The 61,509-nt window shown below is 35.2% G+C and overlaps 1 protein-coding gene across 6 annotated transcripts; it reads right to left on the reverse strand.

Moving 5' to 3' along the window:
• Nucleotides 1-13,516: 13,516 nt before the first annotated feature.
• Nucleotides 13,517-50,895, reverse strand: LOC109092182 (paired box protein Pax-2a-like). Of its 6 annotated transcripts, none has more exons than XM_042768108.1 (10): nucleotides 49,970-50,629; nucleotides 48,420-48,585; nucleotides 44,675-44,872; nucleotides 41,314-41,393; nucleotides 39,911-40,030; nucleotides 26,762-26,937; nucleotides 22,761-22,875; nucleotides 18,293-18,394; nucleotides 16,461-16,547; nucleotides 13,517-15,150 (listed from the first exon to the last, which is right to left on the reverse strand). In XM_042768108.1, the coding sequence occupies exons 1-10, from the start codon at nucleotides 50,010-50,012 to the stop codon at nucleotides 15,032-15,034; spliced, it is 1,206 nt and encodes a 401-aa protein (XP_042624042.1). In that variant the 5' UTR covers nucleotides 50,013-50,629; the 3' UTR covers nucleotides 13,517-15,031. The 6 variants fall into 6 exon arrangements, with proteins under 6 accessions (XP_042624042.1, XP_042624041.1, XP_042624044.1 ...); XM_042768107.1 differs by having other exon boundaries at nucleotides 48,420-48,597; nucleotides 49,970-50,628; XM_042768110.1 differs by having other exon boundaries at nucleotides 13,517-15,169; nucleotides 49,970-50,620.
• Between the last annotated feature and the right edge of the window lie 10,614 nt (nucleotides 50,896-61,509).

Below are 61,509 nucleotides of genomic sequence, written 5' to 3' on the forward strand. Positions count from 1 at the left end.
AAACAAAAAAAAATAAAAAAAAAAATAAATGTAAGAGACAAAATATACTAAAATATATGATAAAATAAAGTTTAATAAAAATATATATAAAATATATAAAAAAATAAAAGTTCCAAAATTTTTTTCGTGCCCTCTATAGAAAAGTAAATGTTCTAAATTTATTTCCTTTCTTTAAACACAAGCCATGCATGTCTGTGTTTTGTATTCAATATTGAAATTCTACGTACAGTTAAAATAATACCTAAACATAACCAATGCCTGTAAAAGTCCTTTAAACTGCAGTGAAAACGGCACCAGAGAGGATAAATGTTTCTGTTTTGAGGTTGCCATTAGCAAACTGCTGCTAGTTGCATCTGTCTCACTTTCAGCTCTTATGTTCCTGTAATGCAGCAAAATGTAAATGCTCATTGTATTGCATACTGTAACTCTTTGGCTTAATACAGTCTATTCAAGATTAACAAGAGTAGAAAATTGAACTATAACTATAACTGGCATTTCGATTTGGTAGTGGATTAGGTCTGAATTGTAAAGCATTAGAGCACATTGATATTGTCCCCACAGGGTCTGGTCGAAGTGTGTGTGTGTGTGTGTGTGTGTGTGTGTGTGTGTGTGTTAGAGTGGCGGTTCAGGGGTTGCTTTGCACAGTTCAGGAGGTTAGAAAGGTTATGTAAGGTGTGTGTGAGTTTAAATCTGAATCACACCAGCTGTGTTTATGACTGCTGCACCTGTGGAGGTCAAACACACACAAATCATTCAGGCTTAAGCAGAAAACTATGCTTTGGTTTTTCTGTTTGCCCACTACCCTGTGAAACAGGCATTAAATTTCACCCTCACCATTATATGTCACCCTTTAGTGCACATGCATCACTTTATTTAAGTGATTATTATTATTATTACTTTATTATTATTATTCTTATATTATTTATGATTATTATTATTATTATTAAGATTAGTATTTTGTCCTTTGCGTGTGTAATTCTTATCTAATAAAAACATTACAGTGGACTTTATGCATGAATGTTTGAATATCTCATTCAATATCTCAAGTTCAGTAGAGGCCGGGCTAATTAGGGATTTGTCCCAATCTTTATATTTCAGTAATGTAATGAGATGTTACAAGGAAAAAAAAAAAAAAGTTGGTTTCAAACATATAGTAAAAAAAAAAAAAAAAGAATTTCTTGTATTCTGGTATTTTTCCTCCAATACCACTTAATATTCTCAAGCTGACCGCTATTTCCAGTTTACCCCATTTTTCCATTTTATATATTTTTTATTCAATTTAGAGAAGAAATGTCAAAATGGAACATTTTGAGCAATATTTCTCCTGAGAAAAAAAAGTAGATTTTTATTAATTAACTTGCTGCTTAAATAATAAATAAATAAATAAATAAATAAATAAAGTTATTATCTTCTTCAATGAGGAAACATCAGTCAGTCAGATAAAAGTCTTGCCAGCACTTGGAACCAGCAGTTTTCACCACAGTTTGTTAATTCATGATTAAAACATTGACACTTTACTCAGGATTAACCCGAGGAGTTATTGAAGTTAAGCCCCTAGTTCAGCATTTCACAGGATCAAAGAGAGAAAACGGCACCAGAGAGGATAAATGTTTCTGTTTTGAGGTTGCCATTAGCAAACTGCTGCTAGGTGCATCTGTCTCACTTTCCAATGCTCTTATGTTCCTGAATGCAGCAAATGTAATGCTCTGGTATTGTCATACTGTAACTCTTTGGGCGTAATTACAGTCCTATTCAAGATTAACAAGAGTAGAAAATTGAACTATAACTATAACTGGCATTTCGATTTGGTAGATGGATCACGTTCTTTTAAAAAAAAAAAGTTGTAACGCAAATGAGAGCACATTGATATTGGTCCCACTACAGGGTTTGGCCGAAGGTGTGTTGTGTGTGTGTGTGTGTGTGTGTGTGTGTTTTAGAGTTGCGTTAAGCATTCAGGGGTTGCGTTGCACAGTTCAGGAGGTTAGAAAGGTTATGTAAGGAGTGTGTGAGTTTTTAAATCTGAATCACACCAGCTGTGTTTATGACTGCTGCACCTGTGGAGGTCAAACACACACAAATCATTCAGGCTTAAGCAGAAACTATGCTTTGGTTTTCTGTTTGCCACTACCCTGTGAACAGGATCTAAATTTCACCCTCACCATTATATGTCACCCTTTAGTGCACATGCATCACTTTATTTAATTATGATTATTATTATTATTATTATTATTATTATTATTATTATTATTATATGATTATTATTATTATTATGATTTTATTTGTCATTTGCTGTGTAATTCCTTTGTATCTATAAAAACATAACATGGACTTTACATATGTTTGAATATCTCACACTAAAAACCCAAAGATCAGTAGACCGCCCTAATAATAGGGATTTGTCCCAATCTTTATATTTCAGTAAGTATGAGATTTTAAGGTAAAAGTCTAAATAATTGGTTGGTTTCAAACATATAGTAAAAAAAAAAAAAAAATTCTTGCATTCTGTATTTTTCCCCCATAACACTTAATATTCTCAAGTGTAAAAGCTGACCGCTATTTCCAGTTTACCCCATTTTTCCATTTTATATATTTTTTATTCAGAAATGTCAAAAGTGGACATTTTTAGCAATATTTCTCCTGAGAAAAAAATTAGATTTTCTATTAACTTGCTGCTTAAATAAAAAAAAAAAAAAAAAAAAAATAAATAAATAAATTATCCAATTACAAAAAATAAACACAATCAGATAAAAATAAAAGCCATCACATCAAACCAAAACTATCAACCACAACCACAGTTTGTTAATTCACCATAAAAACATGACACTTTACTCAGGATTAACCCGAGGAGTGTAATTGAATGTTAAAGCCCCTAGTTCAGCATTTCACATGATCAGAAGAGATGGATCAAGACAGATGGATGTCAAATTGAATCCTCCTCTCGCTCTCCGTACTGCTAATTGTGCCGTTTACCTCAGTGAAAGCCTCTGTCTGTGGCTGTTATAGACAGATTAACAACGATTCACGGTGGGAAACATCCCTTGATAATTAAAAAAATAAAAATAAAAATCCATAGCATGATATACTGGCCACGACTAACAGACTCACACACTCTAAAAATTTATATAACTTTGTATATATATTATGATATTATAATAATATAATATTCATAATATATATAGATATATTCTTATATATATATACATATATATATTAATATAGTTCTATATATTATACGGGTATATATATATTTATATATAGATATATTATACATTTTTTTTTGTAGGATACAGCAATACTACTGTTGTGGGTAGTTGACAAATAGTTGCTAGGTGGTTGCCAGTTTGTTGCTATGTAATTGCTAGGATGTTCTGGAGGGTTGTCAGAGTGTTGCTATGTTATTAGGGTGTTCTCTCTCTCTCTCTCTCTGTCTCTCTCTCTCTCTCTCTCTCTATATATATATATATAAAAACAGCCTAAAAACTGTTCCCTCTGCAGAGCTATCTCTCTCTCTCTCACACACACTCACACACACACACACACACACACACATTCTGATTTGCTATTCCGCTCAAACCACTCTCATTCACAGATATCAGGCCTCATTATTGTCATCACATGCCACATTTGTACTCTGTTAGGGAGCAAATGGTGATAAAATGGAGCATGGCCTCTCTCTTAGGTGCACTTAAACAAACTGGACTGTCTCTGAACACACACACAAAACACTCTCTGTCTCCAGCTCTCATTTTTACTGCTCTACTGCAGCAGAGAGACTTGTGCTGTTAGACAAAGAAACAACCAACAATCAAAATTAAAAATCATAATTATTCATATTGCTAAAATTCAAACAATTCCTCTTGCTAACTTCATACATTTTCTCGTTAGATTAATGTGCACTGATGAATTAAGCACATTTTAGGAATGTTTACTGAGAAAGTGAGTTTTGATTGCATGTTCACTTTTAGAAGTATTTATTTACACTGACGGTATTTTCAATGACAAGATCTCTTTCAGTGAGAGTTGGTGATTTGTTTTTGGTCAGCGATGTGAGCGAACATGCAGGAAGTCTGGTTGTTGTGATTTTTGCTGTCATTTGTTGACAAAGCTCCATAGAGACCCTCAATACTGTGTGTCAAGGTCAGTACGTCTTAATGTCAGAGATCTTGACATTTTATGACATGACATGACATGTTCTTTCTATGTTGAAAAGGGTTTTAAAATGGACCAAAAACATTGCAAATGCATTTTTTTTTCATTATATAAAATATAAAAGAAATTGGTGTTTGTTTTAACACAACAAGGTTATTAATTCACATTCTCCACTGTCAAAAATGTAAAGGCCCCCCCCGCCCCCAAAAAAATAAAAATAAAATTAATAAACCATCAAAAAAAAAAAAAAAATTTTTTTTTTTTTTTTTCATCAGACCTCATTCTTGATATATAAAAGCAAAATTTATTTAATTTTTGTGAAACAGTTTTTATGTAAAGTGTTGCATTGATTAGAATTGTACTCAGGGATCGTTACTCAGTTACTCAGAAATTCTTTCTTCTTGAATTTCATGAATAATGACCATCATAACCTTTGCTGAAAAGTATTTACAAATTTGACCACAACATATTAGTTTTCAAATGCATTTTTAATATCCTCATTATTTTTTAGATAAAATATCTGATGAATTGATGCTTATGACATGGCAATAATAAATCACATTCTCCACTGTTAAAAAGGTTAAAACTCCTGAAAAACATGCCATTATTTTCATGCTCCATAAATTTGTTAACTTTTTTTGTTGTTTTTGTTATAATTCTCTTACTTTGCAAATTCATTTTTAGGTAGGTTTGTAACATTCTAATTTTTTCATTAAATATATTGTCAGAGAAATGTATGTTCATTCACATTCTCCACCGTCAAAAACATATAATTCCTAAAAAAATAAATAAAAATAAAATAAAATTCCAAGATCCACAAATTTTAAAACTAATTTTTATTTATTATTATAATTGAAAAACAATCTAAAAACACTTACAAACATAAAAACTTTTTATGTAAAGTATTGCATTAATTTGAATTTGTGCTTTGGATCAATTTTACAAACAAGCTACAAACTCTTACAAACATTAGTTACTTCTTGTTGAATTTCATTAATGAGGACCATCAAAACCTTTGTTGAAAGTGGTTTAAAAATTTGACCTAAACATAAAACTTTACAAATGCATTTTAAGTTAGATTGTTATCATTCCAATTTTTTTTCATTAGACTTCATCTACACCAGAAACCTGAAAGTCATTTTGACAAAGCATCACAATCTCTAGCAGCAGGTTAGATGTTGGAACGCAAACCTCTTGAGAAAGTGTTGCATCATGTTATCAGTCGAGCTCTAGCAGCCATCGTGATGTTCAGCATATGTGTGCGTAATGATTTGAGCAGCACCTCACTAGTGCAAACGTGTATTTACCGCGCTGAAGAACCGTCTGCGTCTGACCCGCGTGCTACCGAGGTCTTTTCTCTCTGTCACGCCGTATTCCTCTGGGGTTTCACATGACAAACTGCAGAAAGTTGTTTTGTCACGCTGTACCTTTATACGCTGAGGTTTTTTTTTCCATCGTCAGTCGCTGTCTGTGCTGTCAACCCACAGTCTGCACCTGCTCTCACATTCCTAATTAGACTTGTTTAATTAATTATATTCAGCAGCAGAGCAACCTCTAAGCGCTCTCTCGCTGTCTTCCTCTGCTCAGAGGCTTTGCAGTTTGTAACAGTTAAAGCATTTCTTCTTTCAAAGTCATGGGCACTGATGAATCTTTGCAGTAAGACTAGGACTGCATATTAATACATTAAATGGCGTCAGTTTTCATTTTATGTTGACTTTACAGGGTATCGCTATACTTTCAAAATGTATTAGATGCATATTCAACATCCTTTGTGCATTTATATAGCTTGTGCTTGGTACATGTACTGTAAATGCAAATCACGTGCATATTTTTATGCCAGACATTAAACATTAAGTTCATGTAAAATGAACTGGTAAAATGTTCTTCCTCTCAGCGATAGAGCCCATAAAGAGGTGGAGGCATCTGTAATCAGGTGCGCTGTCTCCACCCACATGCTCCAGGTAAAGCACACCTGTCACACTCAGCTGCCTTCCAGCTGTCCGATCCCCCCTTAATCTGCAGGAGCAGAAAAAAGAGCCATGAAATATTCACTCCTGATCAGCCTCGGCACAATAGAGGAGAACTGACTTCAGGCTGCAGTGTTGGACAACAACCTATTGGGTTTCCTGCTCACTGGCATCAGCCATATGGAGGACGGAAGCTCATGCTACATGGTCCGGGTTATCACAGCCTGACCGTGACCTCGTTTGAGGTCATCACTCCTCAAAGAAATTTAACCAATGCACACATTACTTTTACGTAATTTACACATTACTTTTATTTCGGTAACACTTTACTTGAAGCCTTTAGTGGTGCATTATAAAAGATTTTTTAATGCATTAAAGGAATAGTTCACCCCAAACTAAATATTTGCTGAAAACGTGCTCACCTTTTGATCATATAAGATTATTTTTATTTATTTTTTTGTTCTTAGGAACAGATGTGGAGAAATGTAGCATTGCATCACTTGCTCAGCAATGGCTCCTCTGCAGTGAATGGGTGCCGTCAGAATGAGAAACACAAAAAAAAAACAAAAAAAAAAACAATAATCCACAATTAATCCACAGCACTCCAGTCCATAAGTGAACATACTTAAAACACAAAATCCTAAACAAATCCACCATTAAGACGTTTGTAACTAAAATATGAGTCTATTATCTATAAAAACGCTTCCTCCAGTGAAAAGGTTGTCTGGTCTGAATCAGGAGAGAAATCTGTTTATAAACTAAAACAGTCCAAAACAGCTCTAAACAAATATGTGGCTGGATTTTGATGCGAGAGACAACAGGAGACAGACTTTTTCACTGCAGAAAGAATTATTATGGATTATGGACTTGTATTTTGGCCAGAAGTGACTGTTTAAAGTTAATACACCTTAATGATGTCAGACAAAAAATTGTAAGAAACAAATCTATCATTAAAGTGTTTTAATTTTTTTTATTTTAAAGCTTGTCACTTCACAAAATGTTAACTGATGGACTGGAGTGCTGTGGATTACTTGTAGATTATTGTGATGTTTTTATCAGCTGTTTGGACTCTCATTCTGACGGCACCCATTCACTGCAGAGCATCCATTGCTGAGACACTGATGCAATGCTACATTTCTACAAATTTGATGAAGAAACAAACTCATCTACATCTTGGATGGCCTGAGAGTGAGAACATTTTTAGCTAATTTTAATTTTGGGGTAAACTATTCCTTTAAATATGCCTTATAGTGCTCCTTCTATAATATCACGAGTAATAGTAACCACACGTGTAATATATATATCTATTCACTGTTACACTTTTAGAAAGTATAATACATTAAAACGCAAGAAACAACTAATTTCAGATGTAAAGAAATCTTAATATATGATGCATTTTAACGTTGGTTACAATTATTTATAATACATTGCAAATATAAAATGCATTCCAATGTAAATCATGAATACCTATATAATGCATTATACATAAAGGCTTCAAGTACAGTGTTATCAGTATTTCTAGCAGGAAGTGTTTATGGGGCTGAAAGTGGAGTTTGGCATTTGGCTGCGGGACGCCCCTGCTCTGTTCAGTTTAATTAATAGAGGCAGTGCCAGGGGACGCCCGCGATGTCCACTATGACAGGACGTGTCTCCAGTGCACTAAAGCATTAAATGACCAGCTCCTGTCAGGCTAACGTCCATTGCCGTCCCTGGAGACCACTCACTTTTTGCTTTTTATTTTCTCCAGGTTCTCTCCTGAAAGAGAAACCCTTGCTAGTTTTGTTCTCTCTTCTTTTTCACCCCTTTTTTCTTACTTGAAGAGTGCAGCTCGTGGTTCTCTACTCTGGGTTTTTCTGTATCTGATGGCTGTAGTTTATTTCTGCTGGATTAATTGGTCCCTGAATGAATTCGCTTGACAGGGTAATTCATCATGAGTTTACTCTGACAGAGAGGGGGAGGGGAGGAGAGATATACAGGAGAACGAGTGGGAACTGGGAGAATGGATGTTAATAATTTGGCCCTTTCTCTCGCTGTTAAAGGAATAATTAATCCGAAAATAAAATTCTTACCCTCATGATGTTTATACCTATATAACCTGTTTTCCACAGGCAAGTCAGCAAGGATGCTCACACTATCCATACATAGAAAGTGAATAACTATGGACACTGTTGAGCTCCATGAAAGGGCAAAAAGTACCATAAAAGTAACTGCACCCCCCTCCATTCTCTCTGAAAAAGGATTGAAATCTCATTTGTCAATCAAAAGCAGTGCCTTGATGCATTACGGCAGGTTTCACATCATTGACGGCAGATGTTTTAAACAAACATAACATGGCAGAATTTCATTTACATATTGATTTTTGTAAACCATCTTTGTAAGTGATGTAATACAGTAAAAATAACCAAGACAAAATTTTCGTAGATTCTTCAATTAGGGAACTTTTCGACACTCTAATTTTAATAAATAAAAAAAGAAATAAAAATAAGGATAAATTATTGTACAGTAGCTTCAAACATTTTCCTATTCTGCATTTTTAATTAGTTTTTCTATATTCTGTACAAACTTCAGGTGGATTTTAGTTGGGTTTAATTTACAAAAATAGAAATGTTGCCAAATTAAACACATTTACAATACAGATAAGGGAAAAAAGAGTTTCAAAATATTAAGATTTTTAGTTTAGAATGACTTTCTCTGTCTTTTTGTCAGAAAACTTAGATTATAGTTCACAAGTCTTATGGAGAATTAAAGAAAATAGCTGTAGTTTTAGTGTAATTGGTGTTTGTGTGTAAATAGTATTAGATGCTCATTAATTAATTATTGTATTTATTTATTTGATCCAAATAGTTGAATATACTGTTTGCACCTCAGTACATTGTAATACAATATGAAACAGTTTGCAATAACAACATATCCAGTCTACATAAATGGATGCTTCATGATTTGGTAAATTTTGCCGTTTCACAGAAAACACCACAGTTGGCTTTGGAACAACATAGAGTAAGTAAATGATAGGATTTTAATTTTTAAGTGAACTGTTTCTTATATTTCAGTGTTGTAGCTCCACACATTGAGTAGTCTTAGGTGTGACAGACGTGACTGATAGCCACGAGAGATCTGCACGTGTTTGGACGATTAAGGCAGCGCATGTTTTGACACTCAGGACCCCTGACTGCCTGTCATTCTGCCTGCGGTAATCACATACGTGCATAACATTAGCTTTTAATTGCATCATGTATCACACAATAGCCATTAGGGCTAATTATTGAGTGGTAAGGGAGAAAAGCTTGGCACTGGCTGGACCGGGCAGCACATTGGCAGTGCTGGAGTCTCTCTCTCTCTCTCTCTCTCTTTCGCTCTCCTTCTTGTTTGGTGTATTGAGTGTGTACAACTTTCACCTGTGATGATTTCTCATGCTTGTTTGCTCCATTTTGCGTTTATGCATTGCTTAAGAAGATCTTATCATTGAATGTTCACTCATTATCTCCATCCTCCTTGAAGACATTGCGTCGCCTCAGTCAAAAATCATCTATAATTGTTGTACATCCATCGGGCACCTGGGACGGTCAGCTAACACCCAGCACCACACGAGGCCACGACTGGCCATGATGCTTCCTTAATGGACCCATTATTTATTGCCAAATCCAATTAGATTCTCAGTATTAAAGTGACAGCTTTGCTTTGTGGTTATGCTGACGACATGCAACATGTCTGATTTTCTTTGTTTCCATCTTGAATGAAAATGAGCGCATGAGATTCACTGAGAGGACAAAGTGATAACGAAATCTGTAATTGTGTCGTAACAGTGGTTTATTATAAACAAGCTGTGGATAGACGATGTTAGCTGGCGTTCGGTGTGCACTGGGTTGTGAAACACTTACAATTACATGACCTGAAACTAAACCAACTAAAATAAAAATACAATAATCAAACAATGCATGTTAATTCATCGAAATGACACCTTTGTTTAAATGGTTCCATTCTTAGAAATGTAAAGAAAAAAAAAAAAACAGACATTTATTATGAATTTACATTTTGTAAACCAAAAAATAAAAATAAAATAAAGGTAAAAATAATTACTTTAATAATTACTTCCAGATTAAATATATTAATATTGGTGGGAGACTCTTCAAATTATGGGAACGTTTCCACTCTGTTTTTTTTTTTTTTTTTTTTTTAAGGATATATTATTGTAGCTTCAAACATTTTCTTAATGTGTGTGTTTTTTTAAGTTTTAGTTTTTCCTACTTTTTATTGAAAAATTTGTTTAATTTGAAAGAATTTATTAAGAAACTATTAATTTAGAATTTTTTAGTAACCTATGTTCTATTTATTTTGTTGAAATAAAGAAATATTCTTAATACTGTATATAAACGTGTTCTTTATCAGCCTTCAGGTTGATTTTAGTTGGGTAACAAGCTAGTTGATAGTGAATTAACCATTCATTTACAAAAATAGAGAATCTGTGCCAAATTAAACAATATAAATGAGAGGGAAAATAAAATATTAAAAATGTGCTACATATATTTTTAGAACAGGTTATTATTTTTTTTACACTGAATATTTCATATCAGCAAGTAAAGATGCACTTAAATGTTGAAGGTAAAATGAATGCAACTTGATTTGGTTTTTGTGATACCAGGTTCTGACAGTTTTGTAACTCTGCTGTAGAGTCCAGTGCTCTGATCACACTGCGGAACATTAGCGGTCACATGCTTGTAAGTAACTGACCACAGCGCTATCTCATCAGTTCATTAACGGTCAGTGAATGGAGGCTTGTGTTCATGCATTAAACTGTGGGTTTATAAACCCTGTAAGTTAATGATGACACATTTTAACTGTAAAATCTAGAGTAGATGGCAAAATGGTTAGTTTGGTTAATTGTGTGGGCCTGTGTGTTTTTATAGAGTCTGTATGATGTTATGTGTGTGTGTAGCATTTGAAAAGCTCTGACAGTGGCAGGTGCCTTTTTGCTGTTCTGATGAGAGCCAATCAGCTGGCAGCTCTCTCTCTCTGTCTGTTCTCTCTCCCTTCCCCGAATCCCGTCATCTGGCACACTGAAGTAACGCTCCGTTTGATTGACAGCTGCATCCAGGTTCACAGTTTACTGCTTTCAGTGAAAGAGCCAGAAATGCCAATTTAGACAGGAGTGACAAAAAGTTTCCATCTAAATGGAATAATTTTACCACAGGGAATTCTCCGCTCGGGGAGGGAAGGAGTCAACAGTGGGTTTTTTCTTCTCCTAACAAGGCCTGAATGACAAACATATACGACAGTTAGAGGCTGAGATGCTACACAAGGGAGCGGAGAGATAAACACCAGCTGAAAAGATGAAACTACAGGGAAAACTTCAGCTAAACCCTTGCACACATTCACCATAGTAAACACAGTTTTTCCAACAAAAAGCACGGTTAAAATACTGATAATGTAAAATAAAGAAAGAAAGAAAAGATGGAGGCTTCTTATATGTTTGAGAGAGAATAGTATATAAAATAGTAACAATAATTGTAATTGCTGAATCTGTAATTACCACGGTAAACAATTCTGGTATAGAGTCATGTTTTGCGAGTATATAGTTAATTTATAATTCAATTGTATATATAAGACACATCTGCATTTAAATTAACATTGCACAACAATTTCCATACTGGAAAAGCCAATAAAAGGTCTCATCTTTTTTTTTTTTTGAGTAGCTTCAGAGAAAAAAAAAAAAAAGGTCAGATTTTGTTCATAGGCAAATAAAATCTCTCCTATAGGGCTATTTTGTTCAAGCGGAATGAACTCACCTCAGTCAATCTGGTCTTTTCTCCTTTATTCATAATCAATAATGAAGCGCCAAACAATTCTCTATAAGCCTGCAGGATTAAGAGATGGGAAAAAACTCATTTCCAAAGAAATTCATTGCATCCTTTGTGAGAATTCCTGCTTAGATGCCTTCCTCTTTTTGTGAGGTCTCTGCTAATTGAATTCATCCCCATTTCTTCAAAATATTATTTCAGCTTTTCAGGGCCTTGAGAGGTTATACATTTTATATGCTCGGTGATCCAAATCATAAAGAAAACATTCTCTGGCGCTCTTCCCAGCCACACTGTGATCTCTGGCGCCCTTAAATAAGTTCGTCTATTTAGCTTTAAATTCCCTAATTACTTTTTTGTGAATAAACAAAATAGAATTCAGTCCATTAAGCAACGAGGTGTTTATAAAGCCTCGAGGGGATCGCTCTCTGAAAAGCTTTTGAAAGAGATCTGAAAGTGAATTAAGGCTAAATTTTAATTACAGACTAACACACGGCCTGTTCTTTATTTGTACTTTCTCATCAAGCTGTTATTGAGGACAGTGATATTAATAAAGTCAGTAATCATGCTGTTGTACACTGAAATAATGTGAATTTCTAGTGTGTTCTAATAGATGCTGTATTTGCACAATAACGTTTACAGTAGAGTTAGAAACCTACTGTTAGAATTAAATGTATATGTTTGGATGGATGGATGGATAGATAGATATAACTTTGAATCTTGATATTAAATATAATTTACCATTTCATATATAACAGTTTTGTGGCACTAATGCGATTCCACAGGGTTTCTGAGAAAAAAAAGAAAGAAAGAAAAAATTATTCTCATTTAAACAGTAATGTATGAAGGGCACACAATGCATTTGTAGTCCACATTTTTATTTGTAAGTTTTGCTTTTAATAATAAAGTATAATTTAAAGAAATTCCTTAAATAAACATTAGCCTACAAGTAGTGTCAAATCCAGCCAACTGCTATGTGTTTCTTTGTGAATTCTGAGATATTTTAAAGTTATTTCTGGTTGGCAGTAATTTTAATAAGTCCATAAAGTAAAGTGTTCAGACACAGAAGAAGAAAATGTGTTGCTTAGATTTAGAAGCTGTTATATGCATTGTCTTATCAGAGTATTCCTGTTTGTATTCAACCCATGTGTGTTTGTAAGTTGCTTGATGAAACCAGAGACGAACCAGATTTGATCAGAATGTATTTACAATACAGAAATGACATTTCACACAAAATTATTTTAAAAATGATCCTTTCACAAAATAGCATAAATAATGAACAAAACAAACATGTCAGTAGTTTTATAGTTTATGCATACAACAGCTTTTCTTTGCTCTGCATAGGATTTGTACATATATTGAAAATGTTTTCACTATAATACTGTTTGTACAATGCAACGGCAGACTGTAAATAAAAATATACATCAACAAAAAGTCTTTGGCAAATGTGATACAAGTACATTCTCTCAACTGTAACATATTAAATGAAAACTAAAGTTGTTTGTCAGAAAATGAACTCAAACTGGAGCGTACAGTACGTGATTATGAAAAAAATGTTTTGCAGAATTGCACTTGTTATAAAGCATTGAACAAAAGGTTTTTTGTGTGTTACTGAAACAGCTTGACGATCCCAAAGCAGAGTTCTGAAAAGTAAATCATAAAGCCGATAACCAGTGACCAACCCATCTGTTGATTAATTGAACAGCTGCTAACTATTCTGTAAACACATTTGGAGGTTTAAGTGCTTCATCTGATCAGTAGTACATGTTTGTTTTTCTCAAATGCTTCAAAAATTCATAGCAAAACACTGAGCATCCAATCCGACCGAAGAGTAAGTTCACTGTTTATTCACTCAAGACATCTCATAAAGAGCACAACCCATAGTGCAAACAATAACACTGAGGGGTGAATTCACTAAACCGCTTCTGCATCTGTATTTCAGCACAACCTGTGTGTTATTTGCTGACCAGCTCCAAACCAGACTAGTCTTAGTTAGGCATCTATTTTTTTTTTCCTGCACATCTGCTCATAACTTTTTTAAGTCAGTTGCATAAGATTAGAATTTGAAAAATTTCAATCTGAAAAGTTACACTTTATGCAATAAGTTTATGCACCTGGCTGAAATAGTGTTTGCAGCGTTTTGCACAAATCAGGTGCTTATCAGTTCATTCTTAGTGAATTCCCCCCTGAGAATTTGACATAATTTGATCTATGATAAACACATAAAAATGCATAATGAAGGAAAATAATCCATGCATACTGTAGAGTCCTTCATGATACTTCTGTCATTATATATATATATATATTAAAAAAAAAAAAAAAAAATACAAAAATGTATCTTCCACGTATAACCAGGATTGACAGTTTCTCTGTTTGATGAAATATTTGTCTCCTGGTTTCTTTGTCTTTCTCGTTGGTATCTGATTGTTTCTCACAGAAGTGTGTTAGAGATCTTCTGCTGGCGTTAAGAGGGAGAAGAAGGCCTGTTTGCTTTGTATTTCCATGCCGAGTACATACTGTATTGAGTGATAGTTTACTGTGCGATGAGTGGAACGTCAAGTTTTGAGATTTACTGTTTGTTTTTGCGCAGTCCAGAGACACACCGAAAGTGAAACCTATTAGGAGAATCTACAACCATGCGTTGGAAAGGTTTTATTCATCAGATGTGTACATCCAGGGTAAACTTGTTCGAATTTTAGGTATTCATAAATAAACATAGACATTTTTGTAAATTTGGATAGACACTGAAAAGTACAAAATCAGCACATTGACAGCATCTGAAGTGCTTTTACATATATTAACAATTTTCATTTTAGAAAATGTCCAACTGTTCATTTTAGTGTCTGTCCAAACAAACAAATACATATATATGCTAGAACCTCTTTAAGTATGAATACCTATGAATAATATTAATGAGCGGACAAAATATAAAAGTATTAAAAAAGCAGATGTTAATTCTGTTTTAAAAATCATATTTACCCTCAGTCTTTGAGATATACATTTATTGTTCGTTTATCGGTTTTCCCGACTGGTTGAATTGTCGTCGAGATGATTTTGTTCCCGATTGGTCTGTTCTTCATCATGTGACTGCATGAAACCTCTCTGTTCAATCAGCTGCACTGCTCACACTGGCAGAATATGAAGTCCGAGTCCATGAGCGTGCCGCCTAATTTGGTTTCCGTGGTAACTAGTGGCGGTCATAGGCAGTGGCAGCAGTTGGGGGGGCGGAGCCTCGGGATGCACTATAATAATAGGGGGAACCTGTAAGTTAATAAGAAAGGAATGTACCATTTCAATACACCACCACAATGACTTCATAGTAATATATTAAATGCATATTTGTTTTAACCATCGCATAGTACTGATTTCATGTATGGTCAGGATTTTGCTATCAATATAACTAATGCAAATTCCATCAATTCCTTCATTGTTCGCAATTTTTGCATATAACATAAACTTACAAACCAGTAAAATTGAAATAATTAGGTAAATGACTGGAAAAATACTTTTAACACAATGCTATTTTTATTTACCATGTTGTTTACAGAATACACATATATATATATATATATATATATATATATATATATATATATATATATATATATAAATAACTGTCTTTTGAGAGATATATGTTTGCTAGAAATTAAGTAACAGTCCCTTAAGATTAACAGATATCATTGATTTTTCTAATTTTTGCTGTCTAAAACGCTTGAATCTGCAATAGTTTTTTTTTTTTTTGCATTTATGACTTTATGTAGTGAAGGTGAATCCTTTACCAATAATCATTATGTAATTAATGTAAATGCACAATTAGCTTGTTAACATTAAAAAAAAAAAAAAAAAAAATTCACAAAAACATCAGAATAATATCAAAAAACACAAAAAAAAAATATATATATATCATGTAATTTCAGCTAATACTCAGATGCTTATGACACATTTAGCTTGTGCACTAAAACATTCACAGCTAATTGTGCATTTACATTAATTACATAATGATTATTGGTAAAGATTCACCTTCACTACATAAAGTCATAAATGCAAAAAAAAAAAAAAAAAAAAAAAAAAAAAAAAACTATTGCAGATTCAAGCGTTTTAGACAGCAAAAATTAGAAAAATCAATGATATCTGTTAATCTTAAGGGACTGTTACTTAATTTCTAGCAAACATATATCTCTCAATAGACAGTTACAATGACAGTTATTACAATTTATTTTGTAACAGTTTAGTAAGCTTTCTAAAACAAACTAACTAACTAACTATCAATTTATTATTTATTTTATTACATTATTAAATTTTTTAATTGTATGCATTCAATATTTTTTAAATTTCATTTATTTATTTTTTAAATTATATACATTTTTAAATATATATGTCATTAAAAAAGTGTATTTATGTATGTATTTATTTATATATTTAATGATTGATTGATTAAGGACAGTGCTGACTAATACAAAGCATCAGTTTTATTGGAGTAACAAATACTGTACCTATGATGTTTTGGCAGAAACTGTTTACACCATGTATATTTTTGTAAGATGACACTCACTCAGTATTGCTGGGTTGCTGAATCTCCAGGCTTCATTGTAGGTGGTGTACTGTGGATGGCTGTAGGGATTCCCTGAAAATTCGCTTCCTGTAAAGGGACACAGACATACAGGTACACATTAAAATAATGCACCATCAATTTTACATCACAGTTGCTGAAACTTAGATTAAAAATAAATAAATAAATAATCTTGTTTAACAAGACAATGCCAAAATATAGATTTTTCTAGCTCACATCAAGTCTCTTTCTTCTCCAAAGTTTCTCTCTCTGTGGTGTAATTTAATTGTGCAGGAAGAAAGTCAGAGCGTTGTGCTGAACAATGTTGGTCCAACACTGTTTCTCTTTTATGGGATAATAAAGAGGTGTTTTTATATGCGCTGGCCGCATTGAGGGCTGTCAGTAAATCTCTCTGTGAAGCAGCACGTCTGCAGAGAGCCTGCTTCTGCTGCTCTTATTACCTGGAGCGGCTAAAAATAATGCAAGATCGAACCACATTTTATGAATTAGTTTGAGCTCAGTGATCACAAAATGCCTTTCGTCTGGAAATCTCTTGGACCAGTTAATTCTTTAGTCAATTGAGGTTTGATGGTCTATAGTTAAAGGCTTCCTGCATGCACACACACCAGTGAAATGCTGCTTCTGTGAATGTCTGCAGGCTGCTGTAAACACTACAGGAATTCTTTTACTGAGTCAGATTGGTATCAGTGTCTGGTCAGTTCATAAATGCAGGCCAATGTAATATTTTATTATTTAAGATTTCATCGATGTAGAAATGTTAAAGGGATAGATCACCCAAAAATGAAATATGTGTCACCATTTACTCACTCTCAAGTTGTTCCAGACTTGTATGAATTCCTTTCAGCTGTTGAACACAAAGGAAGATATTTGAAATAATGTTGTTAACCAAACAGTTGATGGTAGCCATTGATTTCCATAATATGGAGAAAAAAAAAAGTACTATGTAAGTACAATGGCTACCATCAACTGTTTGATTACCAACATTCTTAAAAATACCTTCCTTTTTGATCAGCAGAAAATGAAGAAATAATTTATATTTTTTGGGGGGTGAAATGTGTCATTTTTAAAATGTTAAAATAATGTGCTTAGACAACTACAGTATAGTTCAGAAGTTTGGTGTTTGTAAGATTTTTTAATATTTTTCAAAGAAGTCTCTTCTCACCAAGGCTGCATTAATTTGTCATTTATTTCTGTGATCAAAGCTGTATTTTCAGCATCATTACTCCAGTCTTCAGTGTCACATGATCCTTCAGAAATCATTCTAATATGTTGATTTACTGCTCAAGAAACAGTCTTCATATTTTTTTTTTTTTTTTTTTTTTTTTTTTTTTGTGGAAACTGTGATACATTTTTCTTTGATGAATAGAAAGTTCTAAATAACAGCATTTATTTAAATTAGAAATCTTTTGTAACATTAAAAATGTCTTTACTGTCACTTTTGATCAGTTTAATGTGTCCTTGCTGAATAAATAAAATAGTATCAATTTGGGGCGGGACTATCTTTTTGTTAGATAAATGGCAGATAGGAAAGTGTTTGGGGAAATTACTGGTGAAGGAATTTACTATTTATAGGTATTTAGAACCAAAAAAAAAATCTTTTTCATTATAATTAAACTTCCTCCTGTGTTTTTTTTTTTTTTTTAATGCATATAAACTCCAGTGCATTGTTTTCATACTGTGCCTTTAAAATAATAATTTAAAAAAAAATTATTATGGTGTAAAATAATGTCTTGACCAGCTGTAGTCCATTATACAACTGTCATTTTACATTTAATTGAAATTGAAAACACCTTTATCTGTCTGGAAATACTCACCAGGAACCATTCCAGCCAGTGTGGACGTTGGGTAGCTGCCCTGCCCGGTGGGCGGGACATGAGGTGGATATCCGGGTAAGGTTGTGTTGGCCATATCCCGACCTGCACACATTAATCACACCAACACTAACTTTCTATTCCATCCATAAACTATAAAACATTCAGCTGATTCTCAATAGATTGCAAATTAATTTTGAACTTTACTCTTAACAAATAAAAACTAATTTTTTGGCATCTACGGTGCACAAAGAACATCCATGGAACCCTTCCATTGGACAAAAGGTTCTTAATAGTGAAAAAAAGGTTCTTATTAAAATTAATCTTTAAAAAATTATTTTAAAGAAATGTTCACTGAATGGGGAACCCAAAATGATTCTTCTGTGGCAACATTGCAAAAAACTCCTTCTGGAATCTTTATTTTAAAGAGTGTGTTTGTTGAAATAATTTATCATTTATTAATTTATTATTTATTTATTTTTATTTATTTAAATGGCGTGGAATCCGTATTTGGTCAGTGACAGAATATTTGCAGAAACACTGTGTATCAAAGGATTTATTCTTGTCATTTTGGGGTCAGAATGGAGAACAGATGGAAGCAGGGTCATACCGGCCTCGGCTAAACAGTCAATGTCTCTTCTTAGCACTAAGAAGCTCCACATTCAGAGCAGTAATTGGGGCTGACGCTTGGCTGTCCTACCCAACGACGTGAAGCCTCGACCCAGCCGAGCGCTGAAGCCTGACACCCCTCACAGACTAATGTTTTTGTTCAGGAAAGGGGGGCTGGGGGAGATGTGGAGGGTTTACTGGGGACGCTGGGGGAAACTTGGCCACCGGTTCAATTCTAATGAGCAGGACAGTGTCCATCAAAGCACAGCGAGTGTAATTCTGTGTGGACCAGGACAGTTTGCCAATGAACAGAAAAATCATGCAGCACAGTGCAAAGACTAAACAGCAGCTAAGAATGCACTTAAACAAGACAAATTTTTTGTTTTTATTAAAACAAAATGGATATTGTTACTCTAAAATTCTAGCCACTTAAGTTAAAACTGTTAAAAGGAATAATTGACCAAAATATGAAAATTTGCTGAAAATGTGCTCATCTTCAGGCCATCCAAGATTAGGATGAGTTTGTTTCTTCATCAGATTTGGAGAAATGTAACATTGCATCACTTGCTCCACAATGGATCCTCTACAGTGAATGGGTGCCGTCAGAATGAGAGTCCAAACAGCTGATAAAAACATCACAATAATCCACAAGTAATCCACACCACTCCAGGCCAACAATTAATGCCTCGAGAAGCAAAAAGCTGCAGATGTATTAGAAATAAATCTATTATTAAGATGTTTTTCACTTTAAACGTCTCTTCCATCTCCTGTTGTCCTCTCACATTAAAATCCACCCACATATTTGATTAGAGCTGTTTTGGACTGTTTTGGCTCGTAAACGGTGCTTGATCTGTGCACATTTCTCTCAGAAATTCAGAGATGACTTTTTCACTGGAGAAAGTGTTATTATGGATTATGGGCTCATATTTTAGCCGGAAGCAGTGGTTTTAAGTTAAAACATCTTCTCAAGACATTAACTGATGGACTGGAGTGCTGTGGATTACTTGTGGATTATTGTGATGTTTTTATCAGCTGTTTGGACTCTCATTCTGACGGCACCCATTCACTGCAGAGGATCCATTGCTGAGACACATATCTGTTCTGACTCAACTCAAATTTTCAGCATTTTTTTATTTATTTATTTATTTTTTTGGATGAACTCTTCCTTTAAAACAATATAAGGAACCTGTTGTTAGGTTAATTAACTATGATGGCTGGATTATTATTTCTTGAATGTCAGTGTCTTGGCAAAATGAAGATTTTTTAATTTTCTTTTTCCAGTTCCAGGGATAGAGAACAGCTTATGAGAATCAATTTATAATGCAGTGTACTGTAAGTATGCATTGCATTCTCAAAATTGCCACAAGGCAACCATTAGTGTAAAATATCTTCTTCTGCTGTCCATTTTCTCATTCAAGTATGCTTGTTTGAGTACTTAAGTATGTTTCATACTTAAGAAATTGCACGACTAGACTTAAACAAAAGCTTTGCATCAACAATTTGTCAACGTGCAAGAAACAGACATCGCTTACTGAATTTTCTAAACCTCTATGGTAAAAATCAGGGTGACCTTAGTATTATCTGAAAAAGCTGAAAGGGTTGAGTGCAAACACTTGCTTCATCGCCGCTGTATTAAATTTGCCATGACAGGGACACCTTAATGTTCCAACAAGGAGGCTACGGGAAACGTTTGACCTCTATTTTCTATATTCAGGATGCAGTAATTTATCACCAGCTAAAAAACACAGCACCCTAATTAATTACAACTAAGCAAAGGATGTTTGGAGAGCCAAATTGCCCTGATTCCCTGGATGCACGGTGAAAGTCGTTTGTTATCAAATGTGTGCTCAAAGGTTAGTTTGCTTTTTGTGAAGATGGAATAAGCATTAATTTGTGTGACTAGGAGCGTGGTGCCCTCAGGTGCGGACACGGATAGCCAGTTTGTCGAGAGAGAGAGAGAGAGAGAAAAAGAGAGAAAGAGAGAGAGAGAGAGAGGGACTACTGCTTCTTTTAAAGTGCCAAATTCATTGCATTTCCCAGCAGCAAAGTTCAGCAGAAGCAGTAAACCAGATCAAGTGTTAAAGCTGTTTAAGTAGACAGTATTTATTTATTTTACTAAATATTTTACTACATTTTACAATATATTACTATAAAATATAATATCAATTTAATAATCACAGATCCTATAAATATGTAATTATTTGTATATAATATTGTATATTATTGTATAATTTATGTACATTTTATTGCAGGCAGTAAGGATTTTAAATAAATATTTATATAAATATATAAAATTATATTTTATATCAAAAAAGATTTTGCAGCAAACTAATATCTTTATTTTACTGAATTTATTTAGTTAGTCATTTGGTTAGTTATAAGGATTTTTAATGGGACAAGCTGAGAACATAAAAGATGTGTATCTGTGACGTGTTCACAGTTCACCAAGAACCCTCATCTCCTCTGGCACCGGCTGCTTCATGAATCATTCATTTTTAATAGATTATGCAAATTCCCTTGCATAAAATCAACAAGATCAATAACTGTGGGCATTTTAATTGGGGTTGGAAAACATTTTAAGGATGAGTGTAATCTGTGTTTCTTTTCCGTTAAGGAAACTATTCATCTGAACACTGGATCTCAGCCTAACCAATGGAAATCATTTAAATATTTTTGTTTTGTTTTGCAAATTTTCTATTTGGTAAGTTTATCATGCATGTTTAAACTGGAATACATTAACATTTAGTGCTAGTGCAACCAAAAAATGCAGGTTCCTCAGGTCGTTCCAAACACAAGGTCAAAACTGGTGCATTATATGTCATATGGACTATTTTAAGTTAGTTTTGCTTTACTTTTTAAGCTTGACATCATTCATCCCCGTTCACTTTCATGTATATTCTCCTTCACATCAACTTTTGTGTTCTACAGAGGAAAGTAAGTCATTTGGACTGAATGTGAGGCTCATGAAGGTGAGTAAATGATGACAGATTAACCTGATTGTTATATTCATACCTGATTAATATAAATAACACATAAATCTGTTGTGACGTGAAACTACCATGAAACAGATAATCAGTTCATCAACTACAAACCCACATCTCTCTCTCTCTCTCTCTCTCTCCCTAGCTTTCTGTCCCCAGCCAAACACACACACACACACACACACACACACACACACACACACACACACACACACACACACACACACACACACACACAGACAGTAATGGCTTTCGCATAATTATGTGAATTTTAATAAAAGCTGTGTATATTTATCTTTGACCTGAAGACGATCGTAAAACTGTCAGTAAACTTAACACATTTCACATTAATAACTGGCACAACAAGCACACTACGTTTTAATTAACTGTCCCATCATTTATTATTAACAAGAGCGAGCGAGAGAGAGACAGAGAAACAAATACCCCACGTTCCCTGTCTGCCATGAGCAAATGATGGCATAATGGCATAATGGCATAATAATTCATCAAATGATGAATATGTTTATGTAAATGTTAATATTTGATATCATTTTGAAGCTCAGCGCTGTTATAGAGCAGTTAAGGAACAAACGTCCTCTGTGCAACAACTCGTTAGTTTGAAGCGGATTTCATTACGTTTGTTATAAGACCAAAATCACATGAGAGTTTTAAAACTACAGATCTAATTCATGCATGTAGATAAAACATGACTGACTTTGCATCCAGTTTTACTTCCAAGTGTTAGAAAGCATATTCAGTGCATTATTATGATTGCACAAGGCCACAGTGTGAGAATCGTATATTCTTCATAACTAATTAGCCATTTGAGCTGAATGTGCGGGGCTAAATGGTCATGAATGGGACAGATCATGTGATCTTACCTACAGGGTAGCTCTGTGACACGCTGGCGCCCAGGTCAGAGGTCGTGCCGGAGGATAAACTGCGCTTGACTTCATCCAGGCCTGCGTTTAATGCAGGGAGACTGTATTCACTCGCCTGCAGATCAGAGGAACATCAAAATCATGACAACATCGCTCAACACTGTATATACCAGTCTTCATTATGTTACTGACACAATCCCACAGATTTCCACTGAAAGACAGCGACTCGGACCGTATCTACAGACAAGAATATCAGAGACTTATGGTTGGTCTCTTTTTACTTGGGTCAGTGGTTAACAACTTAGAAACTAGCAGAACTCCCTACAGCAACCATATAATTATAATAATAATAATAATAATAATAATAATAATAATAATAATAATAATAATAATAATAATAAAACACACACCTATTTTTTTTTTTTTTTTTTTTAACCACATAATAATAACCCTTGTTATTTTTGTTATTTATATACCATAATTATTCTGAATTAACTTTTACTTTTATATTTTGAGTTTTCATTTAAATGTATTTATATACATTCAGTTTTCATTTTAGTTAAATATTTAGTAATTTTGATGTGCTTCTATCATTTTTATTATTATTATTATTATATTACCATTTAGGTTTTTTTTTTTTTCCAAGGCAACATTTCTCATTTTTATAGTTTTAGCTTTTATTTATTTCCATCTAGTTATTTTAGTACTCCAACCAGTCATTTCAGTAATTTTCCAAGGCAACATTTCTCATTTTTATTTTTTTTTATCTAATATTTATATTTTAATTTATTTTAGCTTAAATTGTGTTTTTAGTAGTTTTAGTTAATGAAAACCTGACAACCCCTCACAGCATCCTCTTCATCTTATAAAACAAATTTATTTTGCTACAACAAGCCATCTTTTGAGGTGGTTGTATTTCTCATGGGCAAAACCCCTCTAGCTTTTACTGGAAACAAAAAAAATTATGACATGTTGTTATGAATTTAAATTGAGGCCTTGGTAAGTTCACCTCATTCTATAAATAAGATAATTTCTAAAGTGTTGTTTTAGCCTTTGCTGAATCACTTATGGTTGCAAGGCCCTGCTTCGGAAATGACATTGATAAGATTTATGATTTTCACAACCCCCTTCCATTACAGACATGTTCCTCAGACCGTGTCAGCAGATGGGGGGGAATATTTTTTTTCTTTTTTTAAACTCTTTTGTTATTTAATGAGATGAGACTTCCGGCGTCTGCATGTTGAGAATGTCTGTCCAAAGTGTGTGTGTGTGTCACAGGGAGGCCCCTGACCCCAGCCATGTCTGTCTCTATCACAGATAAACTCTAATTGTGGGCTACAACTGTTTGCGGTGGCCCTGCCTGATGTTCCGCTCTTTTCGGTGGAGGCCGTGGAGCAGAACAGGCTTTTCTCATGCAGATGGAGGGGAGAGTGAAAAGGATGAGCACATGGCTGGCAGAAGTGTGGGAGGAGAGCCTATCACATTCAGCATCTCCAGAATGGCTTTTTAATGCCTCTAAACACAACCAAACCATTGGCTCTGCTCCAAAAGCTAAGATGTATTCTTTTGGCCAAAAGTGAAGGCAATACCAAAGCAATGCACTGCGACAAGCTCAGTGAAAACCTATAATCTATAATATAAAATATATCTTAAAATAAATAAGCTCATAAATATTTAGCTTTATATATTTTTATCTCATCGAGCTCACATATATAAAAAAAAATTTAATATTTATAACAGCAATAATTAAAAAAAAAATTTTAAAAACAAATTGTTAACAAATTGACTACACATGAGGAGCGCTACTTGTTTGGCACGTAAAATAAAAATTAAAGAAAATATAAACATGATTCAAAAAAATATTTTACTTTTGTAATGTTACATATTTAAAAATGTAACAGGATATTCAAAAAGAAAAATATCCATGGGGAAAATTTTTTTATGTGCACCAGGGTTACTAAAAAAAAGTCACATGAAATAAGATAAATGTTAACTGAAATAAAATAAAATATACTAATAAAAAAAAATAAAAAAAAAAAACAAAAATAAAAAAATAAAAACAAAAAAAAACAAAAAAAAAACACAAAAAAAAAAAAAAAAAAGAAAAAAAAAAGTATCTCAATGATACTAAAATAAAACATGCATTTCACATGACTTGTGCTATTTCTTTATTAGTTGCAGACATGTAGAGCATTCCAGATTGGTCACTTATGGGATTCCACTGCAGTAATCAAGCATTCTTAGAAGGCAGCTACCTAAGTAGGCAGTAGACAGCAAGGCAGCTCACGAGGTTTGGAACAGAGCCTCTAACTAATAGCCCGACACACACACACACACACACACACACACACACACACACACACACAGAGAGAGAGAGAGAGAGAGAGAGAGAGATAGAATGGTAGTCTGGTTTTGGGGATAACAGGAGAAAAAAAGAAAGAAGGTCTATGAAGGGAGAAAATAGTCTGATTAATATTGCTTTAAATTAAAACTGATTTTTCTAGAGCGTTCCGTTTGCCCATTTTTTCCTTCAAAGGCTTTCAGTGTTTCCCTCGTCTTTTCCCCTCCTTTTTAATACCCTCTTTGACGGCCTTTGTGATTGCGAGTCATTTCCAATTCATTTCGGTATTGATCTTGCAGTGAAAATCAGTTTTGTAATTAGCTGCAAATTAGGCCTTCTTCTGGAGGTGAGTGCTGTCGGCCTGATTAATCGCTGGAGTAATGTCTCCCGATCGCACCCAAATTAAAATGAACTCAATTAGGCCATTCTCTTTGCTTTATGGCTCCGACTCGCTCTTTCAGGGAGAGAAATTAATCGTCACTTGTTGTTTAGTAGTCTAATGAAAGTAAATAAAGGTTATCCATTATAATAAATCCTACACTTTTCATTCAAAATTGTACATAAAGTGTTTCATATGCTACTGTTTGTGTGTGCATGTGTTACTAATCGCTAACATTGTTCCTTTGCGAGTGCTTGTTCATAGTTAGATTTTGTAAACAGCTATGAAGTAGCACAACAAAAAACAACATCACTCACATGCACATGAGAGTGTGGTAGCACATCACCTGTTGTTTTTCCTTACAAAGAATTTATTTTTTTTTATTTCCATCAGAAAATCAATAAACGGAGGGAGTTCTGCTCTTTGGTCCTCAATGCATCACTGCAACACTAGCACTTACTGAGAAACAACGCATATATTTATACACACACAGACATAAAAGAAAAAACAGAAAAAGCACTGGAAGCATCCCTTAAATACTGTAGTTTGCATAGACATAAAGAAATCCCATGGTATTTTTCTGTTTATTTTTACATTTACCATGTTTTACTATGCTTTATTATTATTAATGTTATTATTATTATCATTATTATTATATATTTTGTAGAAACTGTGATACACTACCATTAAACAGTTTGGGATGTATAATATTTAGGTTTTTTAAACAAAGAGAGAGAAATGTATATTTTATTAAGAAAGCATTCATAAAGTGCCAGCATAGGAAATTTATAATGTTACAAAAGATTAATATTTACTATTCTTTTGAACTTTCTATTCATCCAACAATCCTAAAAACGTTTTTCATGATTTCCACAAAAATATTAAGCACTGATAATAATAGGAAACATTATGAATAACTGAGCACCATATCAGCATATCAGAATGATTTCTGAAAGATCATGTGACACTCAGCGTTGCATCACAGGAATAAATTTAATTGTATAATATATTTAAATAGAAAACAGTACTTTTAAATTGTATTAATATTTCACATTATTACTGTATTTTTGATCTAATAAATGTAGCCTTGGTGAGCAGAAGATATTATTAAAAAAAATAATAATAATGATTCCAAATTTTCACTTAGTGGTATTAGTATCTGATTCAATCTCTGTACTGTAGTACACTGCTATATTTTTGTAAGGATAAATAAGTCTAAATATCAATATATTTCCCAGTTGCAGCCTCACACTCACAGGACAGAAGGTAACGTCCACCGACCTGCTCTGGTTTGATGTGTTCAGAAGTGGGAAAGACGTCTGGGAATGCCGGCCTCTCGAACACTCGGTCCAGGGCCTCTAACTGCTGCTGGGTGAAGGCATCGGCTCGCAGATGTTTCCTCAGGCTCTCCACGCTGCCCTGAGAATCATTGCTCTGCGCTGAACCCTCAGATCCGTCTGCAGACACAGAAAACAGCCTTCTAGATTCAACAACAGCTACCTGTACATGCTGCAAAAATATTCCAGAATCTGACTGAGGACCTTCAGAGCCAAAAGAGCAAAGGTTACATTTCAGATTGTTTGAGTTTTCCTCATATGGAGAGTGGGAGACCTCCATTGTCCCTCAGCTGCTAAAACCAAAGAAATATCATTCTTAGAGTAATGCATTTACAATGGATGTCAATGGGGCCTTCTGGAGGGTTTAAAATCAGAAATGTGCAACTTATATATCAAAACATCGTTAAAATAGTCCATGTGACATCAGCATGCATCGTGGTACTCTTGTGAACTCATGACGAAGACTTAGACGGAAGAGAAGAAATTATTGAATAAAGTCGTTATTTTTGTTTTCTTTGCGCACAAAAGTATTCTCGTTGCTTCATAACATTATGGCTGAACCACTGATGTCACTGATTCCAAAGATGAACAAAGTTTTATGGGTTTGGATTGACATTAGGGTGAGTTTTCATTTTTGGGTGAACTATCCCTTTAAAACACTTGTATGTTATTTAACCTGGAAAGTTGTTTAAATGGTCTTTTTCAGCTTTAGGTCTTCATTTCTAGGCAGAAGAACAATCTCAGTAGCAGTTATCATCTTTGCTCAGGGGTGTTTCATGAAAACAGCATTGATTTGCATGTATCATGCAAAAGTTACAAGGTTTTTCGGGATTCGATGGATGTAACAGGAGTTGGATATTCAAGTCTTTATGTGGACTTTACGCAGACAAGGTTAGTATGATTTTATCACAGTAGTCTATCAATGAGGCTATGCTTTCAAAATTGACTACTAAAAGCAATTCTACTTATTTTTATAGACTGAAGGTCAAATTGATTTGTTATGGTATTGTCATATGTCTTAATTAAATTCATTTAAAGCTGCATTTAACCAAGAATATTCCGGTAATGTACATAAAAAACTGATTTCTAGATCATTAATATCTTCAAAGGGAAATGGATCAATGTTAAAACTCAAGCATCACTTATTATTAAAGCTGTTTGTGTAGTGATATCAGACTTAGCCTATTCATTTGTTGAATTACCAGCAAAAACAACAACACTGTATCAGGACTCTTTCTATGACAGAAGTCTTATAATAGAATAAATGTAATACTTATTGTTAGTGTTATGCATATGTTAATGCTATATAAACTCTTTGGTCATATCACATATCCTGCTTGTATAGGCCTATATTAGCTGTATGTGTGTTTGTGTTTACATGTGCTCATCTTTTTGATTTGATTCTCCAAAGCCTCTTTACTCTGAAGCTGACAAACACACACCTGAAGAAATCCTCTGCTGTTATTGTTCAATCCTTTTACCGGTTAAACAACATTCCACAAACAGCACTTTTCTTGGTTTTCCTCTGACCTGATTACCCTTGTGTTCAGTAAAAGACTCACACAAACCTTTCTCTCTCTCTTTTCTCCTTTTCACCCTGCCAAAACACTTTAAAGCTCCTTTAAATATCTTCACATCCCGCCTTCACGTCTCCCTTACAAATCTGTCACTCTGCATTCGCAGCATATTATGTTCTCTGTGCGGCCCACAGGCACTGTGAATTATAACATGCTCTGCCTCTATTGATTGACTCAAGATAGAGATGACCTGAGAAAAAGAGAAGCTTGTATTCTTCAGACATTAAGCAAAATAATATTTGTAATTTATTTTTCTCATATATATATATATACATTTATAAAATTCTATTTTAAACGAATGCTCTTTTCCTATTCATCGAAGAATCCTGAAAAAAAAAAAAATAATAATAATTATCACAGTTTATACAAAAATATTAAGCAGCTTAGCTGATATCAACATTGATAATAATCAGAAATGTTTCTTGAGCAGCAAATCATCATATTAGAATGATTTCTGAAGATCATGTGACACTGAAGACTGGAGTAATGATGCTGAAAATTCAGCTGCGCATCACAGGAATAAAATACATTTTACAATATATTCACATAGAAAACCATAATTTATAATTGTTTATAGCTGTTTCTACTGTATTATTGATAAAATAAATGCAGCCTTGCTGAGCATAAGAGACTTCTTTCAAAACATTCAAAATCTTATCATAATGTATATATTTATTTTATTATCTGTATATTTTTTTTGTCAGAACTATTATCTATTTTTTATAAAACAAAATGATTAAAATATTTAAAACATATTATATATAAAAAAAAAAAACATTTGTGATAATTTTAGATAGTTTCTTGTAATTTTCATTCAGCCCAATTTTCAAAGAAAAACAGAAGGTTGCAACCAAATGAATGAATATCACTAAAAGTAAAATAAATAAATAAATAAATAAATAACCTTTACTACATAAACTGTTTTGTTTTGTTTTGTTTTGTTTTATAGCCCATTTTGTTCCAGTACTCAAAAATCAGTAAGAAGAGAGACGAGGGGATAAACGCAAAGGGAATAAAAGAGAAAGAGAGAGGGATGGATGGATGGATGGAGTGATAGAGGCTCAGGCTGGAATGAAGTCTTGATGAGTGTCCTGTCCCAGCTCATCGTGTCTATAATACTCTTCTTGATCACACATTTTTCACTGCCGCTGAATTCAATTGATCAATCATGTCTGTCTGATGGCACCATTTCAGCTGGTTATTACCACTGCGCTTGTCACGGTGACCTTTTCTCTCTGCACAGCGCACTCTTTCACACACACACACACACACACACACACACACACACACACACACACACACACACACACACACACACACTGGACACTGCTCTCTCTCTCTCTCTCTCTCTCTCTCCGTGTGTATATATATACACACACACACACACACACACACACACACACACACACACTAGACACTGCTCTCTCTCTCTCTACACACACACACACACACACACACACACGCACACAAGTAGTTTTTTACATTTTCTGAAGCTTGCAAAACTGCTAATATGGTGTTTGAATGTTGAATGTTGTGTGTGTATGCCAAGGTTACTAAGGTTAAGTGAAGTTGTTCTGAACTGGGAATTATGCCCTTTCTAAGGTGTTCTGGGAGGTTGTTAACCTGTTTCTCGAGTATTTAGTGGGCAATGCATTGCTATACAATTGACTGGGTGAGCTATGTGGTTGTTAGGGTGTTGCTAGGTGTTCTGAATAGTTGCTAAGGAGTTGTTATGCCATTTCTATGATGTTCTGGCAATTCATTAACATATCTATATGTTAATCAAAGTGAATATAACATACATATCATGTTGCTATGATCAGAATCAGAATCAGAATCAGAATGAGCTTTATTGCCAGGTATGTTTACACATACGAGGAATTTGTTTTCGTGACAGAAGCTCCGCAGTGCAACAGAATGACAGCGACAGAACAAAAAACACACAATTAAAGAATAAAAAATACAAAAAATACAAATCAATAGGTAAGGAATTGACAATATACAAATTGACAATTGTATGGCAGATATATTACGAGAAGTTATGTATGTACAGGTATATTATGTGCAAAAAAAATAATAATTTAAGTGTACACTAGGTATGTGTGTTATATAATAAGTGTATGTGTCTGTAAATATAAATAGTGTAAATGTGTTCCACAGTTATTATCAAGTGTTCATTAGATGGATTGTCTGAGGGAAGAAACTGTTCCTGTGTCTGGTCGTTCTGGTGCTCAGAGCTCTGTAGCATCGACCAGATGGCAACAGTTCAAACAGGGAGTGTGCTGGATGTGAGGGGTCCAGAGTGATTTTTCCCAGCCCTTTTGCTCACTCTGGATAAGTACAGTTCTTGAATAGACGGGAGGGTTGTACCGATGATTCTCTCTGCAGTCCGGACTACCCTCTGTAGTCTTCTGAGGTCAGATTTAGAAGCTGAGCTGAACCAGACAGTTACTGAAGTGCAGAGGACGGATTCAATGATGGCGGAGTAGAACTGTTTCAGCAGCTCCTGTGGGCAGGTTAAACTTCCTCAGCTGGCGAAGGAAGTACAACCTGCTGCTGGGCCTTTTTCACAATGGAGTCAATGTGAATGTCCCACTTCAGGTCCTGAGAGATGGTGGTGCCCAGGAACCTGAATGACTCCACTGCAGTCACAGTGCTGTTCATGATGGTGAGTGGGGGGAGAGCAGGGGGGTTTCTCCTGAAGTCCACGATCATCTCCACTGTTTTGAGCGTGGTTAAGCTCCAGGTTTGTGAGAGTACACCAGACAGCCAGCTCTTTAACCTCCTGTCTGTAAGCAGACTCGTCACCGTCCTGAATGAGACCGATGAGTGTGTGGTGTCGTCTGCAAACTTCAGGAGCTTGACAGAGGGGTCCTTAGATGTGCAATCATTAGTGTACAGGGAGAAGAGCATTGGGGAGAGAACACAGCCCTGGGGAGCTCCAGTGCTGATTGTACGGGTGCTGGATGTGTATTTTCCCAGCCTCACTAGCTGCTGCCTGTCTGTCAGGAAGCTGTTGATCCACTCACAGACGAAGTCCACAAACAACATCCTAACAAAAGTCCGGCAGGAGGAGGTTTGGGATGATCGTGTTAAAGGCCGAGCTGAAGTCCACAAACAGGATTCTCACATAAGTCCCTGGTCTGTCTAGGTGTTGCAGAACATAATGCAGTCCAATGTTTACTGCATCGTCCACAGACCTGTTTGCTCTGTAGGCAAACTGAAGAGGATCCAGTAAAGGTCCAGTAATGTCCTTCAGGTGGGCCAGCACCAGTTTTTCAAATGACTTCATGACCACAGACGTTAAAGCACAGGCCTGTAGTCATTTAGTCCTGTAATTTTGGATTTCTTTGGGATGGGGATGATGGTGGGAGCGTTTGAAGCATGAAGGGACTTCACCACAGCTCCAGTGATCTGTTGAAGATCTGTGTGAAGATGGGAGCCAGCTGGTCAGCACAGGATTTCAGACAAGCTGGTGTTACACAGTCTGGGCCTGGTGCTTTTTTTTCCTTTTCTGCTTCCGGAAGACCTGGCGCACCGCATCCTCGCTTATCTGTATTGCAGGTGTGGGGGAGAGGGGGGATGCAGGAGGTGTGAATGGTGAGGGCCGTTGTTTGGAGAGGTGTTCAGGACGGGTTGCAAGAGTTGTGAATGGTGAGAACGGTTGTTTGGAGAGGCATTCAAGGTGGGTAGCAGGAGTTGTGAATGGTGTGAACGGTTGTTTGGAGAGGCATTCAAGGTGGGGTAGCAGGAGTTGTGAATGGTGAGAACGGTTGTTTTTGGAGAGGCATTCAAGGTGGGTAGCAAGAGTTGTGAATGGTGTGAAACGGTTGTGTGGAGAGGCGTTCAGGGCAGGTGATGGGTGTTTTTCTTTTTCAAACCCTGCAGTAAAACTCGTTCAGATCGTCTGCCAGTCGTTGATTCTCCACAGTACTGGGGGGTGGTGTCTTGTAATTGGTGATCTCTTTCAGACTTTTCCACACTGATGCTGAGTCGTTGGAAGTGAACTGAGTCCTCATTTTATCAGAATAATTCCTCTTTGCCACTTTGATCTCCTTTTCCAGTGTGTATTTAGCCTGTTTATACAAGACATTGTCCCCCTTCCTGTAAGCATCTTCTTTGGCCTGACGGAGCTGACTGAGTTTTGCAGTGAACCACGGTTTGTCATTGTTGTAAATTAGTTGAGTCCTGGTAGGAATACACATATCCTCACAGAAACTGATATAAGATTGATTGATTGAAGATTGATTGAATATGATTGATTGGGTGAGCAAGGTGATTATAACATTGCTATGCTGTTGCTAGGGTGTTCTGAATAGTTGCTAGGGCATTGTCATGCCATTTATAGGGTGTTCTAGGTGGTTACTAAACGATTGCTATGTGATTACTAGGGTATGGGCAATACATTTCTAAATGATTGATTGGGTGAGCTAGGCGGTTATTAGGGTGTTGCTATACTGTTGGCAGGGTGCTCTTTGTAGTTGCCACAGTCTTTCATTTTGTTTCTAGGGTGCTCTCTGTGTTTTCCAAGGTAGTTGATAAAATGTTCTGTTTTTTTAGCATGCTGATATGTGGTTTCTAGGTACTGCAGTTGCTCACTATAGCCAAAGCTGCATCCTCAAGTCTCTGAGCAATAGTAATAGTGAGGCTTGACTTAGCGTGTGTTTTTCCCTCTCCAGTGTGTTAAAACTACATGTTTTCCGAGCAGGCACTCTGTCTGGAAAGCTCCCATGGGGGTCCTTGAGGTGGAGTGGGTATTTGCTGTATCGGGCGCAAGGGCAAATTAAGTCATTAATTAGGTGCCATTAGGGAGCCTGGGCCACAAACCTGATCAATATAACTGCATTTGTCATTCCCACCAGTGACAATAGCTTCCCACTCACTGGATGAGCAACATGCACATGTGCACCCATTACTGCTCTGGCTTGCTGTGTTGTTTTGGCAGGAGTGATGAGTGTAACACTTCAGCTGCTTAGAGAAAATCAACCACTGAATCCACATGTGACTCCTATTGTGACCAGGAACCAACATCATTATATTACTGCAAATTCGGTTTTAACAAAAAAACCTTGAAACAACACTACAGGGAGTATTAGACACAGATATTGTTTGTTATATTCCAACACTCTCTGGAATATGTAGAAAAACTGTTACTGGGGCCATGCCATTTTTAAAAATCTCCTAATATGCATCATTTAGCTACGAATATGTACCTATAATGTACTAAAATGCACCCTTTAGGGGTAAAGAAGGTACAGGTGTGGGTTTTTTTTTAAGTGTACTGTCCCAGTTACAGCTTTTGTAACTTTTATTCTGAGAATGAAGTCTTCTGAAGTTTCCGACACACGCTGTACGCGGTAGACCAATCACAACAGACTGGGCCGTCTGACCAATCAGAGCAGAGTAGGTTCTCAGAAAGGAGGGGTTTAGAAAGACTAAATCTTAGAAATGCTTTGAATGAATCATTTGACAATCGTTGGAAAATGAGGTGATATTAAATGCATATTTTGAGAAAACTAAAGCATTTTTGACGTTGCATGTATGCCAACCTATTGTAGGAGACTCCCAAAACAATATTAGTGATCTTAAAAATGGCATAACAGGGGCACTATAAGACACTTTAATGGAGCTTAGTCTCCGGTATGCCAATACATTTCATTTGGGTTTGCAACACCATGCAAAATTACAGAATTTTCGTTTTTGCATTAACTATTGCTTTACTCCCTCCACCTTCGCACGATTTCTTCTTTATTAGGTTGCCAAACTGAAGTGTGCCGTTGATCAAGACAATCACTGGGTTTCTTCAGTCATAGAATGAGACCGTATTTCCTCCCATTAGCAGTGGTGGGGGTAATGCATTACAAGTAATGCAAGTTACGAAATCAGATTACTTTTTTCAAGTAATCTAGTAAAGTAACATATTACTTTTTAATTTACAAGCTACTTTTTCAAATACAAAAATTTTCCCATTTATTGACATTAATTACCCTTTTAGGGGTGTAATGCAATATTGTAATGCATTCATTTTAAAAGTAACTTTCCCAACACTGCCCATTAGTGCTTATGTAATGGCTTTCACCTGGAGCCTCAATGGCACCGGCTTTGAGGCGCTGGTGCACAGTTGCGATGTGTGCTGCCCTGCTGCTGTGGTATTGATCTGCAACTGAGTGGAGCGGATTCCTTTTGACGTGAGTCAGTATTAAGACTGAGGTAACGAGGGAGTGTGCTCACTCAGAGCAGATAAGCAACTCCATAACGCTGCAGGACTCACACCCACAGGGCCTGACCCCATGGGAAAGAGAGAGAGAAACTGCACCTTTTGGACTTCTCTTATGGGTCCACATCAGGACCCAGAATTTACATGACTTTCAAAATGGAGAACCAATACAGTATCAAAACTGTTTATTATATAAAAATAAACTATGGCTGGTAACAGTTTGCATACTTAATACAGGTGCACCATTTGCTTCTAAGCATCTAGAGAAAAATATTTACTAAATCATTAAATACAAAATAAAGACACTTTCATGTACTGTTTGCATTTGCATTTTAGCATCTGGAGAAAATAATTTCCTTAATTGTGCCCTCTAAATTTTGGTTTTTAACCTGAAAAACCTGAAAAATAATAAACTTGTCCTCTTCCAGTGGTTTATTGTTGGCAAAACTAACCTAAAAAAAGCATGTACCAATGCACTCTTTGAAGATACAATAGAAAGATTATACAATCCATGCATTCATTGCACAAATATTTCAACATACAAATATTAATACAAGTAAAGATTTTAATCTAATTATAAATCTCAAGTTAGATAAAAAACAAATTTTGTTATAATTAACAAAGTGTACCTGCACTGAAGATGGATTTGTTGGTTGTTACAAGTCTGTTCTAATTCCCTAGAAAATAAGAACATAGGATATTTAGGAAAAAATATCCTATGTAGAAAAATAAAACTAATATAATAAAAAGTCATATTAATTTTTGTTGTTGTTTTTATTGTTGCTGATAGTCAATTATGGCAATACCATTAGAATAATATTGTGGAAAATTGTAGTGCATGTGTGCATGACCAAGTTTACCATGGTAATCATAGTTTACATTAAAATATCAGTGTTTGTACAGTAATTGTTACTACAGTAAAACTGTGGAAATTTGGTTTAAAAAGCTAAAGTGAAAGTGAAGTGACATTCAGCCAAGTATGGTGACCCATACTCAGAATTTGTGCTCTGCATTTAACCCATCCGAAGTGCACACACACAGCAGTGAACACACACACGGAGCAGTGGGCAGCCATATGCTGCGGCGCCCGGGGAGCAGTTGGGGGTTCAGTGCCTTGCTCAAGGGCACCTAAGTCATGGTATTGAGGGTGGAGAGAGAACTGTACATGCACTCCCCCCACCTACAATTCCTGCCGGCCCGAGACTCGAACTCACAACCCTTCGATTGGGAGTCCGACTCTCTAACCATTAGGCCACGACTTCCCAGGAGTTCTTGTATTAATGTATTAAAGGAGTTCTTGTATTAATGTATTATGGTTTTCTAGTAGTAACAATAACTGTTTAATTGTTAAAATGTTATTTATAGTATTCTCTGGCCTCAATGTTATACTGTATCAAATTTTAGCTGGAATGAAAAACATTAGTTTGTTGTTGGCAAAATTAGCTTTAAAGCATGTACAGTATGGACGTGCTATTGAAAATCCACTGGAATTATTATAGCATCCGTTGTTCTTTTGGTCATGCTTATTTTTAAAGTTAAAGCATGTTAATATGGTTAATATGTGCATTGCAAGTTGTAACTTGTTATAATCACAATGCAGCAGACAAATTTGTTGATTATAATGGGACTGTTCTTGTTTTGTTACTTTGTGACCATCACGTTCACTGAAGAAACTGTATATATATCTAAAAAAGAAACATATGCAGATAAATTATAAACTTCTATTTGAAAAACATCCCACATTGTGATTTCTTTCTTTCTTTCTTTTGGTTCTTATATTTATTTTTTAATATCTTATTTATAGGATTCTCTTTCCTAATGATAAGGAAAATAAAAACACATGACCACAATCTGAGCTAAAGCTGCGCAGCACCAGCTCGCTTTCTCCTCTGTGGTGTCTTGGGTTGGCCGGCGTAAAACTGCTCTCATCTTTTTAATGGTCTGCTCTTATGAGACAGCTGTAAAGGGGGGTGCTGGGATGTGTGGATGTTAGATGTTAATTTGTGCCGTAATAGCTTTTCTCGGCGGAATTGCAAATTCTCTTAAATGTCACTTGCAGCATCGCAGCTCAGACAGTCAGGGTCCGTGCGGAGACCAGGGCTGTCTCTCTCTCTCTCTCTCTCTCTCTCTCTCTCTCTCTCTCTGTATCGTGCTACTTTTAATTTGCAGTAATACAGTAGCGCTGTCAGATTAATGGCTGGTGTGACACCTGTGTCCCCGCGGCCTGCTCTCTCAGCTCCGCCGTGTACATAACGCGTGTCACAGCACATTATCTCTCTGCTCAGCTCGTAATGGGCCCTGTGTCTGAGGCCGCTGCTGACTCCAAACCTACTGTAAGAACAGCATGAGCTCTTGGCCTTTCTTGGCATGCCGCCACAACCGGGAGCCAAAACACAGTCCTTATACCACTAAGATCTGTTACATTGCATCTGACAGTGCGGTCTTTAAAAACTCGCTGTGGTTTTCTTAGAAAATGGTTGTTTTCAGTGCAACTTGTTTGTTTGGTGGATTAAGAAACTTTTCCAAGCAACCAGTGAAATCAAAATGGACTTTCTTAATGCACGTTCATGCATCTGTTTTCCTGATTAACTAGGAAAAAATACATCACATTATGGAAGTAAAATACACTGAAAAAAAAACAAACAAACAAAAACAACAACAGTTTTTTCTAAAATACAACAAGGATTAATTGAGTACATTTTACTTTTACAGTCTTTTAATTCAGTTCAATTCAATTCAAGTTTATTTGTATAGCGCTTTTTACGATACAAATCGTTGCAAAGCAACTTTACAGAAAATTAAGTTTCTACAATATTTAGTAGTTTTTCTACTTCAAAATTTCATGCTTAATTCAGTGTGGTACTTCTGAGTGAATGTAATTATTTCACTCAGCATGTCATTCACTCATTTGTTTACAGTGCAGTTTACTTCCATAAAGATATATTTTTGCTACACCACATTTATTTTAGGAACAGCAGTGCATGCTGACTTTAAACATGTAGCATTATGGGATTTTACATTCTATATTCACTAGAATTTGCTGCAGGCAAGACATTGTTTTAAAAGCATCTTTAGCCATGTGTTTGTGTGTGTGGCTGCAGGTTCGTCTGGCAAAGATAAAGTACACCTATTCTGGATTCCAGGTGTCTGTAGTCCGTGCAGTGTGTGTGTGTGTGTGTGTGTGTGTGTGTGTGTGTGTGTGTGTGTGTGTGTGTGTGCACACATGACTGTTTATGAAGTTATACATAACATACACTGCCCCCCTCCTCTCCTCTCTCTCTCCTCCACCTCTTCATCCTCATCGCTTAAATCAAGAAAATGGCCACACGCCAAGAGGATCATTTGGGTCTGAGAACAACCCTCAAAACAGTCAATCATCTTAGAGACGCACACACAGACACAAGCATATCTGAAGTCTCCCATCATTCCTGCCGCCGCTTATGTCACCTCTGCGCCCTTGCAGCGTCTGACAGCAAGGAAACGGATGAACCCCAATGCAACACAAACAACTGTGAGTGCAATGCTCTAATCACAAGAAGGACTCTTTCTGTGCGCAGAAGATCACGTGGTGCTGAATGCGGAACTGTATCAATTACACGTCGAGAAATGGCTGGCACAGGGCATGCATGCTGCTATCTTTGCTTTGTTGCTTTGGTTAATCATCTATTGCCACGAGTCATTTGTGCCATAAATAATCTCTCTAGATCCACAAGAAAATGACATCATGACAACTTATGGCACCACATGAATGTACACGGTCCTCAAACCCCTGTAGCCAAGATGGTAAGCTTTGACGTCAAAGTCAGCAGACAAGGAAATATGTAAGTGCATTTGTCATTTCTCTGAGTTCTCGCTCCACTATTTTATTACATTGCAACTTTTGAGGTAAAACTAGTCACTGGATTTGCCAAAAGGCATCAAATCTTTGAAAGATACGCAGAGTTTTGTCTGCGATATGTAAAGAAATGTTATGTCGATATCCAAAAGCAAACTGTATATATTTGAAGCATTTATATAATAATATATTAATATGAATAATTATGAATATAATTCATTAATATGAAACATTAATTAATAATTATTTACATTGTACATTAATATACAACACATTTTAAAATATACAATACCATTCCAAAGTTTGTAGTCAATGAGATTTTTGAATATTTTTGAAAGATGTCTCTTCTGCTCAACGAGGATGCATTTATTTGATCAAAAATACAGTAAAAACAGCAATATTGTAAAATATTACTACAATTTAAAAGAACTGTTTTCCATTTGAACATATTGCAAAATGTAATTTATTTCTGTGATGCAAAGCTGAATTTTCACCATCATTACTCCAGTCTTCATAGTCACATGATCCTTCAGAAATCATTCTAATATGCTGATTGGCTGCTCAAGAAACATTTCTGATTATTAAACTAGCTGTGGTGCTTCCTATTTTTGTGGAATCCGTGATACATTAATGAACAGAAATATTTATTGGAAATAGAAACCTTTAGAACATGATAAGCATCTTTACTGTTAATTCCGATCAATTTAATTCATCCTTGCTTAATAAAAGGATGCTTAAAATATATATATATTGGATGTCAATCTAAAATCGTACAATAGTAGGATGATTGTTGACCAAAATAAGCTGCAAAGTTGACCAGACATGCCCAGAGTTAAAATGAGCGCCGTAGAAAGAGAGAGATAGAGGTCCTTGAGCTAAATGTCCTCTTAAGACTGTCGCTCTTGTTTGACTGAGTTTGTTAGTTGGCTACATCATCTTGACATGTAATTACTGAATCTCTCTTAATCACTGCAGTGCAGATTAATAACGGGGGACTCCTGTGGGGGGTCACATCACCACATCAAACCCCTCTCTGCCCCCCTCTGAGTCACACACTTTATAAATACTGCACCCAGTCATCACACATTCAAGGGCAATATTATATGCCAAGAATAAATAAAGTAGATTTAAACAGAAAAATGCTTGTGAATGCATAATACAAAAGCACATTGGACAAGGTGAGTCATCAGATACCAGGTATTTCTCTTTATGTATACATGCATTTCAATATAAACAATTTAATTAAAAAATTAAATGTAATAATATTTCAATGAAAAAAAGGTAAATAAAAGGTGTACATTTAATATTAATAATGTTGATACTAATATTTGTATTATTATTAATAATTATTGTTGTTATATATATATATATACACATCATTATTTGTAGCCCAGTGTGACTACAGAAATACATTTCTGCTTGTCCTCCAAAAGAATGTAAATAAGAGAGAAACCGCAGACTTACCAGCATCCCTTTTCCTCTTTTCTCCATTGGAGCGAGGGATTCCCAGAATGCCGTTGATTGAGTAGGAGCCCACAGGGTCATTGGAGGAACTGGAGACTGGAGGAGATGCTGTACTGGGGACTATAAAGAGTGAAAGAGAGCAAGAGAGAGGGTAGATGATCAAACTCTTCCCATGTGTATCACTTGCACTTGATCACAAGATACTTTTGAGTTCAAAAGTCTGAGACCACTAGTATTTTGGATTTTTTTTTTTTTTACATTAATGCACATGATTACAAATCATACTATCAGCATAACAATTTAGGTGTAAAAATGAACACAAACTCTCTTTGCATTAATAACAGAAGGACTGGAGCAACATGAACAAGCTGATGATCAGGTTCTCCAGCTTGATTGATTTGAGAGCGTCTTAATGGAAGCAAGAAAATCTGATTGTCTGTCATGTGATCAGTGTTACTGCTTGCATTTGATTAGTTAAATAAAATGTGCATAATCTTTAATATTTCTTCTTTATTTTATGGCATTAAGTCTTAAAGCTTTCTTTTTTTATTCCCTGATTTAAATAGTTTTCAGATTTCACTGTTGTCTCAGAATTTTGCCCTGCACTTTAAAATAACCAAATTTAATTAAAAACACATACATAAAAATATCAATTAAACTTCCCATCAAAAAAAAAAAAAAAAAAAAAAAAAACTATTCTGATTAATATAAAAACAAAAATAAAAATAAAAATCACAACCACATCAATTTATACAAACTAACGAAAAAATAAAAATAAAAAAATTTTCAAGTTATATAAATTAATGCACTCATCAAAATAACAAAAGCAGATGACAGAAAGAAGTATTCAAAATAAATCATATAACTTACAATCTACAAAGAAGTGTGAAAAAAAAAAAAATCTGAAAATCAGGATTGGGCATGAAATAATAATGTCTCCAGAATTAAAATGAGCCGAAATTGAATAAATAGTTGTAATCTAGCTCAGAGGAAGACAGGAATCATGTTTTTAATACTGTTTTTTTGCTGATTAATGAATACAACAAGACGACTTCACCTTGCAAATGGTGACAAAATGCATCATATTTTGTGAGATGTTCGAGCTAAATAGACTTTTTTCAAAATTAGTAAGAAACAAGTATTGGATTTCATTCAGCAAATATGATGCACAGCGGTGTAATGAATTTAGACAATAAAAGTTTATTGTGCATCTGTACTTTTGACCTAAAACACTAAGACATAATAGGAAAGCATCTGATTGTGGTTTTTCTTCTGTTAACTGCTCCAGTTGCGGGTAATATCCAGCTCTGAGCAGAAAGCTTTGGCCCCTAATTTGATTTGGAGGGATGACCTTGTCCACAAAGGTCCAAAGATGGTTCCTGCAGTTAATGAAGTGATCTTACCTATAGTGTGTCCTGGGGTGGAAAGAGACGTCCCATCTGGTGAGGGGTGAAACGGTTGCTGAACCTTCGTCCGTATGATCCTGCACAGTAAATACAGTACATTAACTCACATGGAACTCCAGAACCAATGCGGTGTGTCGCTCTATGTCCACCTGTCTCTCTCTGATAATCTCAGATTTACTTTATATATCTCCGAGCAGACAAAACGGATAACCGCAGTCACTCAGATCCTGTTTCCCCCAGCAGACTCGCGGTGCCTTTAAGATGAGATATAGCGGAAAGCTCTCTGAGCTCTTTTGCCTTGAGTGATCTTGCAAACAAAGCATGAAATCACAACAATTCACTTCGATAATCGTCCTCTCTGTATGTGTGTGTTTCGGTCCTGAGGAGAGCCTCAGGATGAGTTCTAGGGTGGATGAGGTTCTATTGATCTAGACTCTAGGATAAAAAGTTCTGAATTAGCCACATGGGTACCGGGATGCAAATGGAAAGCTATAAATTATATGTGACAGGAAAGCAATAGTTGCTCAGTGCGGTGTACAAGCTTACGCCAGCATTTGATTCTGTTAATCTAAATGGCATTTTGGGAAAAAGGCCCGCTGTCACGCTCATTTGTAAACTTTAGATCTATTCATCACCAGCGGCAGTGCTTCTGTTTCAGCAGACACATGCAAACAAATGCACTGGAAGCGACGTAAGTGTATGTTTGCAAAAACCATGCTTTTTTTGTGACGTTTTTCATTTCATGCCCCATGAAGATTATTGATTGTAAAAATATTTAGAATAGACCACAGTTACTACTGAAAGAGCAAATATATTTCCATTAATATGAGTGTGCTGCTAATATTGATATCTGCTGAAATAACATCAGCTTTAGGGATGTATCCTCAGGGCATTGAAACAGAGAATGAAAAGAACGTGCAGTGACAACATATCAATAATATTTTTCATTTCTCTCTTTAAAACTATAGTTTGACCCCCTTGCGTGGCCTGGGGAGAATAAATCTGCAGACTTTATCCACAATCTATGTTTCTGTTATTGAATAAGTCATTTGGAAGAGTGAATTAATGTCTGGGTTGTGTCTAAAAATCCTCAGAAGAAATATTAAAATTGCTTTACATTTGAATCAATAATATTGAGCGCCGTTGAGGAGGTTTTTATAAGTCTGGTGGTTTCGGTGCTGCCACTTGTTGGCTGTGGAGACACTTTAGTAGAAAAGGAACTCTGTAACACTTAATAATGTATGTTCAAGAAAAGTGTTGCGAGTCTGAACATCCTCTCACTGTCAACAGGCCCGGTCTCAGTTTGCACATACAACTAGAGCTTTTTACTTTCATGCAACATTTTGTTTTAATGAATAAAGCACAAGAGGTTGTACTGTAGGTGCAACTGATTCTCTTATTATACTCCACAACTTGCCTATAATGAATCAGCAAACTCTTCTGCAAGTTGCAAGCTGGCTTTTATCAGAATTCCCAAATTATTTTATCTCATATCAACAAATTCAGCTTGGTTTTACCCTTATTCAATGATTCAGACATTGCTTTGTGCATGAGCATAATCAACTGTTAAATATAAACAGACTTAAAGGTGAAATAAATAGTGTTTCATCAAAGTTAAGCTATTCCCAATACAGTCTTTAAAAAGGAGACACATTTGCCTGCATTCATATTTTAATTCCCTCAATAAACAAAGAACTATTTCCTTTTTTTTTTCTTCAAAATAGCTAGACTGAATTCAATTAGATTTTAGAGACGTTTAAGGGCTTGGGTAATTACATTAACGTACATTTTGCATTTATCTCCCAAGTTCATGTCAAAAGACGTTCAAATGGCCCTTTTTAGGTGACCATGAGGCATGAAATGAATTTTTTCTAGCCTTCTCTTCTGTTGTGTGAGGCGCTCTATTCTTCGCCATCAACTCATTAAAATGTAATGCAGAGTCTGGTTTTATGGAAGAGTGAATCTTAACCAAAGTTCAGCGCCTCACTGCTTCTTTTTAGAGGTTTGATTTTCCACACAAGTCTAACGCACCACCCTAAACCACCGTTTTAAGGACGTAAATGGGATCATATTGGATTATAGATTGTGCATGCTGCAGATTTCCCATATTTGTATGGTATATTATCGATCATCATTCCAGCTGGAACAAATATAGTAACGTTAAAAATAAAACCTTGTGGACTGTAAAAAAAAACAAAAAAACAACCGCATTTTCACTTTCATTTATTATTATTATTTCATAGCTGTATCTATTCATTAAGAATGTATCTTCTAAACTATATATATATATATATATATATATATATATAGAGTATATATATATATATATATATATATATATATATATATATATTTTTTTTTTTTTTTTTTTTTTACACAAAACAACAACAAAAAAACATCTTCTTTTATAGGCTATTATTTTGGGAAATAGAAGGAACAGATAAATTGCGGTATAAACTCTAATCGAGCAGCTCTGTGTCTCTTTTACCAGATCTGATCGCCATTCATTGATCGGTTTTCACTCGGTCAGATGAGATTTTAGAGCTTCAGTCTGTCATTGTTGCGGTACTTTGAAGCAGGGGGTTGCATTTCATCCAAGAGACCACCGGCAAAGCCACAGAACAGAGCTTTATACCGCAACAACAGACAGCACAATATACGCCAAACTACTTAATTACTATGATGAATTTCAGAACATTTTTACTTAAAAATACTTGAAACGCAAGCGATTTTAAATAAATGTTTTGGAAATAATTTCCATATGTAGCCTACACTCTAAAAAATGCTGGGTTGTTGTTTCAACCCAACTTTGGGTAGGTAGGCTATATATAGGCTACTGCATATATATATTTATTTTATTTTTTTCCTCAACGAATGGTGATCAGACTGGGTAAAAGAAAACTGCTCGATCGATTAAAGTATATAAGGTTTATTATTATTATTATTATTATTATTATTATTATTATTTTATAATAGGTCGAAAGGCGTTAAATGGATTCGTTTTGAATTCAATTCGTTTCAAATGTATGTGGTTTATTTCAATTTAAAGGTTTACAAACTGCGGTTAGAAGTTATCAAGGTGCGCCAAACAGACGATCGCGAAGTCCTTTTCACCTGAGCTGGTAACCATAGCAACCGCACGCCGCTCAGCTACTTTCAGGCAAGATCAAATTCTTGGCAGAACACAAATAGCCAATTGTCAAATAATTTTTAATGCAGATTTGCACATCATATTGTTTGAAATGTCTTTACGGAAGCTATAGAGACGCCAAAGACGTTTTCTCTCGAAAAGTACTGACAGAGCCATGAAGTCACTCAGTAATGGGCACAACAGTTATTGTAAAAGGGGTTTTCTCACCTGTTTATGGAGGAGACGCTGGGGACGGTGTCATTATCGCAGATGCCCTCCGCCAGCAGCCTGTCCCGGATCTCCCAGGCGAACATGGTGGGATTCTGGCGTTTATAGTCCGCTATTTTATCCACAACCTTCGGCGTGGCCACTTTAGGTTTGGATCCTCCGATGACTCCAGGCTTTATGCTGCCAGTCTCATAATATCTGCAGAAACAAGTATAAATCTGATTTTCATAACCTGACCAAATCTGATGACAATAAACAACAGATGCGTGCTAACAAAGCCATGAAAATGTTTTATCTAAGCTACTTAACACAGCCCATAGCAGCACTAGTAGGAAATTATAATATGATTAGAATACTAATTTAACCCTCTGGAGTCTAAGGGTATTTTTGGGGCCTGGAGAAGTTTTGTCATGCCCTGACATTTGTGCTTTTTTCAGTTTCTTATAAATATCTAAATGGCTAAAGTCTAATCTCACTGTAATCAGCACAAACTAGGCTATAATAATATGTGAGCAGCATGTATGTACATGATTGTGTTTTTGAGAAAAAAAATGTTATGCGTGGTTAGTGAAAAACTAAAAATGTTAAATCACTTGAATAAGGCAATAAAACACATACAGAAAATTCGTTCCCAGGAATTTTGAGAACTGGAGCTTGTAGCCTAGAATTTTTTTTTTTCTAAATGATGTGAAAATCATCTTGTTTACTCACTTACAGAAAACAATATATATGATTTAAATTTTCTGAGACACTTTTTGTTGGTAAAAAGTCATATGCGAGTAGGCGTCAACTATCATGAATTCACACCTGAGAAGACAAAGGCCTGCCATAATGAGCTGCATAATGAGCCATTCAGTCAGCTGTGTCACTGAGAGGGATGAGTTACAAGAAAGAATGTGAGGACAAAATAAATGTATATAATTTTATGTTTGTAGTTTATTTTAGAATATATTTAATTATCCCACAACATAATTTAATATTCACTTGTGAGTGCAGTTAAACAGTTTATTAGGAACAATCAAGCTGACTTTCAAACTGAATTTTTTGCATCATTACTCCAGTCACACAATCCTTCAGAAATCCTTTTAACAATCTTATTTTCTACAAAACAATTTTTATTGTTATTATTATCATTATTATTAGTTATTATTATTATTATTATTATTATTATTATTAATGTTGAAAAGAGCTGAGAATATTTTTTTTTTTTAGGGTTTTTTTAGGGGGGATAAATTGAAAGAACAGCAATGATTGTTACATTTGTTACAGTTACATTTATTGTTACATTTATATTATTTACATCAAGCTTTTGAATGGTATAGTAGTGTATATTGTTATTGAAACTTTATAATATTTCACTTGATTATACATTTAGTCAGGAATTATAGTTTGGAAAAAGTCTTTGGAAAAAGTCTAACTAGTAAAATGTTTACACGTTATGTGAAAACTAGTACAAGTATATAAATAAATAAAAAGAGACTTACTCATGTTTATGATCTCTGCTGAATAAGGCACTTCATTCTTTTTTTTCTGAGGAAATCCAAATCTCAAATCCTCAACCACATCACATCTTTTTTGGGGTGAATTATGTCTTATTCCTCTCATCGCGAAGCAACAGTAAAATAATAAAAAACTTGAACAGTCTCGCTGCGTTGTCTTCTGTTGTGTGGGCGTAGTCAAAAGCCGCGCGCTTCAGTGAAATATTTGAATCTCAAAAGCGCGCTCGCGGCGCGGGGGCGTGGTCGCATTACAAGATAATGAAGGGAGACGTGAAAAACGGACATCGCGTTGTTTTCATATGGATTACTTTATCACAGAATATTTTGTTTTCAGCAGCACTTGTTTAGTTTAAAAGTAGACATGTCAGGCTTTTCTATAGATATCTCTCTCTCATGTCTCTGTGTTGAGTATTCACTGAGTTACAGTTCATTTTAATGACGCATTTGTATCTGAAGATCAGCGCAGACAAAGGCTGCAGACAGCACTCCTTGTTTGTTATCTTTATTTTATAAGTGCACAAAGTTTTGTTGTTATTATGTCTGTATACAAAAAAAAGTAGACCCTTTACAGATTCGATTGATGTATTGCACTTATCTGTAATTTAAGTTCTTTTCGGGGTTATCAGGCACTTATTAATCCAAGATAAAGAAAATATATAATCGAAAACAAATTATAAAAAATTTTGCGCAGCAGGACATTAAACAGCCCATCTGTTTTAGTTACCCACTTATTAATCCAAGATAAAGAAAATATATATTTGAAAATAAATTATATACTGTGATGATCAAACTACAATAAGCTAAGCTAAAATCTATTTATGTTAGAAACATTTTTTGGACTAATAAATCAATTTATTATTAAATCCATTAAAAATTACACTCAATAAAAGAACAAGCTCAATAGCATTTCAGCTCATTAAAAAAAAAAAAAGTGAGTGACGTGACATTCAGCCAAGTATGGTGACCCATACTCAGAATTAGTGCTCTGCAATTTAACCCATCCGAAGTGCACACACACAGAGCAGTGAACACACACACACACTGTGAACACACCCCCGGAGCAGTGGGGCAGCCATTTTATGCTGCGGCGCCCGGGAGCAGTTTGGGGGTTCGATGCCTTGCTCAAGGGCACCTAAGTCGTGGTATTGAAGAAGGTGGAGAGAGAACTGTACATGCACTCCCCCCACCTACAATTCCTGCCGGCCCGAGACTCGAACTCACAACCCTTCGATTGGGAGTCCGACTCTCTAACCATTAGGCCACGACTAATGGTCATTTCTACTTCTGCTTTTTGACCTTGTTTAAATAGCCTGAACTAGCAAATTAATTTTATTTTAATAATTAATCCTTTTAAAGCATTCAGATAATTGGTCAACGAATTTATTTTAAGCATGCATATATAGGCCCAGACCAAAATAAATTAATTGTCATTTTTTTCTATGAAAATAAAAGGCATTTAAAGCATTTTTTTTTTTTTTTTTTATAATAGTCTAAGATGGAAAACAGTTTTGGGGAAGGTAATAACAATAATCACAGGTCGTTCGAGCTCATTAGAGGTGACTCTTTTGGTTTTGTTGATTTCAAATTGTATAATAATCAGGGAAAAAGGCAAACTTGCATGATTCTCAATTTTGTGCTGTTAAAAAGAGCTAATGTTTGCATGTTGGGTGGTTCGTCATGAGCTCAATATAAAACTATTGCATGCATGTTGCTAATTCTTTTAAAATTATTATTCATTCAGTGTTTTGTGAGCTCATTAATTGAGAGACTACATAAACATTTCAACTTCTAAAATGTGATTGTGAATTATTGAAGTTTTGTGAAAAACTAAAAAAAGCACTTAAAAACCGTACGAATTACAACTAACACAAACTAAACCAACGCTATCTCACGACCAATTCGTACGTATTTTACGAGGTGGCTAATTCGTACGAATTTGTACGACCTCACTCGTACGAATTTGCCTAGACCCCAGTGACGGGTAGGTTTAGGGGCGGGGTTTGGTGTAGGTAATTCGTACAAATTCATACGAATGTGCAACTCGTAAAATACGTACGATTTGGCAAAAATCGTATCAATTTGTACGAGTGTGGTCGTACGAATTCGTACGAATTAGCCACCTCGTAAAATATGTACGAATTGCCGTTACATCACAAAGCACTTAAAAACACACTTTACATCAATTGATGCGTTGTTCTTTATTGGGGCATCCTGAACTGAGTAAATTTCATGTTGTAGGGTCTCACCTGCCCAGGATCTTGCTGACGCAGCCGTGACTGACCCTTAGCTGTCTGGAGATGTCACAGGGTCGGACCCCTTGATGCGCGAGCTCCACGATTCTCTGGCGCACGACGTCAGGTAAAGGCCTTCCGTTCACGAACACCCCGCCCAGCTGGTTCACTCCCCCGTGCCCTATACCGGAGACAACAGCAACAAACACCCAGAACATAACATTACATACAGGCCGTCAGTGACGTCCGTCACAAGTCCGTCACACTCGTCCAATTAACAAAAGACGCGTTCTGTATACCGTCACACTCGGGTTGGAAAACGCAATAAAGGTTAATTGCAATCAAACGCACTTTGTGCTAATTAATCTACTCTACTCACATTAAGTCACTGAATAAACAGACGCAAACGAATATATGCAATGATAAAATAATTTTGCATAATCGATCTGCGTTATTTCCGTTATAGATGTACACAAATAGCGAAAACATGCACAAACATATTATATTATATTATATTATATTATATTATATTATATTATATTATATTATATTATATTATATTATATTATATTATAGTTTATTATTATTATTTTATATAATACTTTGAAACATCGCAACATATATTATGCATTTATATCTATTATACAAAAATAATAATGCATGCATGTGTATATATATATATCTATATATAGTATATATATATATATAATATTGATATATATATATATATATATGAACATATATATATATAACAACATGTAATGTTGTATATATAGTAGCCTATATATTCTGTCTCTAAATCCATTGTAGATGTAACACAATTGCGTAAATTTATTATAATATTTTGCGTAAAATAATTGACGATCAGCAGCATTTTTAAAGCGTTTCACAAATTCTATACAGGGTCAAAAAAATTATATTTATTTTCCTCTGTATGTTTTCTAGTGATGTACATTAAACTGTCCGGGTTTTTGTAACAATGCTGTGGTTTGTTACTCGTAGGTGAGCGATTAAATTACATTTATTGTTTTCATTCCCTGGATATAAATTATTAAACAGTTTTGTTTGATCACATTACATGTTGTTATTATCAATTGTTTTCCTTAAAACATTCTATTTTAATTCAATTGAAAGTCCAAAGCTTGATGCAGAACCATTAAGCAATTTATTTTTGTTACATATATTTTAAATGTACAGTTTTTGCTTTGAATAATCACGAATATTTACTACAGTAAATCGAAGTGGAATTTTCCCAATATTCTCAATATTTTGGCTTTTTTTTTAAATTCCTTGCATTCACTATTTTTGTAAATAATAATACAGCTAACGCATGTTTTAATTTCCTCACCACACACAGGCACGATTATCTCGGTTATTAACTGAGCATCTTAATGCTTCCGTTTTATATTGTTTTATTTATTAGCTTATTTTTTCCTAAATGCAATATAAGAACAGTGTAATTTTTATCTTTTTATCCGGAAGCCTAATAATTTGCTGTTCCAGTGAGGATCTTAATTGGCTCAAATGTGAAAGACATTCTCCAGATAAACTCCAGTGTAACTCACGGTGCATGGCGGAGAAAGGGTCTGCCTTACAGTGAATATCCATCGGATAACTTAGGAAAGACAGATAATCAACTGAAGTCGCCGTCTCGTCTTTCTTGCGCACAGAACAACTGAAAGAAACGAAGAAGATGTAAGGTGAATCCAGCCGAGGAGAGGGGAACTTCGGAAAGTTGCAAATGAACGCAGGGTTTGTCAGGTGTCAGACATGACCGTATTCGAGGTCAGAACAAATTGCTCTCAAAGCAATAAATGCTTAAATGTTTTCAGCACGCATGATTTCCCCAGAACTCATTTTCAGCGTTCGTCCCATCCATCCGCTTGTTTGTATCTCTTATATCCCGGTGGTCTCGGTTAGCAGGTGCGGGGCTGCTGGGTTTCTGTTCTGCGCATGGATGATAGATAGCTGAACCATTGGAGACTGCGGGTTTCCTGTGCCCAGCTTTCCCTCAATAACAACACGATGAGTTTGCACGCGCGCACGGCCCGGGACTGAAAGACTTGGGTCGCTCGTGTTGGTTTGTAAAAGCTCCAGCCCCCTCCTTTACGCGGACCCTCTTTCGCCACTATGGATGAATGTATCAGACAAAGGCAGTAGATTCCAGCACTTTGTGATTCGCTCAGATGAAGCTCCATCCGCCTGTCACTCCAAAAGGGGAGGGAGAAACTCGGCGCCTCTGAGTGAATGAGAGTTTAGTGGAAATTGAGCGAGGATGAAAGCAAATCATTTGCTTTTCTTTGTGATATAACAGTTTATGACTTGTGAGGAATTCTGTCAAATCAGAATTGCGTATTTTCTTCCATGTTCGCAATGAATCATATAAATTCCGTAACGAATAACAAACGAGCGCACAGGTAATAAGATGCGTAAAATGAGCATGTGTATTAAATTAACCTTCACCTTCAGTAAACATCTCACAGTAACACTCAGAATAAAAGTGCACAGCTGTGGCCTCCGAAACATTATGCCAAATACGCATCTTGCTGGAAAAGCACAGCTCTAATGTCATTAATGGAGAGGTCGATGCTGTGATTATGGTTTGATTTAAACACCATCTTGTTTTGATTTGCTGCGCTTCTCTCTGCGGTGAGCAGATTTGGATCAGGTCAAACTGATAGAAGCTGACTGTAGGTGGCGCTATGTCGTCTCCAATCCATATATATATATATATATTATATATATATATATATATATATATATATTATATATATATATATATATCGTTACAGAATTTGAGGCAAAGGAAAATATTACAGTTTTGAACTAGTTATGTTCTATTGTATTGCATACAGTTGATTGCAAGCCTGCACTGCATTGATATTCCTTAGTCTAGATTTAGAGTTAGTTCTAAACACTATAAGTTACAGACTTCTTTCAGACTTTTAGATGTTAGGTAAAAGTAAATATTATATATGTGTTTATATTATTCATATAAGAAATGCAAATGTAGCTATTTTATCATATAAATATCAGAATATCTTTTAAATTTCAGACACACCTGGACCTTTTCTGACTCAGTCAAAAACAGGAAGATGCAAAGGAAAGTCAACTTGTCTATTCATACATTGTCCCTTTTCATTTTTAATTAAATTAATTAATTTATTTACATTTTTGTAAGTATTTTACCTTTGTTCAATGTTTGATGTTGTGCTTGTTATTCACAAGAGGGTATCGCTTTATTTCTGTATGATTTCCATCAGGGATTTTCAATAAACCACATTGCTTTATGAAAGAGCCAATATAATAAACGAATACTAAATTGCAGATTTAATAGGAGTCATTCTAAATTAAATAAAAATAATTAAAAGTTAAATAATTAAAAATATTTATCTACAAAATGTAATTTCAAGATTAGGAGGAGTTTGACCGAAATTTATGGAAAAAGATAATTTTGTTTAAAATATTAATGCACACAATATTACCTCATACAATATTTAACAATATGACCGTTTTTTTTTTTTTTGTTTTTTTTTTTAGAATGCATTTTGTGTTTAGTTATTTTAAGGTGATATTTTATAAACAAAGAATGAAATACTCGCTGGCACTATAAAGACTGGAGAAAGCGGCAGTAAAGGGGAAATGTTTTGGACTGATCTCTGAGGGACGCAGGGGGCAAGTCGGCTAGTCTGCCTCCTAGTTAGGTTAGAGGATGATTTTTCTTTCTCCTGGTGTTTTTGGAGGAGCTTCTGGTACAATATGTAGCACTGCGGGCTCTAATTTCACCCTCCGTTGCACACCTTCCCCAAAGCTAGGGTTTTCTTCTCCCTCTCTCTGTGAGACCCCCTCCCAGCCTTTCCCCCCTGCCCTTGTGCTCTCTGCGTTTTTTGCTCTTTTTTTGTAGACTTCTAAAATTAAGTGTTAGTGTTTTTGTCACCCTTGGAGAATTTTCACACTGAATTTGAGCAGACATTGTAAATCATAGCAGGACTTGGCGTTATGGATTTGAGTCCGTCAGGGTTTCAGATACAAGAGGACGCCAAATTTATTAAAAGCATGCAAATCGCAATCAACTGAATCACACTTAATCATTAATGGATCTATGCAAATAAACTAAAACATAGCAAAAGCCATTTAAAAATAAATAATAATGAAATAAAAATCAAAAACGAATTATATAATTATCAGTTTAATGTCACTCTTACATATTTATAATAACAGTAATATTAACATTATGAGTAGCCTATAAATTTCACCTGAGGACGTCGAACAACAACACAGTCTGCAAGCGATGCGAAGTAAAATGTAAAATGTAAAAAAAAGAAAAAAAAAAAAAAGAAAAAAAAAAAATCAAACATTTGGGGTCTTAATTTCATTAGGGCCTTGCTTCACTGACAGTGAGTAATCCATCTTCTCTCCGGCGCCGTTCAGAGTCTCTCCAAACACAGACGGGAACCACAACACAATCCCGAAGATGGATCTCTCCGTTCGTTCCGGCTCTCCTCTGTTCTCCCTCGTCGTTCTGCTGAGCATTGAGGAAGCTCATTTTGCCAGAGGTGAAGATATTTCCTCGTTCTCTCAGCCTCCCGTTCTCATGGTAACGTCACTGATCGATCAGAGCAGCGCGCGCTTCATTACGGAGCATCGGCAGAAGTGAGTCTGACTCCGAGCGACCGACATGAGCGGAGAGAAACTCTGTTAAGCTGTCTGGTTATGCATCTGATAGAGCTTTTTAAAGTAGTTTAATATGATTAGTTATATTTTGAATATGTGTGCATATGAACGTCACATTGGAAGGCAAACGTGTAGGAATTTTCATATAGGTTTAAACAAACTATTCATTTATAAAATATTAATTCTTATTAGATTTTTTTTTTATTCCCTGCTTTGTAATTTATGATAATAATTCGATTGTTTATTAATTTTATTATTTATTTATTTTAGAAAATATTTTAGTGAGAGTTATGGGTACATTGTTTGGCTAAACAACTTTAAACTTATAAGTTAAATTGCAACTTTTTAACTAACTAAGCTCAAAAAGGATTGGCTCGAAAATACATAATGAAACCATAAACTCCATTAGGAAAGTGTAAAGTAAAGGGATTTGGGCCCTGAGCTTGTGTTGTGAGGGAACAGATGGAGGCTTCACGCAAGAGATTGATTCTGCGCTCTCTTTTAATTTCGACATAATTAATTAGATCATTACAACAGTTTTCCATTGATCTTGCCATTTAGGCCCAAAATTAAAAGGTGAACCAGTTAGCTGTTAGATATATGTTGTCTATTAACAAAGGCATATTAGTAAGTAAATGGAAACACGTGCGCGCGCGCACGCACACACACAAATGCATATGTATTTCTGTTCTTCTCAGAGAAATGTGCATGCAGACCTATAGCAGAGTTTTATATATACAAAAGCATATTAATGTGGCAAATAATGCGAATTATGGCACATTTTAACAATTCATTCATTCATAATTCAACGGAAATCATACTAAAAAAAAACTTAAATTGCAATCTTAAAAAAAAAAAAGTTTTAAAGGATATATATATATATATATATATATATATATATATATATATATATATATATATATATATATATATATATATATATATATGCAAGTAAAAAAAAAAAAAAAGAGAAGAATGTATATATTATATTAATTAATATTATTTATTATAATATTTATTATTTATTAGCTTATGTAGTCTATCGTATTTTTGACACGATGAGTGTCTGTGTTCAGCACGTGTTGTCTAAGTACATTCACAGGCCATTGAAAGTTACTGCCTCCCATGAAAAGCATAAAAAATTACGCCGAGAAATGAAAGTTCAATATTTAACTTTTACTGCTGTACAGCCCACGTTTTAGATCATAAACCCGATTTCGCAGAAATATGCCTTTTAGAGGCCAGTCGTAAAACGCAATACGCTGAAAATATAAATTAGGAAACGAAATGAGATTTTTTTTCACAGATGAAACAACAGCAGGACGACGATCTTCTGCCTCTCGGTCCCTCCTTCTAGCTATCTTTTTATCTCTTTAATACACGACATAAAAGTAGCCTACATGAAACTTATACTAATATACTATACTATTCTATACTATATGCATGTGCTTATTTTCTTATTTTGTTATACACTAGGCATAGGTAGTAAAAGGTTTAAAATAACTTTTAAATAAAAAGAAAAATGAAAAACAACTAATATAGTGCACTTACAGCTCAAGTCATGCTCTGTTTTATTTTGCTCATCCTGAAGTGTCCCACAGGCTAATAATCAGGTTAATCCGTCTGATGTGAAGCACACTAGGGAGGTAAAATCCAGCACATGAGAGTCAGTGGTTCATACAATATGCAGATTTAGAAAGAATCCTAAATGTGCCCTGAAGTGTTTAAATATAAATAGTGTGGAGGTTATGCCTGGCTTTTTCACTGCTGCTGTCAAGGGAAAATGGAAAATTATAAGTCCTTAGACTGTTCACGCTTTACTGGTCAAACTTGTCTCTCATCTGAACTAAAAAAGTGTTCCTGTAAAATGAACAGACCTAGTCTTAGCACATCTCAAATCAGACGTTAGATTAATCGACTCTGTGTTTTATTAGGCATTGATTATAGTCACTAGCTAATGATGTGAAGTTTGAAGATGGTGACAGACCAGTTTTCCCAGCGCATGCCCTAAAGCAGGTCCATAGTGCCTCTATGTGTGTGTCACACAGCTGCGCTGCTCTGAAGCGACAAAAAACAGCTTTTCTGCACCCCGGTGCAATATGGGAACCAGCCCGTCTGTCCAAGTCGGCCCTTGGGCATCATCTCTCATCCGTGTGGCCCGTGGCATCAGACACGCTCTCTTCTAGAGCCTGTAGTTATGCTAATACTCTCATCATTTATCCGGACACAAACATTCCTCTATTGTGTGAATAATTTGTAATCAATTCTTTGAAAGGGGAACAGAAGAGTGTCCACCTCTAACTGAGAGATAATGTTTTGACAGGTAAATAAATGCATGTGTTTTTCAATGAGAATGAGTAATAACTGACACAACCTGTCTGTCTTTCTCCCTGTTTCTCATGTACTGTAGCTTCTCATATTTGTAAACAACATGTGCTTTTTAAAGGCAAGACAAACTATTTTTTTTATTTTTATTTAGAGATATAATAAGAAATAAGAGCTTAATTAATATTTCTTTTTTTCTCTCTCTCTCCAGGATTTCAAATCATTTTCTCTTTGATATTCAGGGTAGACTTCAGCATAGACTCAGACTTTTCTCCTGATAAAAGGATGCTAGTGGTCTGAGACCTCAGCAATATGCTCTGATTGGCAAGTCATTTTATAGTATTTTAAACTCTGCTGTGTCTGTATGTAAAAAACAAGTAACAAAAAAAAAAAAGTTGTCATTTTTATTGTTTTTCTTTTCATATGTTTATCATTTTCTATTTTACTTTTAGTTTTAGTTATTGTACATCAAGTTAAACTAAATGAAAATGAGAAATGGGCAACTAGTTGAATTATAATAAGTTAATAAGTTATAATAAGTTAAATGCAAGGCTGCATTTATTTGGTAAAAAATACAGTAAAAATCGTAACATTGTGAAAAATTAAAATTTAAAATAACTTTTTTTTTTTTCTATGTGAATATATTTTAAAATGGAATTTATTCCAATGATGCAAAGCTGAATTTTCAGGATCATTACTCCAGTCTTAGGTGTCACATGATCCTTCAGAAATCATATATGTTGATTTGTTGCTGAAAAGAAAAACAGAAACATTTCTTCTTCTTAACGGTGTCACATTTGATCAAAGGAACGCATCCTTGCTGAATAAAAGTATATATATATTTATTAAACTTGCCGACCTCAAACTTTTGAACAATAAATATAAGAATATATATAAAAGAATAAAATATTTTATAAATGTTCCCAGGTATTTAATTAATTCAAAGTAAGCATTAGGGTTTCTTAGAATTCTGCGTAATTTACCTTTTTCATGGTAGCAGTGTGCATGTAATGCCTCAAAATCCTGCCTACATAGTCAGCTCAGTAGGTTTTGGACCACAACCCTGCTGTCTCCTTTGCTCTGACTTCAGTCTGCATTTCGTTCATTTTCTACAAGACATACTCACACAAGTTCAGTGATAGCAGTATTCTTTATCTGAGATCACAGAGTTAAACCACCAAGATCAATTACAATTAGACTCTGTGATGTGAATCTAACCTGTGAACCCCGGAGCGGGCGGCCCAATATGGCTGCCACGGGGCGGCACTCAGTGGACTAATCAGTCCTAAGTAATTAACACATTAGCATTCCTTAAAAAGGCATTCCCAAAGTACATTTCATGCTGTTCTTGAACCATTTGGAGTATATGGATGGCTTTGGTCTTTTTTGAAAGGTGACACTCTCAGAATCACTGTAAGTCTTACTGGTATTGCGTAATAGAACTTTGAACATACTGAAAAAGAAGTAAGAAAACTTTTTTTTTGTTTTGTTTTTTTAAACAGATGCCTGCAGATGACTATAACTGGGAGCTATTAGCTGGAAAACGCAATGGGATCACAGCATGAAGCCTTGTTTGCGGTTTGAGAAAGATGCTGATTGTACCTGCTGTGTTGATTGTATCTTAAAATGGTTTGCATCATTCGAATAACAAGAATCTCAGCTTTCCAAGGAGTTGTTGTATGTCACAAAGTTAACCCTCAAAAACACGCAGTGTACTGCGGGCAGAACAGTGGAACACTAACAGGTTAACTGCCCCCTCCGTCCGCGTGAATAGAACGCTCTCTCCGCTCTCATCCATCCTGTGATACGGAGGCCGTCGAAGGAAATGAGCTCTCGTTCATCATTCCTCCCTCACTTCCAACTCACACAAACAAACAAACAAATAAACACATAAACAGCCCATTACCGCCAGTCTCAGGCCTCAGCGAGCTCACGTACGGCCTGGGAAACGCTGGGAATGATGATGTTTTTTTCTCCATACAAACATGTCTTTTTTTTCTGAAGGAGTTCAGGCTGGTTTTTGTGGTGAATCTGTTGAGCGCTGTATACGGCTCAGTGCTCGGTCTGACAGGCGTCTCAGCACAGCTGTATTCTGCATGCGTGTATGTCTGTGTGTGTGTGTGTGGGCTGTACACATGCTTTAACACTTGTTTGCTGTTCTCGTCTCATCTCAGGGCCTCACCTGTGCCAGGTAAACATCTGCTGCCGGCTCCCAGCAGGCATTGCTCTGGGTGAGGGTGTGGCATGCTCGTCTTGTGTGGCGGTGCTGCAGGTGGGCTCCGGCGGCTCGAGGGACTGATAGAGTTATTAACAGGTAAACAGGGCAGGAATGGCACACCGGTGGAATCAACCCCGCCAGTCTGAAGGAAAAGAAAAATTGATGCCGTTATGCTCCAACCAACTAAAATTATCACCCAATAGAAAACCTGCATTTAAAGCCAAACTGGCAAAAACAATACTGTTCAGAAGTATAGACATTTATAAAAAAAAAAAGAAAAGAAAAAAAGTCTATTTCAAATAAATTCTGTTATTTTTAACATTCCATTCATCAGAGAATCTGGAACAAAAATGCACAGTATCATGCTTTCCACAAAAATAGGAAGCAGCACAACTGTTTTCAGCACTGATAATAATCAGAAATGTTTCTTGAGCAGCAAATCAGCGTATCAGAATGATTTCTGAAGATCATGTGACACTGAAGACTGGAGTAATGATGCTGAAAATACAGCTTTAAATAAATTACAGGAAAAAATTACATTTTACAATATATTCACATAGAAAACAGTTCTTTTAAAATGTAATAATATTTCACTGTATTTTATGTAATGATTTACTATATTTTATTGTTTTACTATATATTTTTTTCAAATAAATGCAGATTTGATGAGTAATAAGATACATTTTTATACATTTTATATATATTATTATATATTTATATACACATTATAAAGTGTTATATGTGCATTATTTAAAAATAAAATATGTTTATTATTTATTTACTTCTAAAAGTATTATTATTATTATTATTATTATTATTATTATTATTATTATTATTATTATAGCATTACTCAAAAATGTTTGAATGGCATTGTATTATATAAGAAAATATCAAAGCAAGTGTAATTTATTGTAAAGAAAGATCTTAGAAAAAAATAGCAGTTCACAAAAAGACGTCTATGGTTAAAAACAACAAAATGTGTTGAAAATGTTTTTTTTTTTGTTTTGTTTTGTTTTTTGTGATTCTGTGATGTGATTCTGTGTTGTCCATGTTTATTGTGATGTGAGTGTGAGTGTGTGTCAGGCTGTGCTGTTTTACTAACACTATTGACTGCAGGTGATGTTCTGGACAGAGTCCATCTGACCCCACAGAGCCTTAAATACATCACTGTCCAACAGGGACCTCCAGAGACGATGCCGAGCTTTATGTGAGTGTGTATTCATGTCTGTTTGCCTATAACACTCCTGTGTTTTCCTTGTCTAAACACTCTGTATTAATTCTTTACTCATGCACAGAAAAAGAGTAATGCTGACAATCAAAATGTAATGCACAAAGTACACTGCAGTATGTTAACAGTCAAGCTGTCATTCTTACCCATCAGTGTTTACAGAGCTGTCTAAATCAGGACATAGCATAGACTTCTATCATTTTTATTTAAAGCTAGTAATGGTTTATGAGTTCTTGAAAGTTTAGTTTTTAAAAAATATGTATATTTGAAAAAAACAAAACAAAAAAAAAACATCAGGGGCACTTATTCACAGAATGTTTTTTTTTTTTCCAAACCAAACATCCCATTTATGTTTGTGTTTTTTATATCAAGCACATTATATTGTCTGTCCACTAATCCAACAGTTAAAATTGTAACTTAACAGATAAACATAATTTATTTGACATTTTATTTTTACATTATTTACAAAATTTTCATAATTTATGTAAATGCATAAGTTGATGCTAAACTCTACAAGAGTAATTAGGATGCAATTCCAAGTTTTTCAAATTTGCCTCCATCAGGTTTTAACCTAAACATGTTTACTTTGTGTCTCTGTGTCAGTTTACTCATGTCAGGGCTGAAGGGTAAATTAATTATAGAGTTGTTGACTAAAAGAACATTTACTTGAAATTACATAAAAATGCTAATTAGCCCGGGGTTATGAACTCCCGTTTAACCTTGTGAATGTGTGTGTGTGTGTCTGCATGGCAGCCGAGAGCTCTGGGTCGCCAGAAATCGTCACCTAATGGCTTTGACGGGGGACACACACTCGCCGCGTCTGTGTTTCTTTTGTCTTCATTCAGATTGAAATGGACCGCTTGCAGCTCACGTGTATCCATCTTCCAGAACCCCCAGCTGTTCTGGTGTCTGCGGCCCAGCTTCCACGCATCGCTTTACAAATTGTCTGTGAATAGTGTGAATACCCCCCCACCACCACCACCACACACACACACTACCCCATTACCGCCATGTCCTGACAAATGGTCCATGTTTCTCTGAACGTGTGCTTGTGTGTTTACTGATTTCATCCACTGTTCGGTTGACATCAAAACAGAAATATCAAAAAGCCTGATTTTAGATTCAGAATATTGAAAGGGATGAATCTTTGCAATATTCTTTTTCATACTATGAGAATTTATGATGACTATCCTTTGTCTGTCCTTTTAAATGTCCTCAGATGATTGCATCAGACTGAGCTCAGGTCACTGATTCTGTATTAGGTGTTATATTTCACAGATGTCCATTGTTTCATGTGTCATCAGCCCTGCTGGTTTGTAAGAACTGCATCTTTTATTAAAAAAAAAAGAGTTTGATGGAATGGAAAGGAAACAGATTATAGAAAAACTGCAACTGCGAGGCAAACAAACTGTCTCGCTTCCCTTTGTGAGAGTTTCAGAGGAAATAATTCAGACGGATGGGAAGATGAACGACCCGTCAGCTGAGGTCACATGCTGATTAGCCTTTTTCTCTGCTATTTCACTCTTCGCAAACCATTATCCCTGACACACACTCCGGTTCTATCCATCCATAAAAATGAGGGAGGGCAGAGAGAGAGTGTGTGAAAGAGAGAGAGAGAGATGCACTTGAAGACTTGTAGTAACATCACTTGTAATCGTGCTGTGCAGGTGGATGCGAGGCCTTCCACAATTTGAGCTGTTGTGATTTAAAATGACTTATTGTGCAAGATTTCTATCAACTATGAATGATGTTCTCATCCCTAGATAATCTCTGCTTGTTTTATGATCTGCCTGGTGAAAATACTAAGCCTGATCATTGAAGTAACAACACACCTCTCCTAAACAAGACATGATTTAATGTTTCTTTCATGCCTGTGGTCCAAATGATGCAACAAAAATGACAAGCCAAAGTTTAATATTTAGTGTGTGCATATCAACGACTGTAAGTATAAGCAATGCTCGTCCTTAGTGAATATCAATAATAAAGGCATTTCACGCTTAATTCCCTGTGAAGTGTGAGTTAAATCTTAATATGAGGAACTGCAGGGTAAAACATGACACATGCTGTCTGTCATTTTGTTTTCTGACTCAGAGGAAAATAATATCTGAATGCAGTTCAGTAATGGGAGCTGGAGAAAATGACTCAGGCTCATTATGATCTCCATTTCTCTCCACATTTGCTCTGATGAATGATTCAGGCAGAACTGATCGCCCGCTGTTTTCTGTGACCTACCTGTGCTTTCATTCCACACTGATACAAGCAGAAGAATCAATGAAAAACTACAGTGCTTTATTTTGATTATGGTATTTAAATAGCTGAAATATGGCAGGTCAAATCAGTGAATGGTTTCTTATTTTGTCCAAGGGGTTTCAGAAGGATTTTATTTAAGTATTTTGAGATAATATTTTAGATTTTATTAATGTTTGAATTAGTTTTTATTTTTATATTTCCCATTTGCATTTTAGTTTGGGGTGTTTTTGTCATTTGTATTTTTTAAAAAATGCATATATATATATATATATATATATATATATATATATAGATATATATATATATATATATATTATATATATATATATTATACATTTTACTTCAGTTTTTTAATTATTGTAGTATATCAAGTTAAACTATAAGTTAAAATAAGTACACATCTTTTAATA

This window comes from Cyprinus carpio, chromosome A12 (genome assembly GCF_018340385.1).
Source record: "Cyprinus carpio isolate SPL01 chromosome A12, ASM1834038v1, whole genome shotgun sequence".
In the NCBI taxonomy this organism is placed as follows: Eukaryota; Metazoa; Chordata; class Actinopteri; order Cypriniformes; family Cyprinidae; genus Cyprinus; species Cyprinus carpio.

Coding starts and splice junctions, on each gene's coding strand:
- LOC109092182 (XM_042768107.1), bottom strand. CDS start 50,012: ATGGATATTCACTGTAAGGCAGACCCTTTCTCCGCCATGCACC. Junction 22,876..26,761: donor AACACATCAAACCAGAGCAG/GTCGGTGGACGT, acceptor TCTGATCTGCAG/GCGAGTGAATACAGTCTCCC. Junction 15,151..16,460: donor CAGCAACCCAGCAATACTGA/GTGAGTGTCATC, acceptor CTATTATTATAG/TGCATCCCGAGGCTCCGCCC.